This window comes from Helobdella robusta (genome assembly GCF_000326865.2).
Source record: "Helobdella robusta unplaced genomic scaffold HELROscaffold_5, whole genome shotgun sequence".
NCBI classification, from domain to species: domain Eukaryota; kingdom Metazoa; phylum Annelida; class Clitellata; order Rhynchobdellida; family Glossiphoniidae; genus Helobdella; species Helobdella robusta.
Genome location: NW_008705254.1, coordinates 6,030,665 through 6,102,713, shown reverse-complemented (window position 1 = coordinate 6,102,713; position 72,049 = coordinate 6,030,665). Strand labels below are relative to the sequence as shown.

The 72,049-nt window shown below is 32.8% G+C and overlaps 6 protein-coding genes across 6 annotated transcripts; 5 read left to right on the top strand and 1 right to left on the bottom strand.

Moving 5' to 3' along the window:
* Positions 1-14,038: 14,038 nt before the first annotated feature.
* HELRODRAFT_163771 (hypothetical protein) lies at positions 14,039-15,700 on the top strand (the record flags this gene model as incomplete). The annotated part of the gene is made up of 1 exon (XM_009027550.1): positions 14,039-15,700. One exon carries the CDS (start codon positions 14,039-14,041, stop codon positions 15,698-15,700), a length of 1,662 nt encoding a protein of 553 aa, XP_009025798.1.
* A 1,150-nt stretch (positions 15,701-16,850) lies between these two features.
* Positions 16,851-20,402, top strand: HELRODRAFT_163770 (hypothetical protein; the record flags this gene model as incomplete). The annotated part of the gene is made up of 11 exons (XM_009027549.1): positions 16,851-16,980; positions 17,136-17,382; positions 17,714-17,820; positions 17,937-17,984; positions 18,096-18,224; positions 18,471-18,599; positions 18,791-18,998; positions 19,085-19,220; positions 19,355-19,471; positions 19,845-19,973; positions 20,046-20,402. 11 exons carry the CDS (start codon positions 16,851-16,853, stop codon positions 20,400-20,402), a joined length of 1,737 nt encoding a protein of 578 aa, XP_009025797.1.
* Positions 20,403-23,297: 2,895 nt separating this feature from the next.
* HELRODRAFT_189332 (hypothetical protein) lies at positions 23,298-35,542 on the top strand (the record flags this gene model as incomplete). The annotated part of the gene is made up of 22 exons (XM_009027548.1): positions 23,298-23,426; positions 24,346-24,523; positions 24,953-25,076; positions 25,319-25,424; positions 25,798-25,847; positions 26,150-26,231; positions 26,902-27,015; positions 27,155-27,219; positions 27,324-27,453; positions 27,776-27,850; positions 29,021-29,165; positions 29,455-29,544; positions 30,227-30,379; positions 31,007-31,053; positions 31,787-31,945; positions 32,174-32,348; positions 32,928-33,089; positions 33,449-33,598; positions 33,802-34,094; positions 34,548-34,637; positions 34,824-34,883; positions 35,015-35,542. The coding sequence occupies 22 exons, from the start codon at positions 23,298-23,300 to the stop codon at positions 35,117-35,119; spliced, it is 2,682 nt and encodes an 893-aa protein (XP_009025796.1). The 3' UTR covers positions 35,120-35,542.
* Positions 35,543-39,697: 4,155 nt separating this feature from the next.
* HELRODRAFT_189331 (hypothetical protein) lies at positions 39,698-49,964 on the top strand (the record flags this gene model as incomplete). The annotated part of the gene is made up of 23 exons (XM_009027547.1): positions 39,698-39,764; positions 40,243-40,641; positions 40,791-41,040; positions 41,186-41,344; positions 41,466-41,581; positions 41,826-41,957; positions 43,043-43,194; positions 43,342-43,449; positions 43,582-43,725; positions 43,910-43,975; positions 44,366-44,431; positions 45,020-45,213; positions 45,615-45,739; positions 46,054-46,181; positions 46,378-46,433; positions 46,571-46,718; positions 46,837-46,916; positions 47,118-47,228; positions 47,368-47,467; positions 48,014-48,090; positions 48,202-48,342; positions 49,068-49,134; positions 49,376-49,964. 23 exons carry the CDS (start codon positions 39,698-39,700, stop codon positions 49,697-49,699), a joined length of 3,210 nt encoding a protein of 1,069 aa, XP_009025795.1. The 3' UTR covers positions 49,700-49,964.
* HELRODRAFT_163766 (hypothetical protein) lies at positions 49,905-51,467 on the bottom strand (the record flags this gene model as incomplete). Its single annotated transcript, XM_009027546.1, has 3 exons — positions 49,905-49,937; positions 50,624-50,848; positions 51,243-51,467. 3 exons carry the CDS (start codon positions 51,465-51,467, stop codon positions 49,905-49,907), a joined length of 483 nt encoding a protein of 160 aa, XP_009025794.1.
* Positions 51,468-58,428: 6,961 nt separating this feature from the next.
* On the top strand, positions 58,429-61,806 carry HELRODRAFT_163765 (hypothetical protein; the record flags this gene model as incomplete). Its single annotated transcript, XM_009027545.1, has 3 exons — positions 58,429-58,883; positions 58,980-59,385; positions 61,753-61,806. 3 exons carry the CDS (start codon positions 58,429-58,431, stop codon positions 61,804-61,806), a joined length of 915 nt encoding a protein of 304 aa, XP_009025793.1.
* Positions 61,807-72,049: the final 10,243 nt, after the last annotated feature.

The following is a 72,049-nucleotide window of genomic DNA, read 5'->3' as shown; positions in this document are numbered from 1 at the left end:
CATCAGAGCAGGCTGGAGATTATTTTGTCAGAAAGAAGTTATTTCGTTGTCGTTTACATCAGGAATGCATTGACTTATTTAATAAACAGTGTCCGCTGCTATTTTTATTTACGACTTTTGTAATTTTTCTCAAATATTTGTATTTATTTAACAATTAAGTAACATTTTTATTCGAAAAACTCTTAATCTGACAAACTTGTTTGCATTTATAGGCTGCAATTGTTATATAACATCCTACTTGGTAACCTACTATAATGACTGATATGTTGAAAAAATTTTCTTCACATCAGTTTCAATGTAGTTGCATTGTTTAAACACCTCAATAAATTTTTTAAAAATAATTTAACTGAACGTTGAAAAGCCAAAATAATTTAACTGTAATTTCGTTTAAGTAATATTGGGACGACGGGTGAAATGTTTGACCGGTTAGCCTTTCTTCGTTCTTCAGTTTGATGGGATAGTACCTTTCGATATATGGATGAATGAGATTTTTTTTCAAATTATCATATTTATTCAATTATTATTTTATATCTGCAACATATATTGTTAATTTATTCTATGAAATAAAATTAGTTTTTTTTCTAATTTAATTAAATAATTTTTTGATTGCTAATTATCAAATTTGGCCGGCGTTTTCAAACATTTGGTCATCTATTTTAACATTTTTATCTTGTTCACTGCCATTGAGTGGTTTGCAGTTTGTTCTACAACATTATTTAATCAAAAATTAATTTTGAAAATTTAAAGGATCATTAATTTTGTAATAATTTAAATAGGAAAAAAATTAAATTAATTTTAGTGTATAAGCGGAACAATTGAATTATGCTTTGGTATTTAAAGTTTCAAAGTGCAGATGATCTTTAACATTAAGATATCCTTAAAAACTACAAGAAGACATATACATATATGTTCGTAATAACTGGATGAAACAATGGCGATGATTGAAGAATATTGAGGTGGTGGTATGGAAGTGGTGATGGTTGATGGTGAAGGTGATGATGAAGATGGTGAAGGTGATGATGAAGATGGTGAAGGTGATGATGAAGATGGTGAAGGTGATGATGAAGATGGTGAAGGTGATGATGAAGATGGTGAAAGTGAGGATGACAATGATTAAGGTGATGATGAAGATGGTGAAGGTGATGATAAAGATGGTGAAAGTGAGGATGACAATGATTAAGGTGAAGATTATGATCATGATAAAGATGGTGATGACGATCATGAGAATGATCATTCAGAATAGAACAATATTAAACTAATAACTCCCTTGCCACATATCATCTGATGATAATGAATAAATACATCAAACTTCTCATTCATCGCATTCCAACATGCTAACTGAGTTTGTTACTGAGTTGTATATAAATTGTTTAATTAAATTCAAATTAAAATAATTTGTATAATAATAATATTATTATTAATTATACCTGTCTGTATAAATGGGTGAATAATAAATGACTGGGGGAATGAATGAATGACTGAATGAATGAATGAATGATTGAATGAATGAATTATTGAATTAATGAATGAATGAATAAATGAATGAATGAATGAGTGAGTGAGTGAGTGAGTGAGTGAGTGAGTGAGTGAGTGAGTGAATGAGTGAGTGAGTGAGTGAGTGAGTGAGTGAGTGAGTGAGTGAGTGAGTGAGTGAGTGAGTGAGTGAGTGAGTGAGTGAGTGAGTGAGTGAGTGAGTGAGTGAGTGAGTGAGTGAGTGAGTGAGTGAATGATTGAATGAATAATTGAATGAATGAATGAATGAATGAATGAATGAATGAATGAATGAATGAATGAATGAATGAATGAATGAATGAATTATTGAATTAATGAATTATTGAATTAATGAATGAGTGAGTGAGTGAGTGAGTGAGTGAGTGAGTGAGTGAGTGAGTGAGTGAGTGAGTGAGTGAGTGAGTGAGTGAGTGAGTGAGTGAATGATTGAATGAATAATTGAATGAATGAATGAATGAATGAATGAATGAATGAATGAATTATTGAATTAATGAATTATTGAATTAATGAATGAGTGAGTGAGTGAGTGAGTGAGTGAGTGAGTGAGTGAGTGAATGATTGAATGAATGAATGAATGAATGAATGAATGAATGAATGAATGAATGAATGAATTAATGAATTAATGAATTAATGAATTAATGAATGAATGAATGAGTGAGTGAGTGAGTGAGTGAGTGAGTGAGTGAGTGAGTGAGTGAGTGAGTGAGTGAGTGAATGAATGAATGAATGATTGAATGAATAATTGATTGATTGAATGAATGAATGAATGAATGAATGAATGAATGAATGAATGAATGAATGAATGAATGAATGAATGAATGAATGAATGAATGAATGAATGAATGAATGAATGAATGAATGAATGAATGAATGAATGAATGAATGAATGAATGAATGAATGAATGAATGAATGAATGAATGAATGAATGAATGAATGAATGAATGAATGAATGAATGAATGAATGAATGAATGAATGAATGAATGAATGAATGAATGAATGAATGAATGAATGAATGAATGACTCACACACTCCAAACACTAAAACATCATGATGATAAATTTGTTTCCCTCAAGTTGTGTTATTGCTGATGTATATTCGAGGTTTGATCTTTGTCTTATAACATTTAGTAAATTTTTAATGAAGATTATTTTACAAACGAATTGGAATTTTTCGCGTCATGAAATCAAAATAAATAAATAAAAATATAATTTCATTTCAAATTTCAGTAAGTAGATATAGAAGAAGAAATTATCCATTAAATTTGTCCAAAACAAAATGAGTTTTTTACTTTAAAGGTAGATTTTAAAACGTGCACCCACGTATAATACTCATCAAGGCTGTTTAACGAATTCTAACAAACGATGCACCACAACTATACAATATGCATCATAAATTTATTTGCAGTTCTGTTCATTTCTAGTAGCATCTATGTAAATTTTTTTTAAAAGCTCGTTAGTCAGGCGTTTCAAAAGAGTTATAATTCTTTATTAGCATCATCCTCATCGCTCTTGTTTGTTAGCATCATCATTATCACTGCTGTTGTTGTTTTGTTCTTTTTGAATGTAATTATCTTCAACATCGTGAGGTTTCTACTTGTTTTCGCATGTCTGGTGCAAGTGGCTCTTAGTTGCCTCTGTTTGTATGTATATAAATATATATATATTTATTAATTTATATTTTGGGTTTAGACTATCATAAATACAATTATTTAAAAAGATCACTGCGTTTTTGGCCTTATTCAACTTGTAGTTGAGTTTCTCAATTTTTCTAACAAGACTTTTATCATCTTGATGAAGTTTATTAAGGTTAAATCAAAAAAATTTATGAATTTCAAACGTTCAAAAAATGTTAAATATTAAAAGTATTTTATTTAACCTTAATAAAAAGTTTATCATTTTTTGTGTTTGAAACATTCATTCTATCATTGCTCTCTTGCTAAGTTCTTCTAAATTTGTTAAATTCTGTATGTCAATTCAATGTTAATCAAGAGTTATTTCTAAAACCAGATAATCCAGTGCTTGCTCATATCATCACAACACCACTACCGCACCACATTCGTCTTCGACCTTGAACATGCACACAAACTACTAAAAAACTTACGAAATATCGTTTCTTAACAAAGATGTAATTATTTACAATAAAAATTATATAAAGTAAACAGTTTGTACTGTGTGCATGTTTGCAGTATGTACAATCTACAGTACTACATGTGTCAATGACTCTGTAGCAATTACTTTATTGAAAAAATAAAATTTTCAAAAGACCGTTTTTATAAGCGTGCTAAAACCCGAAAGTTTTTACTTAAGGACGGCGTTAAGAATGTCTTTTTGATGTTGTCTGATGATTCTGTTAAAGAAATCATCATCAATAGACATGTGTGTACTGCTATGTGTATACAAACCTGTATTTGTATGCGTGCTCCTACACATGCCTGTGTGCACTCACTTGTGCTGTACGAAGCAAGTGTTTTATAGCGTTTGGATTTGTTTACGTAGATGTTCTCACACGTCCATCAAACCATTCGAATTGCTCTTAAAAATGGATTTGTTAGTATATGCTAAAACGCACGCACGAGCACACATACATACTTACATACATACATACATACATACATACATACATACATACATACATACATACATACATACATACATACATACATACATACATACATACATACATACATCAAAGTGTTAATCCATTTGTTACTTGATGTTTGACGGTTTAGTGTCACTCATCATGTTTTGGTTTTACCATACATACATACATACAGGGATTTCATGGAATGTCACGTTCCCCCATACCATGGCTGAAAGCTACATTAAGGCAGCGGCACCCGCCTCACAGGAGGCGGGTGCCGCTGCCTTAATACCTGTCTGTGCGAAGCGTTTAACATAGATTAAAGCTGAACCCGGATATGATTATTACTTCCTTATAGTTCTAATCAATTATGGGTTTATACATACATACGAAACGAAACGAACTTTTATTTGCTTCCCAAAATAACAATTAAAAAGGCAGAATGACTGTACACATACATGCATATATAAATACATACTTGAAAAACTAGAAAACCTTTTTATTTACACTTGATTTCGATACTGAATTGTTTATTAGTAACTGCCATCTTATACCGTACTTCACTTTAACTACTATAATTAATTAATTCTATGTCTTTCTTTAATTATCGCTTGGTCTGACTCTATGTGTCTTAAACTTAATCTTTCTAAGTTTGAATTAATTTGTTTTAATAAATTTTAACACTCTATTACTATTCCTCCTATTATCTTACCTGATTCTAAAACTCTTGATGTCTCTCATAAGTTTCGTAGTCTAGGTTTTATCTTTGATTCTACTATGTCTCTCTTCTCAGATTAATAGTGTTGCTAGAAGCTCTTACTTTCATCTACGTAGAATAAAAAAACTTTTGCCTTTTCTTGATGATCCTACTCTTCTCCTTCTTGTTACTTCGTTAGTCTTATCTAGGATTGATTATTGTAACTCGCTCTACTATGGTCTTCCTGACTCTACACTCTATCCTTTAAGTTAAGTTTTTAACTCTGCGCTCGTTTAGTTGCTCGTGCCCCTTTTTTTTCTCATATATCTCCATATCTTGTTCTCTTGCACTGGCTACCTATAAAATATAGAATAATTTTTAAAATTTGCACGTTCATGTATAAGTCTCAATCTAAATTATTTCCTAAGTATTTATCAGATATATTAATTGAACCTAAACGCCCCGGTTTACGATCGTCTTCTTCTTCTCGCTTTTTCTTAACTCGTGTTAAACACTCTTTTGCCAAATCTGCTTTTGCTTTTTCTGGTCCTTTTCTCTGGAACTCTCTACCTACTTCTCTGACTACTTCTCTATCACTTGCGAAGTTCAGAGCGGATCTCAAGACCCATCTGTTTTCAAAATTCATTGAGGAGCGCTGTTGAACATTGCGGAAATAGCGCTTTATAAGTTAATTGATTGATTGATTGATTGATTGATTAAAATTAAATACCTTAATAATAATAATAATAATAATACATACATATATACATACATACATACATACGTTTAACATAGATTAAAGCTGAACCCGGATATGATTATTACTTCCCTATCGTTCTAATCAATTATGGGTTCATACATACATACATACATACATACATACATACATACATACATACATACATACATACATACATACATACATACATACATACATACATACATACATACATACATACATACAAACCAGAGTGTGTGTGTATTTATAATTTGTTTTAATTTTCTCATATTACTAATTTACTATCCGATGATGAATTTATAACGAGTATCTTGATGCATACAAACCATCAACCATTATATGTTAACATTCATCATAAATATAGGTATGTATTTGTATATATGTTAAATGTTGTCTTGCATTTTATACACACATAACTCAAAACATAATTCACCATATAATTATAATGATGCATAACCTGCCTAATGACAGAAAGTTTTGATAACTTAATTTTGAAACAAAATGATTTATGGAGACGCAGAATCGTGTTGCAGTAAAAAATTGTAAAATGAAGGGAAAAATGATTGATGGTAATTAAAATGTTGGCGGGTTAACCGGTTGGCTGAATGGCTGTCTCTCTGGCTGTTTGTCTATTTGATTGATTAGATGTTAACCTGTTTGTTTGAATGGCTGTCTGTTTGTCAGTCTGTCTGGCTAGCTGGCTGCTTGTTAGTTTGAAAGGCTATCTTTCTATTAAGTTGATTGGCTGTCAGCCTTTCTGAAAAATCATAAATAAAAATGAATTGATAGGCGTGATGGGTTGTTGTTTTTGTTAGCAGGTTAATTAAACGGCCTAATTAGTTGATGGCGAAAGTTCTTATTGATGGTTGCATGATTTTGATCTATGGTGACTGTCATGACGTCCATGAAGATGGTCACACTGATAGTGGTAATGACGGACTATGATGATGGTGACAACAGGGAAGATATCAATAATGAAGGAGGAGCGATGTTAATGACCACATGCAACAACATGGCTGGTGAGTGCAGACTATGCAGATGATGCAACAGAGGTTAATGATGTGACTGTTTCAATGCAAATAAATCAAGTGCGCTTCGACAAAAATTTGCAAAATAAACCTATGAAAACTTTTTAAAAACATTGCAGGCAGGCGTGTGTTTTGCTTGTCTGTAAAAAAGAAAAAAATAATTTGAAAAATGCACGAAAATTTGCTTCCTCTAAATGTACAAAATTGTATGTGAAATGTGTAGTCTTCACAAAGAACACATCAACACGCATTTGGCTGTCCAAGCAACATTTTATGCTCTATTATATTAATGTCTGGTTGTCGGTGCTCTTGTGAGTTCAGTTATTTATTATTGCTACTACATCAATTATGCTGATGTTATTTCTTATAGGATTGAGTAAACTGCTGTTCGCATTCAAGTTGTAAATGTTCATTTTTGTTGATGACCTTTTATATCCTCTCGAAAATTTGTTATCATCATAATAATAATCATCATGACCTTCACTATTATTATTATTAGTATATATATGTATATATCATAAACATTCTGTCATCATATCATCATCACGTTCATAATCATCAGCCTTCTATGTTTCATGGACTGCCAATGTAATAATGGAAGAACAATAGTTCCTTGCAACAACAAAAACGACATAATCAAAAATCAACGTTGGCACAACACAATAAATATCCTACAATGTCGACATTACCTGACATGACAATACAAATAACGTGACGTCATCGTGATCGCCATCCCATCTCATTATTGAAGTCACATGATCGTCGTTTAGCTGCACCCTCCATCTGATCTGCCTCGTGCAAATCTCTCCTTCCATTCCACCCTAGCTACTTCGTGTGTGCTTCTACATTATGTAAATACATCGAAGTTTTCATGCATTGTATCAACCATTTATTTTTGAAATATCTGCTAAAAACACCTTTGGTCGATTAGGTAATTTTTAATTTTGTCCATGCAACGTAACAAACATTTGCGACAACTCTAAATGTGTACGTCTAATACAAATACTTGGTATCAGACACATACACACACATACACGCACGCACGCACACATACACGCAAAACACAAACGCGTACATAAACCGCAAAACCAATAACTTTATCCTCACTGTCATATTATGGTCGGTGATTATTGATATTTTTTGACAATTTGCGTTTGAAATGCAGCTCGTTCGCTCGTTTGTTTGTTTGTCTACACGTTTGCTTGGCTGTCTGTTTGGTTCAATGTTTGTTCGAATAAGTAACTTCTTTGGAAATTGTTTATTTGCCGGCAGCATTATTTCAATCGCGTTGTGAAGGTGGCATGACTCAAAATTATTGGATGAGATGTTTTAAAAATTGTCTTTGAATAAGAAATTATTATTAATCAATTCATTCATATATTCAAAATTTTGTTTTCACAAAATTAAGCCAAAAATACAAACAAACTCGCAGTTTTCGAAATCCGACTTGAGAAAATGCATACAAACTTTTGAACTTTTTGGTGGGCTGCCAGGGTAGTCTGTGGGGAGGTCCTGGTGGGCTGTTCTTAAATTTTGGATGAAGGTCATGTTTAACTGGTGCACAACTAAGTCAAAATTAATTTGTTTTGGTGAGGCAGACTGTTTTTATTTTGAAAGCTCCCACAGGGAACTTCAGGTTAACAGATGGTAGCGTTTAATGCGAAACGTGGCAACAAACTCTTAATTGGACAAAAAATATTTTAAAAAAGTACGTTAGTTTATGAACGTATGTATACATCCACACATATCGTATCGTAACTCGTTAAATATACACTTATATACTTTTTTATTTGAATATTCATATCCTGCCACACAAACGATAGATGACATCGTCAAGAACAACGCATGACTTGAACACGTTTGGAATTTCTGAGTTTCGCACCTTTCGTGAAAAATGTTTGTCGTGTTGTTCATTAACATGCTCTTGCGTTTTTTTTGTTGTGTTTTCGTGTTTGCCGTAGGATTTCTAAGCAGTATTGGCTTTTTCTTTTTATTGCTTTTATCCTAAAAAAAAACATTTCTTCTATTGAGCGTTTTAAAAATTACAGAAAGATGAGAAATAAAAGTTGAAGGATGAAAAAATATAATTAGAGCAAAAACATATGAAGGGAGAAAATTGAAAATAAAGTGATAGATGGATTAAAAAATGAAAACTGATGCGATTATAGAAATGTATGCTCACGCGAAGAAAGAATGATTCGTAGGTAGATGATTTATCGCAGTGAAAAATATATAGAAAAGCAATATTCTGTAATTACCAAACCTTGTAAGCAGAAAAGAAAGTAAAAACAAGTTTACAATGCTATAAGTATTCATTCATTCGTTCCTTTGTTCATTCATTCATTCATTTATTCATTCATTCACTCATTCATTCATTCACTCATTCATTCCAATATTCATTTATTTATTCATTCATTCAAATTTAGGTCGGCGAGTTAGCTAAATCGGTTTAAGAGCCTGCCAAACGTCGCGTTGTTGTTGCTCGATTGCCCGATTGAAATTCCGCCTGTCCGAATCTTGGACCCGCACGATGTACGCACGATAAGTCGTGCGTACAAAGAATGTGTGTGGTGTTGATGGTGCAACTTTTGCTGCTGCATAGTAACGATAAGACAAAATTGTTCACAAAACAGATTCAAGTTGGTTGGCTGAGTTATTAATGGCACGCATCATCAATGGGTAATTGCAAAACTGTCTATTGAAGACATGCTTGAAAAATTGCATTGGTCAGTTGATATATTGCTGTAAATTGACATGCATAGATATAAATGTATTGACGAGTGCACTCTACAAATTTACTATACAATATGATAAAAACTGTAATACTTTCATTGATGTACGCATTGATATGTGCATTGGTGTGTCCATTCATGTGTGCATTGGTGTGTGCATTCATGTGTGCATTGGTGTGTGCATTCATGTGTGCATTCATGTTGGTCATTTGCAGTTACGTTGAAATGTCAGTCAGTCACGTGCACTGAAGCCTGACATCACAATAGTAGATTTGGTTCTGCATAAGAGGAAGTTAAATTGAAACGCCACTTTAATTAAGCTTTTTATAAAACGTTCTCATTGCTTAAAATTTCACGTTTATTTTGATTTTTCTTCGTTCATCAACTTAATTAATGGAAATTACGTGGGAGTAAACAAATTTAAAATAATGCGACTTTTCAGATTATAAATTAAAAGTTATCCATAATGAGTTTTTTAATCTGGGTCAGCTCAAGAATGAAAGTGAATAAATGTTTTAGAAACTTAACCATCCGCTTTATTAACTTATCAACTTAATTTGATATTTTTTGAAGCAATAATTTTTGCATTAGTTAGCATGGTATGCAAATCGAACATTTTCTGTCAGTTTTGAACTATTTATGTAAAATTTAATTTTTTCAAGAAATGATGTTAAATGAATTGAAAGGCATTTTCAAAATAGCACATTTGCAATAGCACGAACACAACATTGAGTGAAAGATACTTCAACTACAAAAGCAGATAACGATACTCCGATATATTCAACTGATTTCTGGAAATATTAAAAAAAAATTTGATAAATGAAGTTAAAAATGTATATATTTGTGTCCTCTCATTCACGCATGCATAGCATACAATACAATAAATATATACGCTACTTTAAACTCATTTTTAAAATTATGGAACTAAATGTAGAACTATGACCAACCAAATTTGCATACAAACTTAAGCCTAAACTAAAGAAACACATACAAACACACGTCACACACACACATACACACATACATCCAGGTACACACATTTATACACAAACACACATATACATGCATACATAGATGCATAGATACAAACATTATAAACACTTGAGAGACAAAACCATGAAAAAACACGAAAATATTACATAACAACACAATTAACTTTCTGAAAAACTTTGCCATTTTATTTTCAATTTTTCATCCAATTATTATTCTTGAAATTAAAAAAAAACATTTTGTCTTTTAGAAAAATTTTTTCAAACGAAATGACATTAATTAAACGTTTTTCGACGTTTCTAGCGAAAGTAATTTTGAAAATGACTCAATTTCGACAGAACATATCAACTTTAAAATTAGAGTACCTCAAATTTCATAAATGAATATTAACCATATTATGAATCGTTATTAATTAGGCCGTTTTTATTATGTTACCGTATTTATAACTTTATTTATTTAGAAGCCTTATAAGAAAATATTTCATCTTCAATGAAATTGACAGAAATTGTCAGTTAAAAGTTGATTAGAAAATTTGAAGAATTGAGAAATTCATAAGCTAGTTAAAATTTTGAGATATGAAAAAGTATGCACCTAGTTTGGGTTTCGCATAAAAATGTAAAATGTAATAAATGAATGAATAAATGAATGAAATAATAAAGTCAGAATTAAACAAACAGCCAACATCCATAAAAGTGAACAACTTTATAAGAAGTCACCTAACTGACCAATCTCTTTAGTAAAATGGCAGCGGTCACTGGTAGATCAGTCGAACGAATTCCAGTATATTCAAATTTGATGTTTAGAACAACAGAAATAAAATACACCAGGCGAGTATGTGCGTATGCGTATGCGTGTGCCTTGCGTACAGGTAGAAGGGGTAACATTGGTAATTGAAGAGTGGGAATTGGAAATAATGATTGGAACATGCAAGAGCAGGTGTATGTGTGTGTGTGTGCGTGTGTGTTGTATGTGGGCGTGTTTGTGTGTTGTGTGTGTGTGTGAGTGTGTGCAATAAACTTATTGGATATGTTATTACAGTTTTTTGGCACGTACTAAAAATTTTTACTATTTTTTTTCATCAAAAACTTAATCTAATTTTTCTGGTAAAATGTTATTTGGTGACGAACTTTCCATTCCACCGAAGTAAATTATTGTAAATATTTGATGATGTGAGGTGATAGCTGCTGCAAAATGTTACTCAAAAATAATTTGTGACTTGGTGCAGAAGGCATCATGTCATTGTTATTTTAATAATCTTATTTCCATATTATTTTAATATAACAATAATAATAATAATTATTATTTAATAATAACGATAATTATCATAATTTTTCATCTCAATCGTGTATTTTTCATTACATGTTTTTGACATCTGACATCTCCCTTCACCAAGGCCATAATTATTCTTTTACATCGCTGACGTCAATTCAATATTCCTTTCTGCCGTGGATATTTTTTTCCGGATATGACGTCATTAATGACATCATTATTATCATTAATGACATGATAATAATAATTAACTAATATAATTTTTGTTATTGTTATTATTATTAGTTTCATTTTAATATTGTCATTGGCGTCGGTGTCTTCAAATCGCCATTCCCACCAATGATACCATGCGAATATTTACATCGGCCAGCACCGTCCAATTTCAACCTTCATCCGGTTTTTTTAACTTAACGATGGAATACATTTTGCTCGTTCTCATCAATTCTAGCAGTTATATTTCTAACACTAATAACAATGGATAATAAAGTTAAGTTTGCCGTACTAAACACACACAAACTCACATATTCACACGCGCAAACAAACACACACCTTGTCGTCATAACACAAACACACGTGCATTACATTACATTAACACACAATACGCCAATACAAACACGCTCAAATGTTTATACAATCACACCCATATGCAGGCGCATATGCTGGATAATTCTCAATCATAAATGCAAAAAGACGTTTTTAAAAATCCGTGCTCACAAAGTTGCAATCGCATAACATATAAAAACAAATACAAAACATGCATACAGAATACACAAACAGAAAAAACATATATGCGTAAACATACATAAATAAACATACAAACAAAAATACACATACATAAACACGCACGCAAAAACGCAAATACATAAACACATGTGGATAAGAAATACGCATATATGACCCAGCACAACTCGCAATAGATCACGATGATGGTTTATCATATGCAGTTGGCTGATTGCAATTGTGTTGTGCGTGTGTGTGCATGTTGTGTGTGTGTGTGTGTGCATGTTGTGTGTGTGTATGTTGTGTGTGTGTGTATGTGAATGATTGTTCTTATTGAGTTTTGGCTTATGTAAAAAAATGACTTTTCCGAATGATCCGGCTTGGAGTAATTGTTTAATGCGCCATCCACTGCTTCAGTGATACTGCAAATGTGCTTCCGTGAAAGAAAACTGACGACTTCACGTATCTTCAGATAACCAGCAATTGCAACAAAAACGCACGCCAAAATGCGAGGTGTTCGTATAAAATCATCTCAACAAACATTACACAGTCAAACATTATTTTACAAAATATTAAAATAAAATGATACAAACAGATTCTTATATGTACATCACGCAGAAAAACGCATTTCAATTCAGCATACATACAAAAACACCTTTGGGCCTACAAACATACAGCAATCAGTTATTGAATATTATTGGGCCTGGCTTACAAAACGAACATAATGACATATTGGCAGCATTTATTGGTTTATTTATAAATCATCATAAATTTGATATAATGATTATTAGTAGGAGTCATAGTATAGTTATAAAGTTTATTCACGGCCAAATTTACTACCATATGCCTCGAACCTACACAAATTCACACACAAACACATTCGTATACATACATACATACATTCAAATATACACCAAATGAATGCACAATTTCATCACAACACATGCACTTGAGGAAAGGACGGCAATGTTTACAAACTTGTTTTGTGTGTTTATGTCTGTTTTATGGGCACAAACATATTGTATGTGAAGAAATTGTATGTATACAAACACAACGTTGCATGTATGCAAACATATTGTGTGTATAAACAATATACATGGTGCACGTCAACGTAAGCAAACAAACCAGCATTAAAACATGCTTCCAAAGAACGGTGACCAGTAGGGAAAAAAAGCGAAAAACAGCAGATGAATAAATTTCAATAATCTGCTTTTACCTCCGCAGTGGAACTTTTAAGATTGTTTATTTGCTAATTTTCGTTGGCATTCTTTCTGGGTTTTTTTTACATTTTTATTTTGCATTGAGTGGGGTTGTAGTTTTTTGTTTCGCTTGTTAGTTTTAGGAAACTTTTTAAGGGATGTGTTGACCTAAACAATGTCTCGGCATAACTTGCATGAGTTAGAAAAAACGTGCAACAAATTTTATGACCACTTGAATGTTCATCGGATTTCATTACGACCATGTGTGTGTTCGCGCGTGTGTGCGTGCGTGTGTATGTGTGTGTGTTTATATATGCGTCTGTAACCACTAAAATTTCTTAGAATAGTTTTTATTGTGACAATATGTTAGGGTGACAACTTTTTAACTTTCCATCGAATAAATTTTTTTAAAAACTGTTCTCCAAAGTAATTTTTAAACAAAATACATTTTCAGATTTGTCAAGATAATCAAGTCATGATCAATAAGGAGTTTTTGGAATGATAAGTTAAATCGAAGCTTTTAAGAAACTCAAACACATCATAAAACAACTTTCCTGCCGAAAACAAATCATGCAACGTGCGGATGAGGCGAAAGACGGCCATGATTTAATGAGTCTAGCAACCATAACTAAAGACTCCATTTTGTTGACCTGGCGCTTCTTAGATGATGTAGCGCTTTATTATTTCTATGAAAAAAGTCTTTTAAAAGACGAATACATATCGTTGGAAAAAAAGAGAGAGGAAACAGACATCAATCTTCTTTTCCAAAGTTCTTTAAATGATTCATTAACATTTAACAGAACCCTAGACAGTAATGATAGTTACGCTGGAGAAGTTGATAACAATTTGTTCACTAAACAACCTCAGAAAATTTTCGGCTACAATGAACTGCAAGATTACGTTGAGGCGACACGTGAAACTCAAACATTGACACCTGCCAGCTTGAAATTAAAATCTTACCACCTGACCTATCAAGCAAGTGGCAGTAACAGAATGCTCAAATCTCCACACATTCAACCTCCTCATCGATCTTTCTTCATGAACAACTTGCATGAAAATACCAACTACAACATTTGCCTTTTTGCTGATATTGAAACTTTCCTTGACAATCAACAAGACAATGCTACATCATCCACCTTGCTTACAGTTGCAACCAAGCCAACAGATTACGTCAATTTTAATGCACCACAACATTTTTTAAAGCGAAAAGATACCTTTGTTCATAAAACTAAAAGGAAAAAAAAGCAAATCCAACAGCATTTTTTGCCACAAAGTCATATTTTGACAAACATTTCAAGTATTGCAACTGATGACAATTTAGTGCAACACCATCACACACAACTTCACGATCACACAACAATTCAGCATCGGCACGAGCATCAAGAACGACACATTCGGTCTCATACCTCACCTTCCCCAAAACACCGTACATCGACACAATTTTTAGAAACGTCAACAACATTGCTACCTAGTTTATTAAAATCATCTAATTTATATCGAACGACGAACAGACTGCAATGGACGGGCAAGCAGTTAACGGTGGGCATAACTTGCATCCAGGCCTCCACACAGACAGGTTCCTTCGTCGTTACTGTTGGCAGCACTCTAGGGGCGTTTCTTGCTTTTGCCATTGTCATTTCTCTGGTGTATTTAGCCAAGAGACAGAATCGACCTCAAAAAAACTTGACTGGCTCGCGTGGAATGTCTGCTTTAGGAAATGAAATGGCTCTCGAGAAAGCTTTACTTAGTATCGGAGATAGTGTCTTGTTTCCCTTTTACAACCAAAAATTTGTCAGAGATGTCTGTGAACTGGAGGGAGATGAGAGTGATTTGAAACCAAATGAAGATGAAAACTCCGCTGTTGGTGAAGTTTATTACCTGGTGTGCGGTGAAAATGGCGAAATAATAATGGGCGATGAAGATGGCAACCCGATTTTCGACGTGGCAGAAGGGAGTGGAGGGAGGCAACAATATTATTTTGTATCGGATGATGTCATTGAAGAAGGGAATGAATGCGACGATGTGGTTGATTATGAGGGTGGTGGTGGTGTCGTTGACGTGGTTTTTGAGGAGGCGGCCGACCAAGATGGGGAGGGTCTTGTTTCTCAGTTGAGTGTTGTCAGCGATAAAGAAATCAAACCAGATGAAATAGTAATTAATGTTGATAGTTTTGATAACGAAGGGGCTGACGGGAAAACGATGATGGAAAATTTTTACCGCGTTAAATTTTAATTTTTTTTAATACGATACAGTTTTTCATCGATTCTACCTTTCATTAAACTGTTGAATAAATTTTTTACTTTTAAATACATTTTATATATACATGTTTATATGTGTATCTTTTGTAACGTTTGTCAGTTTCGATTATTCAAATTGTTTCTTCTAAGAAGATTCCAATAAAAATTATATGAGTTTATGTTATATTGAGGCAGTGTTAAATTGTGATTCATAATTTGTCAAATAGAAAATTTTTTTATTTTAATAAAAAATTTTTGTTATAAAATTATTTTGATTAGGCATTAAATCACCAGCAAAAATGAACGTTGCGTAGTCTATTATATTTTTTTTGAAACGTCTCTTGGATGATACTAAACTATTATTTTCAAATTTCATTCTTATTGAAATTTGAACTAATAAGAAAAAATATATCTAATTATTTAAGTGTGAAAACGCATGAACTCGAGATAATCACAACTGGATGTGTTTCGTTTCAGTTTCAGCAAAATAAGAAGTGTTTTGTTGATTTGCCAACAAAAAAACATATATAATATAGACATTTAAAAACTAATACAAAAATACACATTATAAAACCATTATAAATAGTATGTGTATTTGTATGTGTGTGTGTGCGTGTGTGGTGTGTGTGTGTTATTTACTTATAACTTATAAACTCAGCATAATTAAAATGCTGACAAATCTAACTAAAACAATAGATCACTTCCTATTAACGATAATCTCACAACAGGTATTCGGTCGGATTGGTATAAAGTATTTTATTAGTTTTGTTGCTTGTCCATTATGTTTTTAGAATGTTTATCGTCAAAGTTATTTTAAATATGAAAAAATTTTGTTTTTTAAACGTGTTTGGTTTAATTTGTTTCATATTTACAGGTAATTTGATCTTTTAAATTTGTTTTGGATCAGTCATAAAGTAATGCATAATGTCTAAATTATGGTTGTTGATATAGAGATAGTTCATTCAGTTGATCAGCACAACCAGGATCAAAAATATTCAAATTAAATGAAAACATTACAACATGAAAATTGACTATGAAAATCTACAGATTGACAGGCAGCCGAAGTTAACTTGGCCTTCAGGAAACAAGTGTATTGCAGTCCTTTTTATGGTGGGTAGCCATGTTCAAATGCTGTGGATGGAGATATGAGAAATTTAGCTATTAATGCAGATAGAAGCAACTGGATGGTGTTTGATCTTGGTGAATTTTGCAGGGTGGAGTATGTGGTGCTCTATAATGTTGTTCAATCTGCTGATGGCTATTTGTATGGAAGCGGTAATTAACTAAAGATTATCAAAAACATAACCATTACCACTCATTTAATAAAACAGTGTCATCGTTAAAATCGTTTTACATATTTGAAGTTTAAAAATTTTATATTTGTTAAATTAAATTTATAAAATTTTCATTTAATTTAAATCTCAAATTAGCTGATAGGATGGAAAAATTTTCAGTGGGATTGTTGTTGGATTACGTTGTTGGAAGCTTACCAACTGACAATAAGAAATGTGGAACTCATCCATCTTGCAGTAATGTTGGGGATGTTTGTCGACTCAACTGTTCACAACCATTTCAAAAATCAAAATATGTTTTGTTGTTCTCTAATGCGAAAGATTACACTGTCAACGTGGCTGAATTTCAAATATGTGGAGATAACATAAGTATAGACAATAGAACGTATGTGGTATAACATGAAAATTTTGTAAAATTCAAATTATAATATTTTGAATGCAGCCAGCTATTCTGATCAAAATATGGGATGCTTTCAAAATTTTTCGAGTACAAATAATTATCATGGAAGCGTTATTTTATTGTACCAATGTTTAAATAGATGCAGTAAGAACCTCTATGCTGGAGTCATTGTTAGTTTTTTAGGATACAACTTTTGATTTCAAAATAAAAAAATGTTATAAAGTTAAAAATAATCCTAATTAAACTAGCATTTACTATATTTAAAATATCATTTATCACTGAAATATTAATTGTAAAATATAAAATAAAACAACAGAACGGTCAAGATTACCAGGCGACATGACCAATTACCAGGCGACCTGACATCTTCAGATCATTGTGGAGTTGCATGTCCCAGCGATGATCATTTATGCGGAGCTCCTGGTTACTTTGCAGTTTATAATGGTTAAGTTTGATCAAGTTTTCATCAATATGGGTTTCACATTTTGAAAACATTTCATCCGTCAACTAACTAATAATTTTCTAATCTGTACTGACAGTTTCGAACTGTACAAAAACTTCTGATTCAATTGAGTGCAACGGCAGAAGTTAGAGACGTACTTTTTATTTTCAACGATAAATATCTTGGTGATATTTCATTGGTTTTGTTATAAAAAAAAGTTATGAAAGAATTTTTTTGATTAATTTAATCATTGAAGACTGTTCAGTTAACAATGGAATGTGTGGAGCACATACATGCAAGACAAACCTCGTTGGACCGTCCGATATTTCTGAATATGTGTGCAATGTTGGTTACGACAAAAATTTCTACAGCGGTGATTGCATAGGTGTATAACATTTATTCGTTCATTCTTAATCATTTATTCTTTCATTTGTTTGTTCGCTCGTTCATTCATTCAATTGATTCTTCACTCATCCAACTGTCCATTCATTCATTCGTTCATTCATCCACCAATTCGTTTCATTATATATTCGTTCATTTATTCATCCTATTATACTTCCACTTGTTCGTCGAATTTTTTAAAAATTAAACCACAACTCAAATTTTTCCTAACGCCAAACACTGTCTCAAGACATCAACGAATGCTCATTGAATGCCAACTTATGCCCTCTCAACATTTCAACATGTGTCAACACCGCTGGATCTTATGTTTGCAGTTGCACTGATGGCTATGTGAAGAGTGGCCAAAATAGCTGCACTGGTAATTTTATTTTCTAAGTTTTATTTCAAGGTTTAATTTCCAGATTTTATTAAAACTTTGCCGCTATATTCAACCTAAAATTAACAAAATATGAAATTTTTACGTAATTTTTTACATTGAAAAAAGTTAGAAATTTATTTAAAAATGGTAGGTTAACGTTCAAATCATGATTTCATTACACATTCAATCAGCTCTGTTAAAAAATATTAATAAAAAAAAGTTTTTTTTCAAAGAGTTCTCAGAAATTTATTGTCACCTACAATGGTACACTGACTGGCCTGATGTAGGACTGCCTAATAACGTTGGCAGTTTACTAAACTTCCATCACCACATGAAATCTTTCCTAGAAACTAAGAACAATTTCGACAAAAATCTATCTAATATTGTTGTCCTATGCGAGTTAGTGAAATTATAAAATTTTCATATTAATCCAATAAACCATATCCATTTTCTTGCACAAACCATTACACCATCCATTTTAACAGAACAGGTGTCGGTGCTTCGAGAATTTTCATAGGTTTGAATTACCTGATTGAACGGTGCGAAGATAAAAGCGTAGTTGAAGTGTTACAATGTGTGAAGAATCTCAGATCTCACAGAAACCACGTGGTTCAAACTGAGGTTGCGTTTAAATTTTTATTTTTAATATATTTTTAATAAGTTCATAATAATTTTTTAATAGTATTAATATTAATAATACTGGTAATAATAATACTATTAATAATAATGACATAATTTCAAAACATTCGTCACAGGAAGAATATGATTTCCTGTACCAATCCATGATATTTTACCACAACCTAGGTCATACATGTTTCTCCATCTCTGATGACTCCTTCACTAAATTCCTAAACAGTGAAACTTTTATAAAAGTTTAGAAAAACAGTTCTTGGTAGCTATTTTTTACATCTTTTCATTTAGATTTTTGTCATCAATCAAATTAAAACGAACGCCAAAATTTTAAATTATTCACAGATGATCATCTCAAATGGTGGAACTTCAAACAGAGGTTAAATTATTAATATCAGTTTTTAGAGAAAAATTTGTATTCTTAATGTCAATTTTTATTGATATTACAGATAATAGCGCGAGAAATACAAATGGATTTGTCGTTTATCCGGTAAAAATTATTTTTTCATATTTTTTGATTTAAAAATTTTTCAATTATGTCTTGAAACCTAATAATATATCAAAATTGTACGAGTAGAAAAATAACTTTTAATCCCAAATTGAAAACCTTAACAGTGCTTCAACAAATCGAACGCATTTTTGGCTTGCGAAATAGGCAAGAACATAAAAGGTAGTGTCCTCTATGGAGATGTGTTAGGTGATGGTTCCATAATTGTTTTTATTGATTCAAAACCAACCAAACAAGTTAGTAGTTTCATATATATTTCTATTTTATGAAAGCAAATATTTAGATAAAAATAGTAAATTTTATTCCAGAACGCCCTACAATTACTTATTCCCGATTCTGGAAAAAAACTAACATTTCACAAGATCACCATTGAGAACAATGGCGAAACGAACCACGTTTACAAGACAGCCAACTGTATCAACAGCCCATCAACCGTAGCGTTAACACTAACTAAGAATGATGATGAAATAAATGAAGATGATATATACAAAAATGATAATGTTTACAACAAACTATCAAATCATGGTCGAAGTATCAAGATACATTCACTAGAATCCATCGATCAAATCCAATCTTTGTACAACCTGTTGAAAGATAGTATCAAAAATCAAAAATGCCCAGCTATCCCATTGTTATACAAGTATGTATTTATGTGCAGAATTTGATTATTTGAGATATATTCAGTAGTTTAATCAATAAATACTAAATAAGTTGTATATTTTACAAATTTTGAAGACACTGACGTGAAAGTTGTCCTAGTGTTGTTGTCAGTGTTGGAGATGATGGAAACCAACCAGCAGGTAGATGTATACCAGGCGGTCCTTCAACTACAGACACTCAGAAACAGCAACCGCAACAACCACAACAATATCAACTACTACAACATCAACACTGATATGACGTCACAGATGACGTTTATATCTACAATAACGATGATGTGTTTGTAACTATGAAACAATACGAGCTCATCTACGATGTCGTTGGGAAGATTGGTGGGAGTAGAAAATAAAAATGACATTTTTTTGTTTCAGTTTTATGAAATTTTGATAAATTCATAATTTTTTATCACTCAGCTTTAGTAGCATTTTGAATTTTCTGTCTATGCTTATATAATTTACAATACTGTATTTAACATCTTAACACTGTTGAAAAGCCGAAGTTTCAGAATCGTTTTTCACTTCTTTAGTATTAATGAATTTCATATAAAAACCAATTTTATTTTTTGCAATTAAACTTAAATCTCTGTTATTAATGTATAAATAGTAAATTTTTCTATTTATTTCTTTTTTTAATAATTTTCCTTGATGTTTTTCAATAAAACGTTAATTATTTTAATTTCAAGCATCTTAACTTCAATATTCATGAATATGTGCTTGTGTAGGTGTGTTTGTGTATGTTTGTGAGCGTGTGTATGTGTGTGTTTGCACAAAAAATATTAAATAAAACAAGTAGAAAAAATTAAAAATACTTGTACATACCAAACAAACAACAGTGCCAGTAGCAATATCTGAAAAAGAAAACTTAATTTTGTTATTAATTATTTATTGCAACATTATGTAGGAAAAATTTATAAGTTTTAATACATTAGCTCAATAATCTACTGAAAATCTAAATTGTAGTTGATAATAATCTGTAATAAGCTATTGTGATAATGCATCCCCACTTTTAATCCGGAATGTTCGATTGGTCAGGAAACTTCTGATCCATCCAATAATGTTTGTGTTAACAATAAAACTTGACAATTTTGATATCAGTTTGTTGTGGAATATGATGTCAAAGGCTTTTTCTATATCTGTAGATTTTTGCTGGGCGACATTTGAAATCCGCACCATGCGGTCCCGAACCGCGCCCACATACGAATATTCACCCGAGCCTTCACTTTGGCGGAGTCTTTCCTGGCCGAGATCTGTCACTCTACAATAGACCCTCTCAGGGTCTGAAAACATGGGCCGGGCGGAAATTTGTTCGCGCCCTACTTGTTGACCAGTGACGCCAACCTTGTCAACTATCAGCATGTCTTCTTCAACATACATTATTTTAGGTAAAATAATTAAGCCGTGCCAAATTTCAAGTGCATACTTGTTTTATTCAATAAAAACAAAATAGTAAAAATCAAACCTCAGTCTTTAATGCAAAGTAACAATTAACACGCGATATACAAAATTAACTATCTATTAATACTATCTACTATAACTATCAGGCCAACTATCAAAGATCCAAGCAACACTTAAATCAACAGCTGAAAATAAGACCATAGCAAAACCAAGAAGTTAAAAACAACCCCCTTTAATATCTCAACTCGTTGCCTTATATATGTTTTTACCACCCTATCTACATAACGCTTTTTATATCATAGAAAATTCTATACTCCCTTCTATACACTTTTCTATACTCCCTATATACAGAACAGCACAAAGCCAGCGTCGTATATATCGCATATATAGCATAGCAAATAACAAGTATATACATACATAGAAATGTTTATTTAAATATAAAGATATATACATGCGGCACGCTTCAAAGACGCAATCATTATCGCAATCGTTACAATTTCACAAAATATACAGGCGGCATATTTCAAACATGCAATCATTATCATCATCATCACAATCGTCACAATTTCACGTATCCAAGTATATAACTGCTTTGTTTTGATCCATTGCTTTTGTGACATTATTCAGAAAATATAGAAGTTGTTTAACAGAAGATCTGTCTGGGAGGAATCCAAACGGCTTTTTAGAGAGAGAAAAAAAGATTGTTACTTTGGAAATGATCCAGTAAGTAATCTTTGACAATTGATTCCATTACCTTGCAAGGTATCGATGTTACAGAGATTGATCTACAATTTCTTGCATTTTTGGTAATTTTTTTAATTCCAATAATGTGACATCGCTACTGTTTATCATGATTATCAAGCCAAACCATATACCCTACTTATACTTGCAAGCCATCTTTTGACTCATCTTGTCGAGCAAATTTGGCTTTAAATGATTCCCAGTTGAAATCTTAATTTCATTCTATGAAGATCGTAAAAATTTCAACTTTGATAACGAACTTTGTAAAATGGAACAAAACAAATTGCCTTCAATATACCACATGTAGGGCTATTTAGTGTTTTTATGTGTGTAAACTCTAAACGCAAATGCAATAACATTTAAATCATACGTTAATGCAAGTGTAACAAACAAGAAAATTAAAATAACACCTTATAAACCCTCCATAAATGAAAAAAACTAACCATTTTAATTACATACCATTGTGTTCTTCAAAGTCTATTTCTATGTCTCACTTTTCTATAATCGCTTTTTGCCTTTTGTGTTTAAATCAAAACCCACAATTAAAATTATTCCCAGCTTTCTTATAGTTACACAAACTCAGATAGCAGAAATGTCAACTCAAAGTGGCGTCATTTAAAGTATATTTTAGTTTTGTCAATAGTTTGCTTGTATATAAATAAGACGCACCTTTTTGATTTTAAAAGTAAATTTATTTTTTAAGTTTTGTTTTGTTGTTCTCAGCTGATTTTTTTATGATTAGATAAAATCAGAGTCTCGGAGCTGATGATTTTTAGTAAAGGAGGTGACCTATCTAACTCATTAGAGGATTCTTCAGAGGAGATTTCGTACGTCCCCATCAAGCTTCTTGGCAGTGGATCGTTCGGGGAAGCATTTCTCTACAGGAAAGTTGAGGTGAGTGCTCCTCTTTGGTCGTTGCTATGGCTACCCTTCACTTCACTTCACTTCACTCCACTTCACTTCAATAATTAATAATTTAATAATTATTTTATGCGATCCACTGAATGAACAACACCAGAAGGAAATATTAATGTTACTTATTTTCTTATCACTTATTGTCATCATCTTCTTATACACACCAAATAAAAAGATAGATGTCACAGTAGGAGTTAAGTGACAACACACAACAGACAGGCTGTGATGTGTGATCATTGATTGGGTGGTGCTGTATGTATGGGGTGCCACACACAGTTGACAATGAGCACAATGACAGAATCACACAACACAAACCATCTGAGATTTATTTTCATTTGTGTTCAGAATTTAAATTTTTAATGAAAATAAATTAATCTGAACATTTTCAAACTTATATTAATATATTTAAATGGAATTTGCACTGGTGGTATTTTGTTTAATAGCTTTAATGACTTTGATTTGATGATTGATTGAAGTGGGTTATTAAGAGTCTTTTAAGTTACAATTGTTGGATTTTTGTCATGCATCATCACATGAAAGATGCATGATATTCAAATTTTTTTAAATAAATTTGCTACATTGTTGTATAAATTAAACATTGTAATTAATGTTAATACAAATATTATACAATTTCAACTTCTGAGAAACAGTAATTTTTCTTGTTAGTATGTAACAGTTATACTCCTTATAGAATTTGATGAGAATCTGAAACAGCCTTTCATATTATTCTGCTAATGTTTCAAAACTAAAAAGTATGCCTTAGTTGATCGTTTGCACGGTTACATTGTTTCAGGCTTACTTAGTAAAATCATATTTTTGATAAATAATTTGAATAAAGAATATGATCATTGTTAAATTATAAGGACTGCTGTATTATGTGTTAAAATGTTGTTCTAAGGACAACTCTTTGGTTGTGTGGAAGAAGATAGATTTGAAAAAAGTTGATGACCGAGTTAGGAGAGAAACTGAAAATGAAATAAAGATATTATCCATCTTGAGTCATCCCAATGTAATCAACTACTACAACAACTTCACTGATGGTGAGGCCATGTACATTGAGATGGAATATGCAAATGGTCAGTCACCTAATGATGTTTCTTACTTGCTGCTACCAATTTTATTTCAATTATTTTATTAGTAGCCATTTTTTCTCATTATTTCCTCATTAATTCATTACTTTCAAATTCGTCATCTCTATATTATCATGTGGTCACATTCACTATGGAGTCAATGGTTTATTAATTTTCATTTTTCAACTTATTAGATAGATTAAAAATATTTTTGTCATTTGTAGTTTTAATAGCTGTAATGAAATATATTTATTTCATATCAAATAAATTTTTGTTATTCATATTGATCACCGTTAATTAAATAATTCACTCTTTCAATTTACGACTCATTCTGCTTCATTAACAAAATTACAAAAATGTTTTTCTATTTTTTCTTCTTTTTCCTGTCTTAACTTTCTTGCTAATGATGAAATTAAATCGTTTGCACTCGGTAAGGAGGAACACTGCATGGGAGAATATCAAGAGAAACTACGCTGTTTGGAGAAAGTTTGATTCTCGAGTTTTTCTACCAAATCGTATCAGCTGTGGCCTATATGCACTCTCTAAACATCCTTCACAGGTACCAGCTACACTTGCACAGTGGATATTTTTATTTCATTTTCTGATACTTTAACCACCCATTGTTTCACATAGATAACCAGATAGACTGATATGTTATTTGTATTGACAATATCATGTAACATCTACAGTTATAATAATACCATGATTTTTATCATATTTTTTTTATAAAATAATCATTTTTATATCTTAATTAATGTTTGTTATTATCGGGAGTGGAAAAATCCCACCTTGATCCTCTAGGGACATCAAGTCCTTGAACATTTTCCTGATGAGGAATGATGTCGTGAAACTTGGAGACTTCGGGATCTCGAAACTTCTTGATTCAACTAATCAGATGCTGGAAACTGTAAGAAATTAAATGGCCACATCCCTCTTGTCTGCATTATCTAAATGTTCCTCCAAATATTTCATTAAAAATCATGATTTAAGAATGATGAAACAAACAATTCCAACTCATACAACATACAACTCGTCATTCAGTAGGTATATTTGTTCACCGTTCACACACAAACAAATGATAAAAATCGAAATTTTATTCAGCAACAAAAATTTAAAGGAAAATAAACCTATAAATAAATTACCTATTTATTATTTAAATAATGGAAGCTGTATATATGTTGCCATTTCTATTATTATCATCTATTTAATTTCTATTTTGAAATATGGTACATAGTAATGACATAAAGGTTAAAGGTCAATAATGAATATTCACCACGCAGTGTGTGGGCACTCCTTACTACATGTCACCGGAGATTATCAAAGGAGAGAAGTTTGTGTGCTTTGGTAAATTATTTGGTCGAAAAAACATAGATCAATAATTCTTAATATAATTTTAACATTATATAGCGGAAAGATAGTAGATCAGTAATTCCTGACATAATTGTTAATAATTTAATTACAAAGTGTTACAGTTTGTGCAAACTATAATTATAGCATTGATTATATTATTTATTATTTTATTTTAAATTTTTTAAATTATAATATTAAATAAAATTCATGTAAAAGTTTTTAAAGTTTTCTATTTTTGTCATTGAAATCAAACATGAGTGATAATAAATTCTTTGAACAAAGATACGATGAGAAGTCGGATATTTGGGCATTGGGATGTGTCCTGTATGAACTCCTCACTCGAATCCGGATATTCCAAGCCACTGTAATGTTTTGTGCGTGTTGTTACTCATTCTGTTGTTCTTCGTTTGTTGTTGTTGGCTCATATTTCCTGTTAGTTAATGTAACATTGCTGTTTTCATGCATTTTAGCTTATTTTGACCAGGAGGGCAAAACATATATTTCTATGAAATTTTTTTTGCCATATAAAATTTCGTTGTCAATGTGTAACTTTGTTCGTGTGAACTGGGATGTCTGTGTTGTATGCATGAGTTGTGTGGTTGCTTGTTTTATTATTCTGAGAGTGATGTGTGTGTGTTAATACGTTGCTTCATTTCAGAACACCTCTTATATGCTTGCTAGTTGAAACTTTTTTCATTTTATTCATGAGTTTATTTTGTAAATTGTTGTTACTGTGGTATATATGTATGTGTGTGTAATAAATGCGGGATGTGTGTGTGTGTAATCTATGTGTAATGTGTGTGTGTGTGTGTGTGTGAGAGAGAGAGAGAGAGAGAGTTGTGTGTGTGTGTATGTATGATATATGTGTGTGTGTATAATGTTGGATATATATGTTTGATGTATATGTAAGATATGTATGTGTATGTGTTAGTGATACATTTGTGATACATTTTACTTTTCATTTTTGGTATTTGATTCGATTTAATTACTCACATAAATCTGACTGAGTGATACTTATCATATCCTCCCTGAAGAACCCACTCCAACTTGCCACGAACATCGTGACAATGGACATCCCAAACGTCGATGCCGGCTACTCCACCGACGTCCAACTCTTGCTCTACCAACTCCTTGATAAGGTTCACGAGGTTTTTTTTCTTCATAAAATGTATTGTATAACAAATGATGAAATTTAAGTAAAAGAATCACCACTGTACCAACCAAACGAGTCATCAGTGAATGTGTGATTTGTTTCATGCAAATCATTTCACAATTTGCATATTTTAGGATATGTCTAAAAGGCCTAGGGCTTCTGAAATCATGGCTCTTCCCATTTTTGATGATACAAGACGGTTAACAGATTTTCAGTTATTATATGAAAAAATAAAATTTCAAGTACGGTGTAAATTTAAGGAAAAATTTTTATTTCTATTTTTATTATTTTTTTTTGCTCCAGTCTTATCAGCAATCGACTGATTGATTTGGATTCATCCCTATCTTCGTCGTCGTCGTCGTCATCATTTTCCAAACAAAAAAGCGACAGCGGCTCCATCATAATACCAGTCGTCACTTCAAAATCCTGTGAGGTAGTATTGATGATGATGATGATGCTGTTGATGATGATGGTGATGGTAAAGGATAATGATGATAAATGATAAGTAATAATATTACAACTACTACTACTATTACTATACTACTACTACTACAACTTACTACTACTATTACTATACTACTACTGCTACAACTTACTACTACTACTACTATTACAACAACAACAACTACAACAACAACAACTACTACTACTACTACTACAACTTACTACTACTACTACTACTATACTACTACTACCACTACTACTACTACAACTAATAATAATAATAATAACAACAACAATAATAATAATATCAGTTGTTCATCTGGGGTGGGGGTAAGGTGACTCCACAGAAGGTTGAGTTCTTCACTAAGGAAAAATGTCCGCTCCAGGTCGCAGTGGTGATGATAACGATTTCGATGGTGATGATGTTGTTGATGATGATGATGATGGTGATGTTGTTGATGATGATGATGATGGTGATGTTGTTGATGATGATGATGATGGTGATGTTGTTGATGATGATGATGATGATGGTGATGATAATGATGGTGATGATGTTTTTGATGATGATGGTGATGGTGATAATGATGATAGTGATTACTAGATAATGATAATTATTGAAATGATAATGATGATAAAAATAATAAATACAATGACGACGATGATGATGACGATGATGATGATGAGGACAGCGATAATTCTAAAGGCCAACGATGATGATGGTGATAGTACTTTGGTTAATGACTTTTGTGGCGTTAATTAATTAATTAGTTAATTAAGTTAGTTAATTAATTAATTACTTAGGTAATTATCCGCTAATGATAAATTATATAAATTGTTTTCATTCGTTGATGATGATTGATACGCTAATAATGATGGTTATGGTGATCAATAACGTTAATAATATTTAGTATTATGAACAGTGGTGGGTTGTGGGGTAATGTTCTTGTGTGAGCATAGAACAGCAAACGTTGATGAATGAATGTCTTCAAAGTTTCAAATGCTTCTTCATCCATTTATGAAGGTAGCAGTTGGTGCCAGTCACTTTGCTGTCGTTACCATGGAGAAAGAATTGTATACCTGGAGTGTATGTTTTTGTGGATGTTTGTGTGTTTGTATGTTGATGTATTTTTTTGTATGTTGTGATGTATGTTGATGTAGGCTTTTGTATGATGTGTTGCATGTTGACGTATCATTTGTATGTTGCGTTGTGTGTTGATGTATGCTTAAGAGTATTGTGCTTTATGTTGATGTATGCTTAAGAATGTTGTGATATATGTTGATGTATAGTTTTGTATGTTGGGTCGTATGTTGATTTAGGCTTTTGTATGTTGTGATGTATGTTGATGTAGGTTTTGTATGATGTGTTGTATGTTGATGTATCTTTACGTTGTGTTGTATGTTGATGTATGCTTAAAAATGTTGTTATGTATGGTTTTGTATGTTGGGTCTTAAGTTGGTTTAGGCTTTTGTTAGTTGTGATGTATGCTGATGTTATCTTTTGTACGTGATGATATTTGTAGGCCATTTGATCAACCCCTACAAACACTTCATTATAGAACGCCAGCGGTGCATCGAAGGTGAAGGGTCAGCTGGGTCAGGGGGACGTGGCAGCCTACAAGGCCCCCAGGAGGGTGCAGTTGAATGCATCTGAAACTGTCAATCATGTTGCATGTGGTGACGAGTTCACTGTGTGTCTCACTGGTTGTCCGTCTGCCCATTATCTTCGTTGTTCTTATGACTATTATCTAAATCTTTGTTGCTAAATTTTGAAATTTGTATTTTTCTAATTTTTGCTTACCTTATAACAATTGAAATATTATTTTTTAAATCTAATTGTGTATACTTATATATTGTTATTTGCGAATTATATCGAATGCGAAACACAATATAATCAAGTGCTGTATTTTTTTTTAATATTTTGTTATATTCTAATTATTATTATCATTTACATTATAATAGTTTGATTTTAAATTTAATTTCCTCCAATCAGAGACAGGCCACTTATATTTCTTTGGATCGAATGAGTATGGATGTTCAGGATTGGATGGGGAGCCCTCGGATAGTTCCCATGCCAGCAAGGGTGAGGTTTTTTCACTTTTAATAATTATTTATCCACTTATTTATGAATATAATTATGTTTCAACTTCTAATTCCGTGGTTTTTATGCTGATTTAAAATCAGTCAGTCGGTGTTTCATTTTAATTTCTTAAGGAACCATTGAAACACATGGCGCCAACAATTCTCGCCCATTTTCAAATTTTTTTTATCTTTGGCTAATTTTATTAAGTTCATAATTCTCATTTCAGTCCTTTTCTTGATGCCACATATTGCTAGGTTTCTTCCATTGCCTCTTCCAGCGTCCATTCTCATTAGTGCAGTTTTAACATGCCAGCTACTCGGGACCCTGCTATTACAATGTCCAAAAAATCTAAGTTTCGCCCCGTTGTACTCTCTTTATTCTGAACTGAAATAAAAGCAAGCGTGGCAACAGCGGTGCATTGCAACTGGTCCACGGGTATCTCAACAATACAGGCAGGCAGGCTCTCTGCTTGATGAGAGTTGTTAATAAGTAGATTTTTATGACGCGGGTCAACATTTAAGCCACTTTCTACGTCTAATTCGACGGCCATTGCTAACGGAAAGTTGGCAATATCTTTTTCAATAATGTTAGGCACAAGTTCACAACACGTTTGTATAATGTAATATAACATTAACATTAATATTAATCACAACACTCATTAATAATTATGATACTTAAAAAGCTGCCATCTCAGGAAGTTCATCGATGTTATTGGTCCCTACTTTGGTGACCTCCCTGCTTGACCGACCAATCAGACAGCTGTCCTGTGGAGCTCGTCACGTGATAGCCCTGGCTGAAGATGGTGACGTATACACGTGGGGGTCTGGAGAATTCGGTTTGTAAGGATGAGGATGAAGCAAGTGATAATGCAAAATGATGATTGTACTGGTGAGAAATCATGATAATGATTGAGAGATTGCTGTAATGACGTCACTGATCATGAGGCCTTTTGGCAATATTTTGTAAACGTTTAACGTCACACGTTAAAATGATGATGTCAAAAATGACGATGATAAGAATAATATAACTATTTGGTCTATTTATGGCTATGAGGGTGGTGACGGTTATGTTGATAATGGTGGTTACATGCATGGATTGTAGTTACATGACATGAAATAAATTTCATGTTACATGGCTAATTAATTAATTAATTAACTGATTAATTAATTATATAATCAACTAATCTTCTTATTCATTTCTTGATAAATTTTTTGCTGTGATTTAATGCAACCATCTCAATTAATGTTAGTGTTTAGTTATGTAACGATAAATCGATGATGTTATCCGACTCATTGGTTTAACTTCCGATTAACTTTATTTTAAATTGAATAAACGAAATATGATAGATGATACATAATGAAGACATCCCATGCATAGTAAATAACAATCCAAATAACAATAAATTCACAGTAAGCATCATAAATAATCATAAAATATAATAAAAGCTTGGAATGAATTACAGGATGTCTGGGCCAGGGTGATGAAGATGATCGTCACACTCCACACAAAGTCAGCAAGCATTCATTCTAATTATTATTATTATTATTTTTGTTATTATTTTTTTATTATTATTATAGCATTTATTGTGACAGGAATAATTTATGATGTAGATTTGAATATACTTCACCGCTCTGTACTTGTTTGAAACGAGCGTTGTGGTTTGTACTGGCATTTAATTATTTTAAACATTTCATCGTTTTAATCATTTATCACCCTGGCTATGAAAACAAGAGAGTTCTCATTGGTGTTATTGTATACACTGCTTAGTAGTTTTCAGTTCACAACATAACATAATAGCTAGCTCAGCCAACCAAACAGAAGTTGTTGTTCAACTATTTAATATGAGGATCGGTCTTCTGCTTTCTTAATTTGCCTTGGGCAAATATTTTGATAGTAAGTGCATGTAACTTTCAAAACATGAAGAAGTTAATAAAAAAAAAAAAGAAATGATGGAAGGCGAAAAAAAATAATTAAAACAGAAATAATAATAAAAATAGAAGGCTCCTCTTACATGGGCTCCGAAGTAAATAATTTCTATTAGATTTGACTTATCGTCACATTAATAATCATTCTTTATATCGTCGTCTCCATAGCCATCATTATCATCATCATCGTCATAATGACCATCATTATCATCATCATTATGATCATTATTATATTCATGATTATTACAACAGTCATCGCCACTTTGACCTCAACATGATCATCATCACTACTACTATCACCATCATCATCATTGTAGGTAGAACTAGTCAAGGACAAACAGATTCCCATACTCAGAGTGCATGCTGGTCTGGATCGTACCATTATTATAACGAGGGGTGGTCGAGTGTTTGCCTGCGGCTCAAACGAGTACAACAAATTGGGACTGAATCATTTTGTTGACGGGGTCGTCAAGAAGGTTCGTTTGGCAGTGTGGCGAATTGAAAATATGGGTGGGTGCTAATGGGTAGATACTTATTGATACAAATCAAACTAATTTCTATTTATTCTTTCTGGAGATTTGAAATATTAGGGAATGTTACTTAATTACTTCCTCAAATTTGTTTTTTGTGGGGGACTTTTTGTAAGATTTTCCACGAAACATGTTCAATCTTTTACTTTAATAAATTTGTAATTTCCAACTCAGCCGTTCGTGACTTCCTCCTCCTCATCTTCCTCCTCCTCATCTTCCTCCTCCTCATCTCCACCGTCAGCACAATGCAATGTTGCATATGCGATGATGTTCACGCTCGTGTCGTCACTATCAAGATACAACCTTGTCGATGCTGCCTCAGGATTGCAACATTCCGTTCTGTTAGACTGTAAGTTGATGTTGTTGATGACGATGTTGATGTTGCTGATGACGATGTTGATGTTCTTGATGACGATGTTGATGTTCTTGATGGTGTCGTATTTATTATTGTAGTCTGTTCATATTTCCACGGCATGGTGTTCTCGACTTTTCCTATCCATATTTTGCATCATCGCATTCGGCCATTTTTTTGGGTGAACGATTGTTTAGGCTCGTAAGATATAAAACAAAATATAGGTATGTAGATAACATCAATCGGTTGTGCAGTTTCCAACTTGAATATTTCTTGTATTAACATAAAGTTGATGTTTTCGGGATGATTTCAATATTTCTCAATAAAATATAGAGGCCATTGTTTAAGGGTTGTTAAACATTTTGTTCGCGATTTTTATTTTTTTAAACATTTTTCGTAAGTTAAGCTTGCGTTGTTTGTGATGTATAATGTTTGTATCCCGTTATTTAATTGTGTGAGTTTGTTATGTCATTTTAGACAACATATCTCAAATGTTATGTAGATTAGTTGACATTTCATTACGAGATGATGTAATCACTTCGTCGTAATCACAAATGTAATGATGTAATCACTTAGGTCGAGGTCGTCTCGTGAGCATGGGCAACAACAAGTATGGCCAGTTGGGGGTGGGTGATGCGAAGAATAGGGCAGGAGTTAACTTGGTGGGAGGTGCCTTGGTGGGCAAGAAGGTTGTGAGGGTTGGATGTGGGGACTACTTCACGGTGGCTTCTACGGATGGTCCGTGTGCTACTTCGACTTATTCTCGTTATTAAAATGTCACTTCTTTGTTACTGTTTAATCTTGTTTTACATTATGGCGATAGTAATTTGTTTTATTTGTATTTTAAACGACTGTTCTACTTATGGGCAACGCGATGGTGTAGCGGTATAGTGCCTGGCAATGTGATTGCAGTGACCGGATTCAATTGCAAAAAGAGCCCCGCTCATCACATGCTATGTGTGCGATGCGTTGTATCACGTTCATTTGCATGCACTGTCGTTTGAGAAATACTGAAGAGTGAATTATAATTAACAGATATTATTCCATTTGGTGATTTTCATGAAGTTTTGATAACTTTGTAATTAACTTCCCACAAGACAACATGCTGTTCTCGTGGGGGTTGGGTGAGCACGGGAGGCTGGGCAACTCCTCCCTGCCCTCTTCCTCTCATCCCAAGCCAGTGTTTGGCTCGCTGCATACAGTGTCTCACGTGTCGTGTTCAGCCTGGAACGCCGCAATAATTGCCGGTCTGTATGACATGCATGCCTTCTCTGCAGTTTCATCCTTTTTTTATTTCATCCATTCCTTACTTTTTTTAAATTTTGTAATGTATACATTTTAATATTTGATTTATTTGTGTAGATTTCAAAAGCGTCGTTTTCGTAATAATCACAGCTTCGTCGTTAAACAAAGTTTGAAATATTTTCCTAATTTTTTCTTAATTTAACAGAAAAAGTTCTCAATCAAAAGGCAATCAAACCGGTTAGCAAGTACCAGAGTAGCAAGAATCCCAGCAGCGAATACAGCACCACCAACGACAACAATGACGATGGCTCTAGTGATACTAATTACTCTGGGAGGAGTCGAGAGGTGACGAATTCATCATCCAATAAGAGCACAGATGAAGACATCAATTACGATGATGCTGTTTTCAGTGCCGCTAATGAGAATAGGAATTATGGTGATGATGGGAATACCACTGGGGGAAATACTACTGATTACGTTCCTGATTGGTTGAAAGCTGTAAGTTGATTGGTTGATTGATTAATTGATTGAATGTTTCGTCGATCGATTGATTGATTGATTGATTGGTTGGTTGATTAATTGATTGGTTGGTTGGTTGATTGATTGGTTGATTGGTTGATTGATTGATTGATTGATCGATCGATCGATCGATCGATCGATCGATCGATCGATTGATTGATTGATTGATTGATTGATTGATTGATTGATCGATTGATCGATTGATCGATTGAGTTATTAAATGATTGAGTTATTTATATCATCTGGTTGAGCACATAACAGTCATTAGCTGTTAATCAATTATCATTCATAATTTTGATAATATGTGACGGTATGTGATGATATGTGTTGATACGTGATGATATAGTATCAGATCCTGTTCGATGATGTGTAATGGTGACTTAGGATTGTTACAAAATCCATTTTGCATTATTCACTTGTGTCACGGTGAAGGAGGTTGAGTATGCGGACGAACTGGAAAGACTGAAGAAAAAAGAAACAGCTGGAGAAGATGGCTGTGATGTGAACGATACTGATGATGTGGTCAGTGATGATGTGCTCTCTGATGATGTCGTCTCTGATGATAACGATGATGATTAGGATGATTATGTTGATGATGGCGTGGCGAAATGAAAAACGAAACCAAGTTATGCGTGAAAGGAACGTGCAATAATTAAACAATTTTTGTTAACTTTCAAACTCAACTGAATATCTTGAACCTTATTCTAGAGTAAAAAATTAAAAAGTTTCGTTGATGAGATCAGTGAATTGAAAGAGTTGAACGCTCAGGTTTGTTGGATAAGTTTGTTTTGTTCGTTAACGAAATAAGTTTTTAAAATTTTTCACATTATAAGGTATTTTTTTTTATTTCACTTTTATTTATAAACTAAACGGTTATAAATTCTAAATGTCACTCGCAGTTTAAGGCGCAGTTGATGGCGAAGGATACAGTGATATCTGATCAGCAAAAGTTGATTGAAACACTTGAGACTGAAGTCGCCCTTTTAAAAAATAAAATTATCTGATTATCAATAGTCTACTGCTTGTTATATTTCGTGAATTATTTTATTGGAATCGTTTGTGTGATTATTTTTCTAGCTGATAATGTTATCATATCGAGATGACGTGATATACATGTTTACCTGTGTTAGCTGCATACGTACATAGTCTTGCCTTTTTGTCAACTATCTTCTGCTGCTTCATATTGTTTTCAGATTTCTTAAACTGTCCTTACATATATTTTAATCGTTTTGTTTTTTTTATATTTCTAGAGTCAAAATATTGATTGACGTCATGTATTTTTTTCATGTTTTTCTATTCATATTTTTGATTTTTTTTTCATATAAATTAAATATTCACACAGTGTCTGATTAATAGAAATATTAATTATGACAGCAGCGTCAAACCATCATTTTAATTCTTACCCGATAAACTATGTGATAAAAAAGGCTGGGTTATTGTTATTTATGGCCAACGCCTTTCAAATTCAAAATCATCTCCAAATTGCTGACATGGTTTAATCAGAAAATTTACACCGTAATTTTTAATTATTATCCGTCCTAATTTCCTGGCAGGTTTTACGATAAATTTTGATAAGACCTGTCAACGGTCAACATGTGCCTGATAAACTGCAATTCTGATAATTCTTATCAGAAGCATGCCAATAAATTTACCAATGGTTAGTTGAGAATAGTTTTATGTAAAAACGGATCATTTACTGCATGTATTATGTATTTTATATTATTATTATTATTATTATTATTATTATTATTGGAGAATTTATATACCACCATTTAATATTACTCAGAGGCGCTTCTTGAGTCTAGTGGAATTGATGCATAAACCGTTCTTTGAGGGACTTCTGACACGACAACTTCGACATTGTTAGAAACACTTGCTGCGTCCTACCAATTAAATAAGATTCGAACCACGAGGCTACCGTACCAGAGACACCAAAACGATGTTTGAGCTTATGTATTAGTAAGGACTGGTCAATGCAGTCGAAGGCTGCGCTCATAATCTAACAAAGCCAGAAGAGAATAACCTGCACATTTATTGACCCAAACAGTTCAGATGATACACCGAACGAAGCAGTCTCCGTAGAATGGAACCGCCTGTAACTAGCTGGTAAGTTGGAATCATACTATGGCTATTCAAATGTTTTATGAACTGCATGGAAACAATGCGCTCGACAATCTTTGATAAAAACAAGGAGATTTGATATAGGTCGATAGTTATTGATGTCACTCTTATCAAGAGACGGCTTTTTCAACAAAGGTGTAACAACAGCATGTTTGAAAAATTTAGGGAACCCAAATTGATGAAAAAATGTCAAAAATGAGATAAAATGATCAATATATTGCCTAAGAATTCGCGTTGGAAAAACATAAACATAAACGACTTAGAAGGTGAACTGAAAACAATTTTATTTTGGCATCTTCACCAGTACAAGGATCGAACGAACATAACAAACTTTCAGCGTTCGAATTACAAGAAAGGCTGGCCTATGATTTGCATATTTTTTTAGATTTTTAATCTTTTCGTTAAAAAACAGTGAAAATTGAGATAAACTAAGTTTATTAATTGATTCAACACACCCTGTAACGCGATTGTTTCCAAACAATTTGTTAATTCTAGCCCATAACTTCCTGGGACAAGATTTGTTGCCCTGAACCAAATCCTTGAAATATGAATTCTTTTTACCAACAAAAAATGAAGCATTTTCCAGGCCATTATATTGGTTTTGCTGTGGTTGTGTCGGTAAACTTTTTCCAATCTACGACACAGTCTTTATACTTTTTTGCGATCGTCATCAAACCGAGGAGTATCGTGAGAATCATCGTTAACAACATAATACAGAGGTGCAGTTCTACCATCAATTGATTGAATGTCTTTTACAAGTGAGTCGCATGTAAAAGGTAGTTAATAGATCGCTTCAAAGGGATATAGTCCAAAGTCCATGTAGTCGCATGTACAAAGCCATGCATTTGTACATACGATGCTAGATTATTGCATTTATATTTAGCAGATAGATTCACTTCTAAAGCGATGTTTTCAAAACCATACAACTTAAATCGTAACGATAAAAACTTGGTGGACCATCCAACATCACGTTTAAAGATTGGTTCAAGAATTTTTTTATTGCTGGCCCAGAAGTATAAAACAATCTACCAGGCTACTTGCGACAACCTGGTCTCTCCGTCAAGAATTTCAAAAAACTGTTAAAGACTTATCTCTTCGGTCAATGAAACATTTTCTTGACATAAATTGTTTTAATCACTGTTAAAAGCACTTTTGAGATAACAACTTAAAAAGCAAATATTAATACTAATACTAATATACTTATAAAAATTCCCCGCCGTTTGGTATTGATATGTTGTGTTTGTGCCCATATGCTGATATATATATATATATATATGTGTGTGTGTGTGTGTGTGTGTGTGTGTGTGTGTGTATACATCTGGGCACAAACACAACATATCAATTTGAACACCGAAGATGGAATAGGAATACCGAAAAAAGCTTTTCTGTTCTGTCATGCATAAAATAGACAAAAATTTTAGTTTTGAACTAAAGAAACTTGAAAATGATTTACGATCAACCGTTAGAAAAATCGAAAAGTTAAGTTGGAAGTTAACTAACGCCGAACATGCTGTGATTTTCATCAATAATTGCTTTCCTGATAGTCTTGATCCAATATATATATATGTATATATATATATATATATATATATATATATATATATATATATATAACAGAGTGTCTCTTGAAAATCACCACATGTTTTTACGATAATGCTAACAATAGATTATAGATACAAAATATTTATATATAGACGTTATCAACTAATTGTCAATTAGTTATCAATTAATGAAATTTTGCTTCAGTCTGCAGTGTGATTCCTCCTGTTTCATGTGCTCGTTACAAAACACTGCCCTTTATTATTAGCTTTCAGAACGCACTTCGTGATTAGATATGAAAAAACTCAGAAAAAGACAATTATGTTAATCATTGCTTATCAAAATTGCTTGTCTCTTCAAAATTTTCTCTGTTGTGCTATGTTAACTTTTAGAGTCATTTAGTGACGAAGTCAAGAATTTGCTTTGGAAGGGGCTTAAATTTGAATTTGTCACATGAAGTTGACATTTTTTTCCTTATTACATAATTTTTAACATATTTATTTTTAGATATTAAAACCAGTAGTTTTTAACGTAATTTAACTTAATTTGTTGTTGTTGAGAGAGGCTAAAAAGTTTTTAGTTCAAATTTTCACCAATTTGTATTAAAATTTTGTCCTACTTAGCCTAAATCTTATCAACACTTTCCAAAGTTGGGGACTTCAGCCCTAAAGCCTCTTCTTGCGTACGTCTATCTCTAAAACTAAAAATTGTTTTAATCATATACTAAGACAGGAAAGAATCACATTACTGCACCGGTAAAATATTAACTGACTGATTCTGTTCAATTTTGACGGTGAAGTGGTGTAATGTTTAAGGCGTTTGATTCTATGTTACGGTACCGGGGTTCAATGCAAAGAGTGCACAGAAGTCCCCGCCTGTTACATGTAGCATGTAATGCGAGGATAACATAGATTTGCAGCGTTGTGTGTAATGTTAATACATCTTAATAACGCAATAGAGCATTCAAGATTAAAAAATCTTTTCTTCTCGAAATGAAAAAATTTGAATTTTGGTATTAGCAGGTCACTATAGTTAGAAGCTCGCAGTTGGCCTGTGTATTGAATTTAAGAGATTAATTGAATCTACTTCTTCTCTTAGGTAGATTGAAGCATTTCCAACCAGGCAATCTCTTACAAAAAAAACTAGTTTTAATGTTACTCTTTCTGGCATACAAAGCCAGTGTAGCTCATCTTTAACGTATTTATATATTGGATGAATCTTAGAGATAGCTGCGATTAGTCAGGCAGCAGCATTCAAAACACTTTGAACATTATCTTGCTGTGACAAGTTGAGCCCATACATTACCGCGTTACAGAAATCAATCTTATTACAGACAAAGCTGCAGACCAAAGTTTTTGCTGACTCAGCTGTCAGATATCATCTGATTGCTCGTTGTTTGGTTAGCTCAAGAAAGCATCGTCTAAAACGTCGACTGAGATTTCATTGAGAAGCGTGGAGCCAACACGACAACAAAATTTGTCTCTGGGTTATTACTATCTACTTGACGGGCTTTCATTTATTATATCACTTTGTAATTTATAATATGTTGTGGGTCATCTAATTAAACCATCTAATTAATTTCTTTCTTTAGAAATAAACACGTAATTAGTGGAAAAAATTAAATTGAATATTCCGATTGCTTATTCCTTAAGAGTTGTGTAAAATGATCCCATGACAAAGACTCTTAGGAAGGAGAGAGTGAGAGAAAGAGAAGTGAAGAGAGTGAGAGAAAGAGAGAGAATGAGAATAAAAAGAAAGGGTAAAAAAGAAAGAGGACGAATATTAATATATATAACTGAAACTAATATAAGTGTCGTAAATATGTTACATATATTCACCTTGTGACAAATTGATAGACTCACGAGCAGTATATATTTCAACGCTTGCCAACATGTGGTAAACCGCAGTTTGAATCTGCAACGATGAATTGGTCATTAATTCTATGTTTGGCCGGTTTTTTGGTCATAGGAACATCTGAAATATTTGAAAGTACGTGAGTGATTGGTTTTGGGGTGTGTGTGTAAATTTTAATTTCATTGAATTTAGTTTGCTATAGTTTAAAGTTCATCAACGTTTATCAACATAAAAAATTGACTATCATTATTTTTGATAGATTCGATTCTCAAACTTAAAAAAATTTTAGACAATCATTTATTTAAAATGTATCGTCCATAATAAAAATATTTTATAACATAATGCATATTTGCCATCAGCAAAATTATATGAAAATATAAGTATACATTATTAAAGAGCAGTCAACTTTAATTAAATGCATGATTTGGCCGTAAGGCATACAAAATCTAGCTTCGTGCGTTCATTAGATCATTGAAACTAAAAAGATTTTTTGTTGAAATCTATTTTTTATTGTTTGTTTTAAACTAAAAATTTTATCTAAATACAATAAATAAATTACGAACATTATAAATAAATTATGCAACTATTAATTTATTTTTTTGATCATGTCCAGACGAACCTTTCCCATCAAATGAAGAGGACGAAATCGACACGAACGTCCACAAAGAAAGCTTCCTGGCTGGCGGTGCAAACAGTCTCGACGAGCCACACGTCTTTGATCAAGATGAAGATTCAGTAGAAGAAAGTACTCTTGTTGAAAATCTCGCGGGTGAATATAACGATGAAGTTCATGAAAATATCGTTGGAGAAAGGTTTAGCGAGGGAGCAATGAGCGACAGCGATTTGATTGTGAACAACCGCATACCCCACGGCACGTTGGTACCCTACCATTACGATCTCTACATCAGGCCCAACATTCTAACAACACCTCCTTTCTATGCTAATGGCACAGTTAGAGTATACTTCGAGTGCTTGCTGGAGACCAATGTTCTACATTTGAATGTTTTTCATAGTGAGTTTATTTTTTTTAATATTACCGGGTGTCATCACATTTTACAATTTTTACCCGCTATGAAAATCATTCGATGAAAAGTGTTGATAAGCTGAACGCTTGAAAATTTATCACTTTTAACTCTATTTTTATGTTGATCCTTATTGCAGAACTAATGACAGTGGACAAGAACACAATAATATTCATGCTCAGTCCGGATAACACTGTGATTGCTCCTGTTCCGGAATTATTTTCTATAACGAGCCGTCCTGAGATGGATATGCAATCCTATCAAACAAAACGACACTTCATGAAGGGCGCCAAATACATCTTCCAAGCGGAGTACAGAACAACGATGGGCAAGCAGGGGGAGGATGGCTTCTACTGGGACAGCTACGTTGATAACAAAGGAGTAACCAAGTGAACATCTCAACATTTCTATAGTTTCACGTTAACATTATAACTCATTAGTTACTAGACAAGTGTATCGATGAAATGATTTTATTCTTGAAAACATATTCAATCCATTTATAATGAATACGTTTTAATAAATTTAAATTGTCAGGTACATAGCAGCCACGCAGTTGGAGTCTGTGGACGCCCGCAAGTTGTTTCCCTGCATGGATGAGGTCGACATGAAGGCCACATTTGATATCTTCGTTCAGATCCAGGCCAACAAGCACACGGCCCTCTCCAACATGCCACCTGCTAGGAACGTTCTTCTGTAATTACCTTCTGAATTGTTGTCACAATATTGTTAATCATGAAATTAACAAAATAACAAGATGAGCAACTTAGACAAAAATGTTAATGTAATCAATTATATATTTAAAATAAAAATTTAGACCGAGTGGATGGACAGAGGTTCAATTCAAGAGGACCCCTCTGATGTCCACCTACCTGGTCTGCATCATCGTCGGCGAGTTTATCAGGAAGCCCGTCAACACGCCACCTACTATGAAAGTGGGTCGCCGCATGTTTTATCAAGGGATAACAACGGCAAACAACCAATAATTTAAAAAAAATTATTTTTTCACAAAAATCAAGTAAACTAAAAATACTGAAGAAATTATTCTCATTTTAATAACTTTTTCACGCATTGGCATGGTTTCATTGTTTACCTGTTGTTTCAATACAAAAATTTTGTTTTCAATTTTGAAATAATTTAAAACGTGGAGCATGAACGACAAATGTTTGCCAACAACAGACGGCAATAAACTTGTACGCAGTTGAAACTCAGCAGTACAGACTGGAGTTCATGGCCAGGTTTGCTGTGGCACAGTTGCAGAAGTGGTACGACGACACCACCGGCTACCCGTACAGAGAACCAAAATTGGGTCGGTTGATTCAATGTTTGATATCGTATCAACTATATATAATATATATATATATATTTATGTTGGTAATAGACCATAATTTTTACAATAATCTATAAATTCTACCGAATGTTTGGCGTTAATATGTTTGTAGTTCGTTTTTTCGATTTTTCTCACTAAAATTTTTTAGTGAACGTTTAGTTTATTAAAATTCAAAATAAACTTATTTTTCGAATTCATGCTGCAAATAAGGCCATATTTCGATTTCGAATGAATCATCATCAGTGTTCCTTGCTGTATATATAGGGAAATATTGACTTTGTCAAGATGAACTTTGACGTTGTAAAAATTAACTTTGGTGTTGTAAAATTGAACTTTGATGCGAATTAGGTTTCTTTATTGGCTGGTCATCTTCTTTGGTCTCCTTTTCTTCATCGATAGCATCATATTCTTCTTTGTCACTATTTACGATGCTAGTTTTTATTACTTCTTTGTTTTCGTTGTTGGTTAAGCGCCGGGTTGGAAGTGAGGTTGTCATTTTTTGTTGTATATTTATTTTTGGTTTATTGATGTGAATTAGGACCGCTTCTGCAATTTTAAGATGCGTGTAGTTGCTGTTCTGGTATATTACTTTGGTGTTGCTGTCGAGTATTTCACGGCTAATTGTGATTGAGTGTGTTGAGTCCAAACCTGACACCTAATTCGCATCAAAGTTCAATTTTACAACACCAAAGTTAATTTTTACAACGTCAAAGTTCATCTTGACAAAGTCAATATTTCCCTATATATACAGCAAGGAACACTAACGATGATTCATTCGAAATCGAAATATGGCCTTATTTGTAGCATGAATTCGAAAAATAAGTTTATTTTGAATTTTAATAAACTAAACGTTCACCAAAAAACTTTAGTGAGAAAAAACGAACTACAAACATATTAACGCCAAACATTCGGTAGAATTTATAGAATATTGTAAAAATATATATATATATATTGTAACTTTAGATTTTATTTATGCTTTTAAAATATTATAAAGCGATATTTTTTGTTATAAGTTTTTTAAAACTTCGATTATCTTGAATGTAATAAATATTGAACGAGAACAGATCACGTAGCCCTCCCGAACAAAGGTGGAGCCATGGAGAACTGGGGCATCATAACGTACGGCGAGGAACTTCTGTGCATGGATAACGAAACGACATCAATCGTCGGTCTGTTCAACGGGGTCACAATTGTCTCTCACGAATTGGCACACATGGTAATTGGCAAATAGTTTTAGTTATACTTCTTGCAAAAACTTTTTTAGCAAAATATGCCAAATTGATTTAAATTTATTTAACATTTATACAAGTCGAGTTGATATAAAGCAGAAATTTGAAATGTAATCAATATGTCTATTTGAAAGTGGTATGGAAACTTGTTAACATGCAAGTGGTGGGATGATCTGTGGATACAAGAAGGATTCGCCACCCACTACAACTACAACCCCACTGAAGTCCTCGGATGGGATTGGGTACTTTTTTTATTCTCCTCGCTTTATTTTTTTATTCCATTTCAATAAAATTAAATTTTAAAGCAAAATCAGACGCCAAATGTTGCAGTAAGATATTTGAAACAAATCCAAATCGTCACCCACGTCCATCAGATGTTGACGCAACAGTCGGACCAGCGTCGTGGCATTCAGAACTTCATGATCAAGGACCAGAAGAACACCACAGACCCAGTTCGAAAGACCATCCTGACCCCACAGAACTCTGAATCTGCCTTCACTTCCAGCACTTACAACAAGGTCGTTACTAATTTCGCGCCAGCTTGTTCCCTCTGATTTATTTTAATTTTTCTTTTTAAAAATGAAACAATAAAAGATGCGGAATAGACATTATTTAATCACGAAAATATTTAATTATAACTTATTGCATCAAAAATTGTTGTAAAACAACGTGAAAGAATTGAAATATAGAAACATTTGACAGGGAGGTGCACTGATCAGGATGATCCAAGGAATTTTATCGAGGCCTGTCATGAACTCAGCCTACAGCGTTAGTCGTTTTATTCTTCCATTTTTACTAAAAAATTGAAAATAAGGATGAATAGTATTTTTATGTGTAAGTTTTTAACTGTTATCAAGCTGATTAATGAATTTGGAAAAGTATAAAACACAAAACACGTTCATGTTTTTTGTTAAGTTATACAATAGGAGCATATGTGGTTTTGTCCTTATTTTAAATTCACCTTAACAGCCTGTTCATTCAGTGATCATCGAAACAATTGAGTCGCTTCAATGATCACTGATGTAGGTTTCAATGTAATGACGTTGTTCATCACTGAGTGATCTATGATTCAAATTTTACAATTTACCGAATGCTCTAATTATTCTGTTATCTTTATTATGCTGCCCGTAAATATTCCTCGCCACCGACCAACCGCAGAAATATTTGAAGAAATACGCCTACACCAACGTCGTCACGAAGAATCTGACCGATGCCTTGGACGAGGCGAGTTACGTTGTTGCTGTTTGCTTGCTTGCTTGTTTGTTTGTTTGTTAGTTTGTTTGTTCGCTTGTTTGTTCGTTTGTTTGTTCGCTTGTTTGTTCGTTTGTTTGTTCGTTTGTTTGTTCGTTTGTTTGTTTGTTTGTTCATTTGTTTGAGCCTTTCAACGTTTAGCTAACAAGATAAGTATGATTAACTCATTAAAGTAGAAATCATTTGTCTCTGTATGCAATCGTTTCTAATCAACGCATCTTCTATGTTATGTTATTATTATAACTGGTTAGCATCGTGTTTGTTTGAATTTTCTTAACTTAAAAGTTTTACCCATTTTAACATCAGCAAAAACAGTCACAACTTGTATCTTAAATAATTTGGTGATCATTTGAACAATAAATATGAATAATGTTGAATAAGGTACAATTATTTTGTAACAATGACTATATCATCCGCTTTTATTCGTTCATTCATTTATTCGTTCATTCGTTTGTTTGTTTGTTCGTTCGTTCGTTCATTCATTCATGCATTAATTCATTCATCCATTCATTTATTTATTCATTTATTCGTTCATATACATTCATTCATTCATCCATCCAGGAAGCTAAACTGTCCGGAATAACCTATCCCGACAAAAAACCTCTGAAGTTCCAAGTGATCCTGGATAGCTGGCTGAACATACCCGGCTACCCCCTTCTCGAATGCACCAGGCAGACCAACCAGGTTGAAATCAGAGTGACGCCATCACTGTACCTTCATCCGCGCAAGCAGACGCCCATCAGCATCAATAGGACGTTAGTTCAAATCTTGGCCTGCATATCAGTCTCTGCAATGCCGCTGTGACATTTTCGTTTTGACTATGCGTATTTCGTTCGCTGAAGTAATGCCGTCGCTTCAGATAATCTGCCATAAAAACTGCTTTCATTAAAATGATCGACGAGTATGTGAGTCATTATACAGCGCTTTTTAAAATAAATTTTGCAAAAGTATTCTAGAAAAGAAGAAGTACATAGTCATATAAACCAAGCAACTGTTTTAATCTAAAATGATGAGAATGATCATGACTACGATGATGATAGCGATGAGTTTGGTGGTGCTGTTGGGGGTTAAACAAATCTTAATGTTTTAAATAATTCTACTAGTTAAATGTTGAATTTTTTCAAAATAATTTAAAATGATCACCAATAACGTCAAGTGAACATCAGGTTGTTGATAATTTCAGTTACAGCTGGGAGATCCCCATGAGGCTGGTGACCAACCTGAGCCGGCCCATCGATTGGGACGGGGTGCCCTCGCACTGGATCATGACTGGTCAAACAGGTTCGATGGTGATGCTTCTGATGGTGGAGATGATGATTATGATAGTAGTTAAAGTGGTGGTGATGAAATGAAGACTAGAATTGTGCCGATGAAAGCATAAATTTCTAACTTCCTAGAATCAAACTTAACAACTACAAAAGTAATATTTTTGTTGATTGAATATACTGACGATATACATAAGTAGAGTAGCGGTATGAACCCTGGAAACAGCAAGTCTACATTATCTCTGGTTTAGCTTCATTGTACACCGCAGCAATTAATTAATTACACGTTTATTAACATTTCTAAGATTTAATCATGTAATGTTTTTAAAGGCCTAACCATCAGCTCATCTCCGACTCAGTGGTTCATTTTGAATCCAAGACAGCACTTCTACTATAGGGTCTTGTACGACGCCGTCAACAGGAACTTGCTGGTTGGACAACTTCTCGCCGATTATAAGGTCATTATTGCCTTTCTATCGTCTACTATCTACAGTAAGATACACTTTAGGTTGAATTCGCTCTAAACCCTCACAACCCATGACAGAAACAACTTTTAAAGTTTCGGCTTTTTTCATTTTCATATTTTGAAAATTGAATGAATTTTATAATCAAATTAATCTAATTGGAACACACTCGCTATCAACCGCTCGACAGAAAATTCTGCCCGAGACCCGATCGCAACTCATTGACGACAACTTTGATCTGGCCAGGTGAATCAGTTTTTACGTGGCTCTTACAAATCATCAAGTTTTATTTCATTATTAAATTCAATCGGCCAAGAAGTTCATGCTACTTCAATATTTTTCAAACTGTTTCCTAATACGACGCAACCGCACTGCCTGAACAGGAACGGCTACTTATTAGTGACGGATGCCATGGAGTTTACGAAGTACCTGAGCACTGAGCTGGTGTACAATCCATGGGAGGCCACTTTGAGACACGCTCACTTTATCCAACCTTTCTTCAAGAAGGATTTGTCTTATGCTAAGTTCATGGTGCTCCATTAACATTGTTTTATTAACATGATTTTTCAAAATGTGAATTTAAATAATTCTGTGGTTAGTTCGACAGAATTGGTACAATCTGTGAATGAAATGTTTTCAACTTTTGCAGGAGTATTTTAGTTCCAAACTGGAGAAAGTGTTGGATGAGTTGAGGTATGAGTTCCCCGAGCAGGAGACAGTCCTAACAACGTAATGTTTCTCAATTTTCTGATTTGATAACTTTCAAAAACAAAAATATTTATTAAAAAAGTGATTTCATTTTTATTTTTTACTGTTTTATTGTCATCATCATCAGTAACAAAATTATAAATGTTCAACATTTTATCAAATCCTCAACACCGTTCTCATAAACGATCGACACGTCACGTATGCTGTGCTGCACTGCCTTAGATTCTTGAGAAAAGATGCCATCTCATCTGCATGTGCATTTGCCAACCAGAAGTGCCTGCTCTACTCCAGAGATCAATTCAAAAAGTACCTCGCATCTCCAAATATCAACACGTAAGTCAACAACAATTTGTTGATCACACATAGATTTGAAGAATTATTAAATAATGAATTAGAAAAACAAATGCCAACAAACCAAATTAATGCATCCACCAACCATGCCGACATTTGCGAATAATTTAAAAACATCAAGAATCAATGCCAATGCTCTGCCCACGGTCCTATGCCAAGGAATCTTTGATGGAACCTCAAATGATTGGGAGGTGATATGGAACCAGTACAACAAGAGAAAAGTAACTCTCCAAAATTGTATACTTTATATTGAAATTATTTTCACAACTCCAACACAATCACATAAACATCTGGATTCCAATCATTTTAAACTTTTTTTTACCCGATCACTGAATGAAATCCGATGTATGGCTGGTTTTATCTGCACTACCAATTTCAAAATTTGTTAAAGTTCTTCAAAATGTTGCTGCTAATACTGCTGAAAATAACCATCGTATAAGTTTGTCACTCAACAACCTTAAAAGTATGACCATTAGAATGACTCAAAATGGCGATTTTTTATTATTCGTTTTATTGTCAATTATGAAATTTATTGATCTTTACCGTTAAATATTTATTTGTTTTTACATTTTTAGTTACCAAATGAGCGCCAACTTTTTTATTCTTGAACTTAAAACGAATGTGTACATTTTAAAGACATACAGATATGTCCCTCCCAAATTTGTTTGTCCCAAAAGTCACAGAATGCAAAAAAATAATTTATAACAGTAATAATGATAATTTTTTAATTTCGATCCAAATAAAATAAAAAAATAAATGTAATCCAGGTGGTGAACGTGAAAGACGAAAGAAACGCCTACCTCTTCGGCCTCACCTGCACCTCCAACCCTGCTCTCGTAGACAGGTCCGCTTGGTTTTCTATTGATAGTTCCTACATGATTTTCATTTTTTAAATAATAAAAATTAATTAAGTTCACTTGGTGCTTCATTTTTTAATGAAATAATCGTTATTCAGATTTTTCAACGATTTGGTGATGAATAAAACGTTCCGTTCGCGAGATGTCAGTCAAGCCACATTGTACCTGGCCGCCAACGAACGTGGGGCACAGAAACTCTTCGACTACTTGGACAAGAGCTGGGAGGACAAAAGTGTAATGTTGGTAATATTTTGCTCTATTTTTGCTATATATTCAATCAATCAATCCATTTTGTTTCTAAAGCGCCATTTCCGCGATGTTCAACAGCGCTCCTCAATGAATTTCACAAACATTGAAATGTTTTTTCGCTAAAAACAGGGCCAAAACCGCTAGAAACTTATATTTTATGAATGTGTAGAAGTGGTAGAATGGGTAGAAACAAGCGATGGTAGACTAAATTGAGGATAACTGAAATAAAACTAAGCATAATAAAATTTATACAACGTAGATCAGTTGTTAAGTTAGTTATTAAATAAATGCGGGCATTACTTTTTTGCTATTGCAAGGTAGATTTCTTGTAGGTTAGTTTCAAACAGTTTGGTTAAAAATTTAGAATAAAAACTGACAAACAAGAGGTTGCATGGATCTGAGAAATTGAGCCAAGGCATGTCATTAGCAAATTTGAAATGTTAGCAAAAAGTACTACGACGACAGATTTTTAATTTGATTTCTAATTTCAGTAAAAGAATTTTTGATAATTTTAACTTTTACCTCTATAACCTGAAGAGTCAGCCAAAATAAAAACGATTACAATGATGTAGGAGAAATTGTGGAATGTAATTGTAATTGAATCTAGGGCTTTTCATCATTTCATATATCTTACGCTCCAACTGAACTTGTAAACTCTTATTACGTGTTTCTAATAGGTACATTATTAACTGGCCCGATAATTTTAACTTTTCAGCATTCCCAAGACCTCAACAATTACAGCAATAACAAACAGCTGGTACACGAACGATCAACTGAATAGGGTTAGTTGGGTTATTATATAATAGGTTGTCTATAGGTTGTCTATAGGATGCCGAGGTTTTTTCCGTTTTAATAGATCAATTTTAATTCAGTTTTTATCTCTATTTTAAATGTGTTATATATATATATATATATATATATATATATATATATATATATATTCATTCACTCGATAGAAAGCTGATTTACTCTCAATTACTTAATTGATTGGAATGTCTTATTTTCTTTTCTTAAAACATCCAGTTAAAAGTTTTCATCCTGAATAGAAAGAATCTGTCGAACAATGAGAAGCAGCAACTGATCCAAGCAGTCTTACAAGTTGAACTCAATAGGGACTTCTACGCCAAAAATTCTGCACCACTTGACAAATGGTTGAAGGATAACGTCAAGCCGAAAAGCAGGTCCACCATAGAGTACATGAGGAAAGGAGTCGATGAGTCAGCAGGAACGAAACTGAAGAACATGCAGAGGAGAGTTTTTTCGGTGGGAGGAGCTGTTCACAATTATTGGAATCTTTTGCAGGAATCTTACTACGCTGAGAAAATCGGCAGGATTTATCGGGAATAAATAAATAGGTACAACACTACATGTTGGTAATGTCACAATTGGGAATTCCCAATTGAAAAATCACTTTTACTCGGTGATTATAGACATATCTATTTTTAAACATGCAAATGAACATATAATTGATTAATAGAATTGATAATCAACAAAATTAAATTTATTAATATTCAAAGTTGAAACAGATTTTATTTTAAATTGAATTAAATGTTTATTGAACTTTTTCTAAATTAAGCAAAAAAATCTTTTCAATAAATGTGTGATCATTTAATTTTAATTTATAGATAGCTTGAATGTTTTAGTCAATTTAACAAAGTTCCAACTTTAATAAGCCATCGCAAAACTTTATTCGTAATATATGAAAAAAACAAGAACGTTGACAAAAAGTTGACCCAATTTTAATGAGGTCACTTCAATCCAGGTGTCATTTGGTTGGTCGATCAATCCTCTACTGCTGATCTGTTTGAATAATTGGATGTATGGCTGGTTTGATGTCTGGTTGATCAGATGTTTGATTGCGTTGGATGTATGGTTGATAGGATATCTAGTTGATTGTACGTGTGGCTGATTGTATATCTGGTTTGATTGAATATCTGGTTGATTGTTTCATTGTTATACTATTTGGTTGATCAGACGTAAAATTATGTAAAAAAAATGTGAATTATTTTCAGAAAATCAGGTTAAAATATTGCGTTAAAACATTTTCAAAAAAGTACAAGTTAATGAAAAATTTTTAATTAAAATTTCACAAACACGTTATCAATAATTCAAGATAAGAATGTTTAACAGAGAACAATATAATTTGAAAAATATAATTTTAAACATTTTGGCTTTTTGTTACTAATGTGCAACGCAGTTATTTCGAACAAAAAATTATTTTTAATTATCAGATAAAAATTTAATTGGAAATGAAAAGGTTGGTTGGCTGACTTGAATTCCCTGTCCGATATCTTGACCGATTGCGACGAAGCAAATTATTTTATACCTCGGATAGTCAAAACTTTTAACGTATTGTCTGACTTCATCTGCCAGCCTCCTAGCCACAAACATGCTGTTGATGTCGCACGTGTTGTCGACAGCTCGTGCGCTTGTTGTTGTGTTTGCAGTCGAAGTGGATAAGATGGCTAGACGATCGTCGAGAAATTTTTTAAGACTCTGAAAACAATTTAATGTATCTAAAACTTAATATGTATCTAAAACTTATTTCGTATCTAAAAGTTATTTGTGTGTAAAGCTTATTATGTATTTCAATTTTTCTATAATCGTTGCTGACAATATTTAATCAATTATACAAAACGTAGAGTGTTGCAAGTTGTATGCAGAACGATGATGCCAACAGAGTGCGTGAGTGTATGCAAACTATCAAATCAGACCTGTCTCATTTGGCAACTTACTTCCATGTAATAATGAAGACTTAAAATGACCTTTACACTTCATTTAAAATTATTGGTCTGCAAGTAATTAAAAATTTACCATTTTCGTGTTTTTTGTGGTCATTGTTTCCATTATTTTTATTATTTATCACCGATTAAAGTGAATTACGAGTCACCTGTTCCACCGTGGCGAACTGCGGCTTCCTGCAAGGTTCCAACCTGTAAGTGTTTTCGTACCTGACCAATGTCCTGCCAATCATCTGCTGGTTGTGCGACCATTCTGTCCTCAAACTGTGCGCCAAACTTGTTCGCCTCAGAGAAACTCGTCTGCTGTTGTAGTGATGTGGCAAGTTGTAGTTGGATTGGCTGTCTTGAGCGATCGATGTACGCCGACTTGGCATTTTTGCTTTGAAATTTTGTTGCTGATTGTGAAAATGCTGATGGTTTTTCAGCTGTTGTTGATGTTGCAGCGGCGCAGTTAGATGTTTGTGGATGTTATTTGATGTTTTTTTTCTTGTTGCTTTTGTAATTAGTGAGCCGCTACCGGCTGGTCAATATTTACGTTACGCTCTGGGTTGCTTACATTTACAAATAATTGTGAATTTGCATAAAATTTTACAAATATTGTTTCATTTCAGTGAGTAAAAGTTTATAATTTAAATTTATTTGAACTCTTCAACTATTAAAAAATTAAAACATACGATGATTTCAAGTACCGCTTGCGGTCAAAAACTGGCTTGCATTTTAAAAATTATTCGAGTTTTATTATCCAATTTGAGGTGATTCTTCAGGATGTTTAAACTTGGCAGTGTTAGCAAATTTGTGGTTATGTGGTCTTGCTCGTGAGTTCACTTCAAATAATCAAATAATTTGCTAGATTTAAACACACGTTATCAAACTGTTGCTTCTGTTGAGTTGGAACGAATGATGGTGACAAGCAAGTAGCCGGCAGTACTGAACTTTCTGAAAAGTTATCTCCGTTGGCTCATGTGTTGATGTGTTGAAAGCATTAGAAGCATCAGACGCTTTGTGCGTCAGCTCTCTTCACAAAGCACGATTGAATTCAAGTTTGGACGTACGATAAATGCTGCTTGGCCAATTTAAACCGCATTAAAAATTGAAATTTTCATATTTGTATTATAATATAAAACCTTCAACGATTAAAAAATTTCCACGAAAATAATGGTACCCGTAAAACTAATGATATCTAACCAAGACAATTGCTTTCATTCGTGGACGAATATGTATTTCAATATTTTGATATAACCTCACGAAAAGTGAATACTAAACAATCTTTTATCAGCTGCGTGTGAATGTGAATGTGTGTGCCACGGCATTTATACGAGACTGTTGAGTTTGTGATAACCATGGAAACTTGTCCGCGTAACACGGCAGGTTTGATTAGATATCAGTGAGTGAATGAGTGAACGAATGAGTGAGTAAATGAATAAGGGAGTGAATGAATAAGTGAGTGAATGAATAAGTGAGTGAATGAATGAGTGAATGAATGAATGAGTGAATGAATGAGTAAGTGAATGAATGAATGAGTGAATGAATGAGTAAGTGAATGAATGAGTGAGTTAATGAATGAGTGAAAGAAACGTGTTATTAAATATGTGGTGTTTAAACGAACCGAACTGAAGTGCAATATTAATATACTTGCTCGTATCGTGTGATTTATGACGCTAATTCTATGAACGTCACATCCCTATCATGTTGACTGCATGGGATAAATTTTTTTTATTTTTGATTCACTTTTATTCTCCTCATATTCTTGGCAATAATACTAAAATTAATAATATTTTGATATAATATAAAATAGATTATAAATAATAAAATCATAATAAAAATAATAAAATCATCCCACAAGCCTATACAGTATATTTTAAACAACACGTGATGTTATGTTATGTTATGATTATTGCCATTTTAATTTCATCAAGTTTGTCATAATAAAGTTTATAGAAATTTAAAAATTTCAGAGTCATTTTTGATTTTTTAGCGCGTTATAATATGCAGCAGACGTCAGTTTTGTAATTGTGATCGATCAAATTAATTCATCTCTTCAATTTCAAAATAAATTCACCACTGGTACATTTTACCGTGATTAAGACTGTGATCAAAATCGCATTCTATATATTATTATTATTATTATGCTGAATTATCCATTATTTTAATCTTTTAACTAATTTAATAATAATTGATCATTTTATATTTAATTGTAATTTTTATTTATATTTTGGCTTTTGAAGAAATAAAAGAGTTCTCATTATTATTATTACGTAACAGATGCAATTGTAATGCACTCATAAATCGAAAGCGATTTTGCCATGAAATTGGGAGGGATGGAGTTCAGTTGTTATCGTTGCTGATGATGAGGATGATGATGAGGAGGAAGAGGATGACGATGATGCTGTTGTTGTTGTTGTTGATAATGATGGTGTTGATGATGACGATGCTGATGATAGTGTTGATAACGATGATGAAGACGATGATGATGACGATGATGAAGACGATGATGATGAAGATGATGACGATGATGATAATGATGATTATAACGCTGTCTGATTATGACTTAAATAACATTAACATTCCTGATAGCAAGAATGATGACATCGTATATATATATATAGAGAGAGAGAGAATATATATATGGATGACATGATGATGAGTGTAGTTAAAAACTGAAGGAGTATTCAGGCGGATTGCATAACGATTTCATCTCGATCGGTTGGAGTTCGTTTAAAATTAGCGCAAGCCACATGGCGACAGACTGCTGTATAACTACTTGAGCTGCAAAGAATAACATTATTAACAATTAAATGAAAGAATTAACGAATAACAAATTCTAAACAATTAGTCTTTCTGGGAAATGAAAATAAAATCAAAACTAAACGAAGCAAAAGCGTATACAGAGGAAAAGAAACAGAAAAATAGAAAGAGGAAAAGAGATTTTAGTGGAAGAGAGAGAGAGAAAGAGAGAGAAAGAAAGAGAGAGAGAGAGGAGAGAGTTAGAAAAATGAGAGAGAGAGAGAGTGAGAGAAAAGCCAGATGATGAACAGACAGATGAAGACAAATGGGCAGACGATCAGACAGACGAAGTCTGATGGAGAGACAGAAAGATGAAATTAATAAATCGTGCGCCATTATTTCATTAAAAATATTTTTAATATGATTTTAAATAGATCATGTGGAGGCATTCGTTTGGACGGACTGATTAATTGGAATGTGAAATCAATGGAAATCATTTGAACGTCGTCACTGACGTATGCCGCATGGCTTGGTCGTGTAGCTCCATTGTTATTAATGTAGCTATTAAAGTTTTTATTGCAGACTGTCATTAATGCTGTCATTAATCTTGGCGTTGATGTTCATATAAATGTTGTGGTAAGTTTTTTTCATTTATGTTATTAATGTTTTTAGAAACTCAGTTTAGTACAAGGTTCTAGGTTGTTGCTTGTGTTGCGCATACTAAAAAATGTTTCTAATGTATTTTATTATTTTCATAACCATTTTCCTTGGTAGTTCAATTTAATAATTTTTATAGAGTATAAACATATTTGCGCTGAAAATAAACTTGAACATTTATTTATATCTTAATTTTGATTATATTCCGATCATATTTTCATCATCATTAAAAAAATTAACCTCTTGTTAGAAATATTCATTTTTAGTTGACAGTTCAATTTTTTTTTACAAGGAGTCTGAGTTATTGTCCGCAGTCAAAAGATTCATCATCATCGCTGTCATCATGATCATCGTCATCATCGTCGTCATCATTATTATCGTACGTTGTTATCAAACCACCATTCCAGTCAGCCAGTCACATCAGCACTCGCCCTATTGTTGTTATCAATTTTATTTTAATTTTTGTTGTTATCATTATCATTAAAATTATTATTATTATTATTATTATTATTATTATTATTAGTAGTAGTAGTAGTAGTAGTAGTAGTAGTAGTAGTAGTAGTAGTAGTAGTAGTAGTAGTAGTAGTAGTAGTAGTAGTAGTAGTAGTAGTAGTAGTAGTAGTAGTAGTAGTAGTAGTAGTAGTAGTAGTAGTAGTAGTAGTAGTAGTAGTAGTAGTAGTAGTAGTAGTAGTAGTAGTAGTAGTAGTAGTAGTAGTAGTAGTAGTAGTAGTAGTAGTAGTAGTAGTAGTAGTAGTAGTAGTAGTAGTAGTAGTAGTAGTAGTAGTAGTAGTAGTAGTAGTAGTAGTAGTAGTAGTAGTAGTAGTAGTAGTAGTAGTAGTAGTAGTAGTAGTAGTAGTATTGCTATATTATAATTACACACCACACGAACACATACACGCAACGCACACATATACATGCAACACACACACACACACAAACACACATACAATCTACACATATACTCAGAACACACACATAAACATGTAGTTTAATAAGTCTAAAAAAGAATTACTTTGTACTAAATGCACTTACGTAAATATTTAAATTGTGACAACTGACAACGGAAGTAATTTAGCAAAGAATAAATAATATAAAACCATCAAATAACCCAGCAAAGAATAATAAATTTACGATATGAATGTTAATGTGTGTGTGTGTGTGCGAATGTATGTGTGTTTTTATTTGAAGCCAGTTGTTACAATCATTTTAATTCATAAATGGCTGATGTCTAGGAGACGTGGTAATTATGATGAAGACAAGGATGAACGATGATGATGATGATGAAAAGGAAGATGATTAAGACGGGATGATGAGGAAGATGATGTTGTTGTTGATGATGATAATGAAAATGATGATGAGGAAGAAAATGATGATGATAATGATGAAGAAAATGATGAGGATGAGAATGAAGCGGATGATGATGAGGAGTAGGATGAGAATAAAAATGATGACAATGATGATGTTGGTAATAATAATGTAAATTATGTAAAAGAGAGTGAGGGTGATGATATGATGATAATAATTACTATTACAACAATAATGATGATGGTGATGATGATGATGAGAATGAGGATGATGAAAATGAGGATGATGATGATGATGAGAATGAGGATGATAAAAATGAGGATGATGATGATGATGAGAATGATGATAATAAAAGGATAAAGTTTTGACAAAATAGTAGGAAGATGTTACAGGTAATATATTTGATGGTCATTGTATAATACAAAAATACGAATTCTGTTTTTAGTAACTCTTATGATTTTCAAAATAACTTAATGCTATTAACTGTTAAGGTTGATGTTAATTAGTGAAATTTAATGACTGATAACGATGATAACGACGCTGATGATGTTGGCAGTGTGTGATGACGAAGATTGGGTTGATCTACCTTCTCAACGATGGCTAGTAGAAATATGACTGGCTGACTGACTAGAGTGAGTACAACAAGACGCTCTTTGTTTAATGTAATCATTTTACTATTATTATTATTATTTTATTATATTATTGTTATTATCATTATAACTCCAAACAATATAAAATATCTAAATATTCTAATTTGCACAATAATTTACTTGACGATTTTAAACATTTAAAAATGAACACTTAATGAACACTTTTGAAATTTCGCCACTAGGCTTTTCTAAGTATTTTAATTTGACATTAATCGACTTAACTTGGTCTGACCAATTTAACAATAGTCTCATGTACTCTGCAATATGCAAACAATTTTACTTTTATTAAAAACAAAAGATCAACACGGACAAACGATAAACAACCCGGAACAAAATCTGGGTATTACAGGAGTTACAACTTAATAACAGCATTCAAGCAAATTAAACAAAAACATCAACAACATCATCATCATCAACAACAACGAAAACATCACCAACACAGAAATAACAACAATATCAACAGCAACCAAAACAACAAAACGTCAACAGCAACAACAACAATAACAAGAACAAGAACAACAAAAACATCAACATTAACAAAAAAAACAACAACAGCAGCATCGAAAACAACAAAAACATCAACATAAATAACAACAAAAACAACAACATCAATAACCATAACAACAGCAACATCAACAACATCAGCAAAAACATCAGCAAAAACAACAACAACATCATTATCCAAACAGTCCTGCTCGACTTGATTATCAAGGCGCCATCTGTCCTATATGCGGTCAGTCAGTAAGAAATTATATGTGGGTTGTATTATGTGGACGTGTGGTGGCGTGTGTGCGCGTGTGTTTGTCTGTGTGTTTTTGCGTGGGTTGGTCTGTGCGTTTGTCTGCCTGTCTTGCTGGTGTGCTTGTGTTTAAGTCTGTTGTGTGTATTGTTAAGTATGTTTCGATGTGAGGATGTACGTGTTGTTGAATGTGCGTACTCGAAGACTGAATGACTGGTGTGTGTGTGTGTGTTTGTATGTTATGTGTTTGTATGTATATGCTTGTATGTATGTGCTTGAATGTATGTCTATGTATGTATGTTAATATGTATCTATGAATGTATGTATGCATGTGTGTTTGTTTGTATGTACGTGCTTCTATGTATGTGCTTGTATGTATATACTTGCATGTATGTTTATTTGTATGTATACATGCATGCATGCATGTATGTATGTATGTATGTACGAATTGAATGTATGTATGTATGCATGCATGTATGTATGTGTGCTGTTCGTCTGCTTCTAAGGACGTTGTGTTGTGAGTTGTGACTGCAACACATTTTTGCACATATTTGATCAATTGTACTTAAGATTATTTGTATGTCTGCGTGAATGCATGTATCTGCAAAACATATAAAAAGTGCGAATGTGTAACATGCATGAATATGTATGTGTGAATGAATGTATGTGTGAATGAGTTTATGTGAGCAAGTATTAATGCATGAATGTATGCATGCATATATGAATGTGCTTCTAACTTTTATGAATATAATCCATTTGAATATAATTAATATATAAATGTATGTATGTATGAATGTATGCATGCATGCATACGTGAATGTATGCATGTGAATGTGAATGTATGCATGAATATGTGTATGTATGTACTCGTATGAGCATGTTTGCTTGTGTGAATGTGTGTGAATGTGGCATTTCATCCTTGCTTCTGATTGATTTTTTAATGAGAAAATTTTCTCATTGCAGTTTAATAGCTTGTGTACATATCATATATAAACATATATATATATATATATATATATATATATATATGTGTGTGTGTGTGTGTGTGTGTGTGAGGATATATATATATATATATATATATACAGGTATATATATATACAGGTATATATATATATATATATATATGTTTATTTTTGTTTGGCTTAGTCACGACCTATCAAATGATCAGAGAGATGAGCTGAAAAAGTTGATCAATGATGCAAAAAAGCAGGAATCTGTAAGCGGTGATTTTTTATTCAGAGTGAGGGGACCTCCGGGAAGATGGAAAATAGTCAAGTGTCGGAGGGATCAAAAACTGAAAGAAAAAGTTTGATTGAGAGAGATGGCACTGATGATAGCGTTGATGATATTGATTTTGATGGAGTTAACGTTGAAAGTTGTTTTAGATATGCAAATAATAAAAGCCATTATGGTAAGTATCAATATAAAATCTCAAGTCTTGATGTGTGTGGTGAAAGGGGTTGTAACAATAAAAATGCAATAGGTGAATTTCAGTATGTTGAGGATGATAAAATCAACGAAAGTTTTAATGAAGCATCTGGTAAAGGTAAACCTGCTAAAATGGGAAATGAGGAGCGATCGGTGGTTCTGGGAGTTTTAAATATCAGATCTATAATAACAAAATTCAGCTCTATTTATGGTTTGATTCACGAAGGCCTAGACATCTTTGTTTTGACGGAGAGCTGGCATGGTTCGGCAGATAATATTTCCATTGGGTTATCAATGCCACCTGGCTATTAGTTTGTAGACCGTTTAAGATCGCACGACCCACATCATGGAGGTTTAATCATTTTTTTTCGATCAATTTTTAGATATAAAAAGATCACTCTGCCACTGGTTACTGCTTTCAAGGTTCTGGCGGTGAAACTTAAAATTAATGAATTAGATTATATCCTACTGGCAATTTACAGACCTGGATCTGAACAATTAACGACATCATTTTATGATAAACTGATTTCGGTCTTAGAATGTGTTACAATCATTAGTTCCCGTATTTTGTTAGCGGGAGATTTTAACATTCCCATGGAGAAGTCGAACAATCCAAACGTTGTTAATTTACGTGAAATATTTGAAATGTTTCAGTTGATCAACCAGATAGATGAACCAACGCATATTCTAGGAGGAACGCTCGATCTGATTGTGACGTCACACAATATAGCTGTCAGTGAAGCAAAGGTTTATCCTAGTGGAATCTATTCTGATCATGGTTTGATACAGGTTAGTTTATCAATAAAATTGACAAAGTTTCTGAAAGCAAAAAAATTGATCCGACTCTGGAATCGTTTTGATGAGAAAGCTTTCGCTGAGCAGGTACTTGAGTCTCCAGTATCCAGACCGTGTAAAACTGATGATGTAAATGCAGAATTTGGTTTATTCAGTGACGAGGTAAGGAGAATTGTTCAGTGGTTTGATGATGATTGCAAGGCTTCAAAACGGAAATCTAGAAAAAAAGAAAAAATTTTTAGAAAAAGTTGTAAATTGTCTGATAAAAATGAATGAATATTGGCCCTTAAAGAAAAAACTGAAATTTATTCAAACAAACGTAAAGTATATTGGAAGAAAGTTGTCAATGAAAACAGTAAAACTCCAAAAAGCTTGTGGAGGGTGGTTAATAAAATTTTTCTAAACAGTCACAGTGAAGGCACTAAACGCGAACTCAATGATCTCAATGCTGGCCAGTTCGTGACTTTCTTTAATGAAAAAATTAAAGTGATAAAACAGGGGATTGACACTGAAAATCAATCTTGTCTTAACAGTGATGATCATGGATGTCAGCAGTTGTTTTCGACTTTTCGGGCGGTGTCTGAGGCTGATGTCAGGAAAAAAGTGCTTCATTCACCTACAAAGTCCTGTCAACTAGATATTTTACCAACGCGTTTTTTTAAAAAGCATTTTGAATTGTTTTGTCCATTTATAACCAGTTTGATAAATCTGTGCATGAGGGTAGGCTGCTTCCCCACACCTTGTAAGCATGCAATTGTTGTGCCGTTGTTGAAAAAAAGTGATGCAGATCCAGATGACGTCAGTAATTATCGACCAGTCAGTAATCTGTCATTTATATCAAAACTCATTGAAAGAATGGTGTCGAGACAATTGCTTGCTCATTTGAATGATAATAGTCTCATGCCTGCACATCAATCCGGTTTCAGACGATTTCACTCCACTGAAACTGCCCTGCTGCATGTTCTCTCAGGGGTTTATGCTGAGATGGATGCTCAAAACATTTCCTTGTTGGCATTTTTGGACATGAGCTCGGCTTTCGACTGTGTCAATTATGAAATGTTACTGCTCAGGCTACATCAAAATTTTGGAATATCTGGGGAAATAATAAATTGGCTCAGAAGCTACTTGATTGGCCGAACACAGCAGGTTTCGTTCAACGGGAGTTTGTCCTGCGTCACTGTGGTTTGCTCTGGTGTGCCGCATGGATCTGTTTTGGGTCCTTTATTGTTTCTGTTTTATACATCTGATGTGCTGAAGATAATTGATTCATATGATTTTAAAAGCCATGCATATGCGGACGACATTCAAATTATGTTATCAGGCAAACCGAAGTTATTTCAAGACGAGATTACGAGATCCATTGAATGTATGGCGGAGGTTAATCTGTGGATGTCGAGAAATGAATTGAAGCTTAACCGGGCTAAAACAAAATTTCTTCCTATTGGTACCTGGCAGCAGTTGGCGGACTTGGATATAAATTCAGTTGTTATGAATGATAAAAAAATAGATTTCTGTAAAGCAGTGTCGAACCTAGGTTTTATAATTGATTCAAACCTAACAATTTAAAGATGATCTCTTTATCATGCTTGGCACAGATTAGAAGAATGAAACGAATTCGAAAATCACTTGATAAAGACGCAATGCAGACTCTGGCGCATGCGTTGGTGCACTCACGTGTCGATTATTGCAATAGTTTATTTTATGGACTCCCGGCTAGATCCATCAAAATTCTGCAATCGATACAAAACCGTACTGCCTAAATTGTGGCTGGATGTCGATGGTATGATCATGCCACACCGATCCTGAGTGAGTTGCGTTGGTTGCCCATAAATAAAAGAATTGTTTTAAAATCTCTGTCACAGTTTTCAAATCACTAAATGATCTGGCTCCAAAATATTTATCAGATAAACTAAAATTAAAAACGTCGATCGCATCTGGTGTGCGTCTGAAGTCTGACGATTCGAACATTCTTGTGGTTCCTCATAGACAGCTAAAGATTGGATCGCGTGATTTTGCTGTGTCAGGCCCTGTCGTATGGAACGGCAAAATCAAATGGTGTGCGATTAGTTTCTGCTAAGTTGGCAATAAACCATAGAATTGATACAGGTAGTATAATTACCATGATTGTTGAATATAAGTAATTTGATATTATAGAAATATCTATAGATATAGATACTATTAATGCGGCTAATAGAATGAGTGTTATTCTGATTTCATATGAGATTGTTTGAGCTACCCTACGTAATGCCCCTAAAAGGGCATATTTAGAGTTTGATCTTCATCCAGCAATAAATGTAGTGTATACATTTATTGCTGAAATACATAGGAAATATAGAATTCCAAATTGAATTCAAAATGCAGTGTTTTGATGTGGGAAGATCCTTCATATCATTAATGATAGGAATAGCGCTATAATTGGGGCAATAATAAATGAGGTTTTATTAGCATTGGTTGGGGTTAGTTGCTCTTTTAAAAATAATTTGATAGCATCAGCAAATGGTTGCGGAAGCCCCATGAAAATTACTTTATTAGGACCTTTTCGAAGTTGAAAGTACCCTAGTAATTTTCGTTCAAGTAGTGTGTAAAATGCTATGGCTATTAGGGCTATAAGTATTCTAATAATAAAAGATATTGAAGCTGATAGGTTCATTAATATGAGATTTTATTCATATTTAGGGTTTAAACCTAATGCACTACTCTGCCATCATATTAAGTTATTAAATGATTCGAACATTTGTTTTAGATTTTCAAAATCTATTGTTTCCTAAACAATAGATTTGTTCATATGAACAAATCTATTGTTTAGGAAACAATAGATTTGTTTCCGTCAGCCCTCAAAATGCCTGGAATGAACATTGCTGAATTTAAAAGACAATTAAAGACACACCTTTTTTCATTATAGTTCATCTCTTTTCATTCTTGCTATTTTGTTATTAATATTAGTTATAATTTGATAGAGTTTGTGAAAACTGCTATAACGAACGCTATATTAAGTTTTCTATTAATAATATATATATATATATATATATATATATATATATATATATATATATATATATATTTACAATATTCTATAAATTCTATAAATTTGGTGAACGTTTAATAAACTAAACGTTCACCAAAAAACTTTAGTGAGAAAAATCGAAAAAACGAACTACAAACATATTAACGCCAAACATTCGGTAGAATTTATAGAATATTGTAAAAATTATGGTCTCTTACCAACATATATATATATATATATATATATATATATATATATATATATATATATATATATATATATATATATGATGGGATGTGCTTACGTTGAATGTGTTTTGGATGTGAGGAGATGTGTGTGTTTCGTGTGTTTCTAATAATTTGAATCTATTTATAATTATTGTGCTGGTGGTTGGGTATTTATCTGTTGGTTGTTCTGAATTATATGTTATCGTGCATCTTCTGAGCGTATTTGTGCGTGATCGGTGTGGATAAAGTGTGGATGAATGTATCTATGATTTGGTTTAAAATGGTTGCTGTTTGGTTCTTATATGGTTGTTACACTACTTTGAGTGATTGGGTATGGTCGAGAGTATATGTGTGCATCTGTGCATGAATTTGAAGGATTTATCTGTTTTGTTTTAGTTCTTTTTACAATGTATACTTATGTTTATTTTCGAAATATTTATGTTTTTGTTTGATTACTTAAAAGGACAAAAATTTTTTTTAGTTATGTTGGATAGCGACTTTGCGTAGTTCTATAAAAGTCGCTATACAAGTTTTCGTATAATATATATATATATATATATATATATATATATATATATATATATATACATGCATAAATGTATGCACATACAATCTATATATATGTGCAGGTATATATAGTTGTATGTGTGTCTTTGTACTCGTGTCTTTGGATGTTTGTTAATGGTGTTGATAACGTTGATATTTGTTGATTTACGATGTATTGTACGTGTTCACGTTTATGCTGTTGTTGTTTGAATATTTGTTGTTGTTGCTGCTGTTGTTTTGTGTTTTGTTGTTATTGCTATTTTGTGTTGTTGATGTCCAGCAGTTTTCAATGTTGCTGATGTTGTTGTATTATGTTAATGTTTGTTGTCTAATGTGTAAACTTGCCCTTTTATTTGTGTATGCTGTTTTTTATTTTATTTTTTTTTGTTCATCATCGTTTGATGTTGGTTTTGTATGTCTGCTCTTGTATCTTTTTGTATATTGTTTGTTGATGTATGTTGTTGTATGCTTTTATATGTTTTCTGCTGGATGTCTGTCTTTGTTGATGCAAATGGGTTATATTTATTTAGATTCGTACTTTGCAATGAAGCCACATTAAGGCAGGAATATTTTTTGAAGTCCAAATAGTTTTTGAGTTCGTTGCATTTTTCTACGCCCTTACGTAATGTATACTTCTGTCTTGTCGGTCTGCAAAAAAGATTTGTCGGTTTATGTAGGTTTATGTGTGTGTGTGTGTGTGTGTGTGTGTGTGTGTGTGTGTGTGTGTGTGTGTGTGTGTCTGTGTATGTACAAATTTTTGCTTGTGAGAATGTTTGAGTGCATGTCGCAATGAATGTATGTGATCTTTCAGTTGTACGCATTTTAAGGTGCTGAAATAGGAAAGTATGGATAAAAAAGTTGTGTGGGTGCCATGCAGTTTGCTTATGGAAGGGCCATGTGAAACTCTTCATGCGCTCAATATAAAAAGATTCATTTTATATACAGAAGATAAATGCTTAGAAACGTAAATTAATAAAAAAATCATAACAGCAACAACAACAACAATCACGACAACTATAACAACGACAATAAAAACAACAATAACAATGATAGTGGCTATAATGACGTATTCGTGTATGAACGAATATAAAAAGAATACCGTTTCAAAATCAAATAAGAGCAGTACCTAGTTGAACAATGAAGAATGAAGCAGAGAGCATACTAAACACCAAACTAGGCTCGCGTAAAAGAAAATTCAATACAATTGTCTGCAAACAACAAAAGATATTAAATAACATCAATATAAATATCAAAACAAAACAGCAAACACGACAACATAAAAGCAAACAACAACAACAACATACAAACAAACAATTACAAACAAAAAACACCATACAAACAAACAATAACAAACAAAAACAACATACAAACAAACAATAACAAACAAACAACAACATACAAACAAATAAGGCAAAGAACAAAAACAACATACAATCATTGACAGCAAATAACAAACAACGACAACTTACGAACAACAAACACACAAACAATAACATACAAACAAACAATAACAAAATACAAACAACAAACAAACATACGCACAAACAAATAAACAAACAAACACCAAAAAACAAACAAACAAAAATTAACAAACGTCAAACAACAAGCAACAATTAACATACAAACAAGCAACAAGCAAACATCAAGAAAAAAAACACAAACAAACAACAACAAGTCAACAAACATACAAGCAACAAAAACATTTAAACAAACAAACAAACAAACAATTAGACACATAAGCACCAAAAACATCCAAACAGTCAGTCTAGAATTGTAAAGCAGTTGGCGCCTTTGTCTCCGCGAGAGTTCCTTTAGGAAAATAACAAACAAAAACAGAATGTAGTTTAGATAATTAGACACAATTAGCAATGTTCGGTTTTTTAACTTGTATTTTTAATAATAATAATAGCAATAATGATAATGATAATATTAATAATAATAATAATAATGATGATGATGATGATAATAATAATAATAATAATTATAATAATAATAACAACAGATTACAACAATTATAATGAAATTACAGGCTAAAGCGCAAAGACTTAGAAGATATACTAGACGTAGTGATCAGTTTTTACAAAATATAATGTTTAATAATAGTAGCAAAAATTTTTACAGAAAAATAAAAAACAAGAAAGAATAAAGTACTGATCCTCCTTCATTGACAGAAATTGATGGCTTCTGGAGACAAATTCTAGAAAATAGGGTATATCACAGAAATGAAGCAGACTGGATTACAGATGTAAAAAGATCACTTAATCATTTGGAGGAAAGTAAATGGAAAGACCTCACACTTGATGAAGTCACTAAAGCTATTAAAAAATCTTCAAATTGGAAAAGCCCAGGACCAGATAGAATACAAAACTTCTGGATTAAAAAACTATCAGGGATTCATCCTGCATTAACAGAGGCTTTCAATGCAATAATTAAAGATGCAACACTTATACCACAATGGCTGACAGAGGGAGTGACGTATTTATTGTCCAAAGGATCAGACACTAGAGACCCTAGCAAATATAGACCAATAACATGTTTGCCAACGATGTTTAAAGTTCTCACCAGTACTATAACAGAAAAAATATATGACTACCTACTTGCGAATGAACTGTTTCCTCCAGAACAGAAAGGATGCAAAAGATCTTCGAGAGGATGTAAAGATCAGCTTATGCTAAACATGGCAATTATCAGATCAGCAATAAAAGAAAAAAGAAATCTAAATATAGCATGGATCGATTATAAGAAAGCATTTGATAGTGTCCCACATTCCTGGATTTTGGAAGTAATGTCTATATATATAAATTACCAAGTGATATCAGAATATTTATTGAAAATTCAATGTCTAACTGGAAAACCAGAATGTGTCTCTACCACGACAAAAATTTGTTAATCACAGACACTATACAAATAAAAAGAGGAATTTTTCAAGGAGACTCACTTTCACCATTGTTATTTTGCATGTCTTTATTTCCACTTACTGGTATCCTTAACAAGCAGATGTTAGGTTATAAAATATTTGATCAATGTGTTGGCCATTTCCTGTACATGGATGATCTGAAACTATTCATGCCAAACGAAGATCAACTAAGAAGAGCACTACTGATTGTGAAAAACTTTAGTACAGATATACAAATGATGTTTGGAATAGAGAAATGTGCCACCAGAGAAATAAGGAAGGGGACAGTGATGCTAAATGATGGTGTTGATGTTGGTCCTGAAACTCATATCAGAGGTGTTGATGTAGAGGAGACGTACAGATACCTGGGAATGGAAGAGGTGGGAGGAATTCAACAGCAAATGATGAAGTAACAGATAAAAAAAGAGTATAACAATAGAATAAGATCCATATTAAAGACCCAGTTGTATGCCAAAAATAAAGTGATAGCCATTAACAGCCTAGCAATCCCGGTTATGACTTACAGTTATGGTATTCTTGAATGGCGGAGATCCGAACTGCAAGCGATAGATAGAAAAACAAGAAAATTACTCACAATGGGAGGAGCACACCACCCAAATGCAGATGTCGACCGACTATATATTAGCAGGAAAGATGGTGGAAGAGGCATTATTGGAATTGAAGATTCATTTGAAAAATCTCTGATAAATCTCAACTCTTATATTCAAACAAAACAAGATAAACATGTTGAAATAATTGCAAAAGCTGATGAAAATAAAAAGAAATATTCAATTTCAAAGGAAGTGGAAAAAATACAACGTCTGTACTCCATTCATGAAGAAATTAACAAGAAAGATTTTAAAAAACTACAAGAAAGCAACCACAGAAATAGATACAAATGTAAATCACTCCACGGTCAATTTATCAACAGTATAGATAAAAAAGGAATTGATTTAACATACACATGGAAATGCTTACAAAGTTCAGGTCTGGAAATAGAAACGGAGAGTCTTCTAATTGTAGCACAAAACCAGGCTTTAAGCACAAAGTATTTTCAGAAAAAAATTTTAAAGCAAAAAGTGGATGATTTATGCAGGATGTATCACAGACAAGTTGAAAGCATCAGCCATGTTATATCAGGATGCACAGTAATGGCACCAACAGAATACACTAAAAGACACAACAAGCACAACAAGGTTGCAAGCTATGTTCACTGGATGATGTGCAGAAATTTTGGACTGGAAACAACTGCAGAATACTACAAGCACGAACCACAGAAGATTACAAACTATGACAATGGAAAGATTCTATGGGACACCCCAATAATAACTGACAGAACTATTCAGGCAAATAGACCAGATATAATTATCTATGATAAAAATGAAAACATATGCTTACTGATTGATGTAGCGGTACCTGATGATAATAATGTTATGCAAAAAGAGACTGAAAAAATTTGCAAATATAAAGATCTTCAAATTGAAATACAAAGAATGTGGCATACAAAAGCAAAAGTAATTCCAGTAGTAGTGGGAGCTCTTGGGACAGTAAGTAAAAATTTGGAAGAAATGCTAAAGAAATTACCAGGATCACCAGAAGATAGCATTACTAGGAACAGCAGGAATTATAAGAAAAATACTTGGATGAATCTCTTTGGGATCTGGATGAACCCTGGATTCACCATCAACCAGCTTTTAGAAAGGCTGTGCATGTCAAACATAATAATAATGATAATGATGATAATAATGGTAATAATAATGATGATTGAAAGAGATGAAAAATATTATGCGACGTGCAGAGGAGGAAGAAATAAGATGATTATTATTTTTGCTTACATGAAACGAAAAATTCGCAAGAAATAATTTTATTTTGTGAAATTTTTTAACAAAGAGACAGCCGGATTTTTAAAATGTTTTCAGCCAGATTAATGACGATGATGATGATGACGACGACGACGACGACGACGAGGATGATGATGATAAAAATGATGATTATGATAATGATGATGATGATAAAAATGATGATTATGATAATGATGATGATGATAAAAATGATGATTATGATAATGATGATGATGATAAAAATGATGATTATGATAATGATGATGATGATAAAAATGATGATTATGATAATGATGATGATGATAAAAATGATGATTATGATAATGATGATGATGATAAAAATGATGATTATGATAATGATGACGATGACAAAAACGATGATTATGATGATGATGACGACGATGATGATGATAACGACGACGAAGACGACGAAGACGATGATGATGACGATGATGATGATGATGATGGTGACAATGGTGACGATGGTGATTGTTATAATGATGACGATGGTGACAACGATGATGGTGATGGGGAAGAAGAAGAAGAGGAAGAAGGAATTGGTGATGATAAATAATGATAAATGGTTGTAATGATGACAGACGAAGCAAGCAACTATGGAAACATAGCGTAATGATGGATGGAGATCAGTGAGTTACAGACGATGCTGGTGGTGACGTTGTTGTTGGCTGTAGATGATGATGGTGATGATGTTGTTGATGATAGTAATGATGTTGTTGTTGTTATTGATGGTAATGATGATGTTGTTGATGGTGATGATGATGTTGTTGCTGTTGATGATGATGATGATGGTATAATGTTGATATTGTTGTTGCTGCTGATGATAGTTTTAATGTTGTTGTTGTTGATGATGATGGTGGTGATGATGATTGTGATGATGATGATGGTGATGATGATAATGATGAGAATGATGAGGATGATGATGCATGGTATTGTTGCTGTTGATGATTACTATATCGACGATGATGTTGAAAGCAAGATTTATGACAATGACGATTAGCAGAATCATAATGACGTAATCGTGCTGATGAAGGTGAGCACATGGTGAAAATGATTTCGTGATGATGGCGTTCATATAATTTGATGATGATGATGATGACAAACACGATGATGATGATGATGATTACGATAAATTTATAAATTTTAAATAATGATGAAAGTGGTAAAGATGATGTGGATGATGATGAAATGCTGAAGAGCATGATGAAGATCATGAACGATGAACGTGGGGATGAAATGTTGCAGAAGATGAGTATGATGATGATGGAGGTGGAGATGTTGAAGATGAAGAAGATGAAGAAAATGAAGAAGAAGAGAATGATGATGACGATGATGTAGTTGTTAATGACGATAAGGATGAAAATGATGAAGATGCAGATGATGAAGAAGAGGATGATGATGAAAGTTTACAAATCATAAAGATGATGACGATGATGATGAAGATAGCTGTCATGATGATGGAGATGATGATGTTGATGATGACAACCGAAGCATTTTTTCAGCTGAAAGACAAAATATTTCAGACGCAAAATATGTTAAGAATTCAAAAGCATTCCATAAAAAGTTTGTTTGATTTCGTATGTGAACAAGCGCGTTGTAACGTTTGATCATTATAAACGATTCACCATTAAAATATTCATTCATCATTGTTTTGTTATGTTTGTTTAATTGTTTGTTCTTTTGTTTGTTGTTGTTCATTTGTAGTTTGTTCGTTTGTTGTTTGCTTGTTGGTTTGTTACTCGTTTGTTACTCGTTTGTTCGTCAGTTATTTTGTTAGTTAGTTTTTATGTTTTTTTATTCGTTAGTTCGTTTGTTTCCCGTTTGTTCGTTAGTTGGCTAAGTTGTTCGCGGTTCGTTCGTTCGTTTGTTTTAAAATGATTTGAAAATTTTGATACTTCCAGGCGCAAGACAGCTGTCATCATCTCCATTGAATCAAATAAATGGATAGCATCTCGAACGGAGCTAATTAAAATTTTCTTTGCGGCCGTCATCCTTAACTTCAATAAAAATAAAAAACGTGACCATGAGTGGTGAATAAGATCCTCTAGGAAGCGACAGCAGACAGCACATTAGCAATATTGCTTGCTGGCAATAAATTTCTTAGCGCAAGTACTTCTGTGCGATACAATCACTCAATTGAGCATTGTTTCCAACCGGAAAAAATTGGCATGCGCCATCTTGGTGCCTTTGTCGTCTGCCTCCTTCTTCCTCCTCCTTCTCAACAACAACTACATACATGCATACATGCATGCATACATACATGCATACATACATACATACATACATACATACATACATACATACATACATACATACATACATACATACATACATACATACAAAACGAAACGAAACGAAACGATCTTTTATTTGCTTCCCAAAAATAATAATTAAGAAGGCAGGATGATTGTGATCGAGCTCATGATGAGCTCATCTTGCACAGCCACCTTATCACAAATGAAACAGATGTAAGAAAATTAGAAAAAATGTTTTCAGTTAGCTTAATTAAAGTCATATTCTGTAAATATATATACACGTACATACATATATATATATATATATATATATATATATACATACACATACATATACGCATACACATACTCATATATAAATCATCGAGATCAACAGAACAATGTTACATTAAATAATCATTTAATGTTAGTTTGAATTTATAAGTTTACAATTCAATTTGGTTACAAAATTTAATGTCAATTGAGTTTACAATACATATATATACATACATATACATACCCATATATACATACATAAACAAATATATATAAATCAAATATTAACAAAATAAATTTTATCCATGTACGTACATATACACTCACGCAGACACACATATATGCCTACTTTAGAATAAAAACAACTTTATATAGTATTATTAATAATAAAGCTTTTCAAATTTTTTTTAAATTGAGATAGTTGTTGCGATTCATTTGGCAAGCCCTTTTTTAGCATCATATTCCATGTTCTTGGACCTCTGGTTATGATGTGACTGAATAGAATATGCGTCTTTGATTTAGAAGAAAGAAGAAACTTCTGTCTTCTCACGTTGTTGCTAGGTTCAAAGTAGTTTCCGAAAATTGATGGCAGCTGGTTTGAAACTTGCTTGTATACAAATATCATTGTGCAAAATGTGCATGTTTGATCAAAACTTAAATTGTTTGTTAATCTAAATAAGGATTGCGCATGTTCACATTTAGTTGATAAGGTGATGACTCTAATTGCTCTTTTCATGAGTTTTTTGACTGAGCTGGTGACTGAGGGGTATGCACCTGACCACACTACATTACAGTAAGTTACCTGAGGCATACACAAGGCATTGTATAGCATATTCAAGCATCTTCTCGGCAAGAAAAACTTTATTTTGTTTATTATACAAATAGATTTGGCTAGTTTTGAGCTGATGTTGTCTATGTGTGACCGAAAGGATAATTTCTGATCCAGAAAGACTCCCAAAAACTTGACTACTTTACTTTCAATGATGTCACAACCATTTATTACAATTTTGAAAGGTTCTTTATAATTTTAAAAATTTACTGGACCAAACACAATCATCTGAGTTTTTTTCATATTTATTGTTAACTTATTATTTTTAAACCAGTTGCTAATGTGCACAATTTCTACGTTAGTTTTTGCAATCAATTCATTGATGTTTTTGCCTACACTGAAAACATTAGTATCATCTGCAAAGCAGATATAATCAAAGTAAGTTGAAGAGTTTGGCAAGTCGTTTATGAAGATAACAAAAAGCAGGGGCCCCAAAATCGACCCTTGCGGCACCCCAAATTTATTGAGCACTATCGCTGATACTTCATTTTTCCATTTCACGAACTGATTTCGATTTGAAAGATAACTTTGTATCCATTTTAGCGTTGTGCCTTTTATTCCATATTTTTCAAGTTTTCCCAGAAGTATCCTGTGGTCTATACAGTCAAATGCCTTGGTAAGACCTAAGCAAGTACCAACAACATAATTTTTATTTTCTGTCTCTCTCCCGATTTTACGAAGTAATTCTATAATAGCTAATTCTGTTGAATGGTTTTGTCTAAATCCAAATTGAGAATTCGTTAACAAATGATTTTTTTCTAAAAAAAGGATTAACCTGTTGTACATC